General features: G+C 37.4%; 2 protein-coding genes across 8 annotated transcripts in view; both read left to right on the top strand.

The window, feature by feature from the left end:
* tey (teyrha-meyrha) overlaps positions 1-29,580 on the top strand; it is a 73,138-nt gene extending 43,558 nt beyond the window's left edge. The window contains exons 4-9 of one of the 5 annotated variants that reach the window (XM_067792303.1): positions 19,925-20,565; positions 20,743-20,904; positions 21,780-22,149; positions 26,383-26,638; positions 27,474-27,750; positions 28,373-29,580. In XM_067792303.1, the coding sequence (XP_067648404.1) occupies positions 19,925-20,565; positions 20,743-20,904; positions 21,780-22,149; positions 26,383-26,638; positions 27,474-27,750; positions 28,373-28,567 (1,901 nt within the window). In that variant the 3' untranslated portion in view covers positions 28,568-29,580. Of the gene's footprint in view, positions 1-19,924; positions 20,566-20,742; positions 20,905-21,758; positions 22,150-26,382; positions 26,639-27,473; positions 27,808-28,372 lie in introns of all 5 variants that reach the window. The other 4 variants (XM_067792301.1, XM_067792302.1, XM_067792300.1 and 1 more) reach the window with 4 other exon arrangements.
* Positions 29,581-32,056: 2,476 nt separating this feature from the next.
* On the top strand, positions 32,057-57,656 carry Oat (Ornithine aminotransferase precursor). Of its 3 annotated transcripts, none has more exons than XM_067791576.1 (6): positions 32,057-32,200; positions 32,310-32,641; positions 54,117-54,285; positions 54,353-54,493; positions 54,564-55,068; positions 57,410-57,654. In XM_067791576.1, exons 2-6 carry the CDS (start codon positions 32,334-32,336, stop codon positions 57,568-57,570), a joined length of 1,284 nt encoding a protein of 427 aa, XP_067647677.1. In that variant the 5' UTR covers positions 32,057-32,200; positions 32,310-32,333; the 3' UTR covers positions 57,571-57,654. The 3 variants fall into 3 exon arrangements, with proteins under 3 accessions (XP_067647677.1, XP_067647680.1, XP_067647678.1); XM_067791579.1 differs by having other exon boundaries at positions 32,080-32,206; positions 57,410-57,656; XM_067791577.1 differs by having other exon boundaries at positions 32,089-32,200; positions 32,281-32,641; positions 57,410-57,656.
* The last annotated feature ends 14,433 nt before the right edge of the window (positions 57,657-72,089 follow it).

Raw genomic sequence — 72,089 nt, 5'->3', positions numbered from 1 at the left:
GTCATAAAGGTGGACCAGGGGTGACTCTAGAATGCATTTGTACGATATGGGTATCAAATGAAAGGTGTTAATGAGTATTTTAAAAGGGAGTAATCCTTAGTTCCATAGGTGGACGCCGTTTCGAGATATCGCCATAAAGGTGGACCAGGGGTGACCCTAGAATTTGTTTGTACGATATGGATATCAAATTAAAGGTATTAATGAGGATTTTAAAAGGGAGTGGTGGTTGTTGTATAGGTGGTCGCCTTTTCGAAATATCGCCATAAAGGTGGACCAGGGGTGACTCTAGAATGCGTTTGTACGACATGGATATCAAATTAAAGGTATTAATGAGTATTTTAAAATGGAGTAATCCTTAGTTCCATAGGTGGACGCCGTTTCGAGATATCGCCATAAAGGTGGACCAGGGGTGACTCTAGAATTTGTTTGTACAATATGGGTATCAAAAGAAAGGTGTTAATGAGTATTTTAAAAGGGAGTAATCCTTAGTTCCATAGGTGGACGCCGTTTCGAGAAATCGCCATAAAGGTGGACCAGGGGTGACCCTAGAATTTGTTTGTACAATATGGGTATCAAAAGAAAGGTGTTAATGAGTATTTTAAAAGGGTGTGGGGCTTAGTTCTATAGGTGGACACCTTTTCGGAATATCGCCACAAAGGTGGACCAGGGGTGACTCTAGAATGTGTTTGTACGATATGGGTATCAAATTAAAGGTATTAATGAGGGTTTTAAAAGGGAGTGGTGGTTGTTGTATAGGTGGTCGCATTTTCGAGATATCGCCATAAAGGTGGACCAGGGGTGACCCTAGAATTTGTTTGTACAATATGGGCATCAAAAGAAAGGTGATAATGAGTATTTTAAAAGGGAGTATTCCTTAGTTCCATAGGTGGACGCCGTTTCGAGATATCGCCATAAAGGTGGAGCAGGGGTGACCCTAGAATTTGTTTGTACAATATGGGTATCAAAAGAAAGGTGTTAATGAGTATTTTAAAAGGGTGTAGGGCTTAGTTCTATAGGTGGACGCCTTTTCGAGATATCGCCATAAAGGTGGACCAGGGGTGACTCTAGAATGAGTTTGTACGATATGGGTATCAAATTAAAGGTATTAATGAGAGTTTTAAAAGGGAGTGGTGGTAGTTGTATATGTGAAGGCATTTTCCAGATATCGACCAAAATGTGGACTAGGGTGACCCAGAACATTATCGGTTGGATACCGCTAATTTATTTATATATGTAATACCTGGCAAGATTTTAAGGGTGTTTTATTTCGCCCTGCAGAACTTTTTCATTTTCTTCTACTTAATATGGTAGGTGTCACAACCATTTTATAAAGTTTTTTCTAAAGTTATATTTCGCGTCAATAAAACAATCCAATTACCTTACCATGTTTCATCCCTTTTTTCGTATTTGGTATAGAATTATGGCATTTTTTTCATTTTTCGCAATTTTCGATATCGAAAAAGTGGGCGTGGTCATAGTCGGATTTCGTTCGTTTTTCATACCAAGGTAAAGTGGATTCAGATAAGTACGTGAACTGAGTTTAGTAAAGATATATCGATTTTTGCTCAAGTTATCGTGTTAACGGCCATGCGGAAGGACAGACGGACGACTGTGTATAAAAACTGGGCGTGGCATCAACCGATTTCGCCCATTTTCACAGAAGACAGTTAACGCCATAAAATCTATGCCCGTACCAAATTTCAAAAGGATTGGTTAATTTTTGTTCGATTTATGGCATTAAAAGTATCCTAGACAAATTAAATGAAAAAGGGCGGAGCCACGCCCATTTTTAAATTTTCTTTAATTTTTGTATTTTGTTGCACCATATCATTACTGGAGTTGAATCTTGACATAATTTACTTATATACTGTAAAGATATTAAATTTTTTGTTAAAATTTTACTTTAAAAAAATTTTTTTTTAAAAGTGGGCGTGGTCCTTCTCCGATTTTGCTAATTTTTATTAAGCGTACATACAGTAATAAGAGTAACGTTCCTGCCAAATTTCATCATGATATCTTCAACGACTGCCAAATTACAGCTTGCAAAAATTTTAAATTACCTTCTTTAAAAAGTGGGCGGTGCCACCCCCATTGTCCAAAATTTTACTAATTTTATATTTTGCGTCATAAGTTCAACTCATCTACCAAGTTTTGTCGCTTTATCTGTCTTTTGTAATGAATTATCGCACTTTTTCGATTTTTCGAAATTTTCGATATCGAAAAAGTGGGCGTGGTTATAGTCCGATATCGTTCATTTTAAATAGCGATCTGAGATGAGTGCTCAGGAACCTACATACCAAATTTCATCAAGATACCTCAAAATTTACTCAAGTTATCGTGTTAACGGGCGGACGGACGGACGGACGGACGGACATGGCTCAATCAAATTTTTTTTCGATCCTGATTATTTTGATATATGGAAGTCTATATCTATCTCGATTCCTTTATATATGTACAACCAATTTGATTGAGCTAGGTCCGTTCGTTCGTCCGTTCGTCCGTCTGTCCGTTGACACGATAACTTGGGTAAATATTGAGATATCTTCACCAAATTTGGTATACGAGCTTATCTGAACCCGGAATAGCTTGGCGTTGAAAATGAGCGAAATCGGATGATAACCACGCCCACTTTTTATATATATAATATTTTGGAAAACACAAAAAACCTGATTATTTAGTAAATAATACACCTAGAATGTTGAAATTTGAGATGTGAACTGATATTGAGATTCTTGATAAAAGTTTGGAAACAATTTTTTAAATGGGCGTGGCATCGCCCACTTGTGATAAAATCAATTTTACAAATATTTTTAATCATAAATTAAAACTCGTTAAACCTATCGTAACAAACTTCGGCATAGAGGTTGCCTTTACTATAAGGGATGATTTGAAGAAAAATTAACAAAATCGGTTAAGGACCACTCCCACTTTTATGTGAAAGTTTTTTAAAAGGGTCGTGGACGAATAAAATAAGTTATATCTTTGCAAAAAAGAGCTTTATACCAATGGTATTTCATTTCCAAAGTTGATTTATAACAGTAAATGGGAAAAAATTCAAATTTTAAAAAATGGGCGTGGCACCGCCTCTTTTATGACTAAGAAATTAAGAAAAAAATTAATTAGAAAAAATAACGGATCGTAATAATATTGGGCACACAACTAGCAGGAAATATTTGTAGAAAAAATGCACGAGCTCGGTATAAGACCACGCCCACTTTTATATAAAGATTTTTAAAAGGGTCGTAGACGAAAATAATAAGCTATATCTTAGAGAAAAAGAGCTTTCTATCAATAGAATATTACTTTCTAAATTGAATTATAACATTAAATTCGAAAACACTAAAATTTTTGAAAATGGGTGTGGCACCGCCCCTTTTATGACTAAGCAATCTTCTATGTTTCGGGAGCCATAACTCGAAGAAAAACTAACATATCATTGTGTACACATATTTTCCTTATAGCAGAAAATATTTCTAGTAAAAATGGACGAGATCGGTTAAAGACCATGGCAACTTAGATATAAAACAAGTTTAAAAGGGTCGTAGACTAGAATAATAAGCTATAACTAAACAAAAAATAGTTTTGAATCAATGATATTTCACTTATCAAGTTTTATTGTAAGAGGAAATGGAGAGACTTTTTTCTTAAAACGGGCGGTGCCTCGTGTTATGTAGAAAAGTAATTTATCTGAAATGAAATGTACAATTGAAGCTCACGCTGAGTATATAATGTTCGGTTACATCCGACTTAGACACCTTTAGTTGTTTTAAACTAGCACGGAACTAGCAAAAAGTAACAATGAACCACCTACTAATGTAGTTCTAAAGTTGAAATTTGTATCTAGTTCGAAACTGCAGAAAAGGTGATGCAGCGGTGACAAATTCTATCGCCTTGTATATAGTCATGTTGAATACGCCAGAAAGCATGTAAAAGGGATAGAGGGCGAATAAGTAGTGGTTTCGAATGCACTAGAAGCGCACCATTTTTGAACTAGAAATATTCCCTGCAAACTCGCTGCACTATTCTAATCTTTAATTCAAATGAACTTTTAACGCCCCACCAACAATATTTGAAAATTTCCACATGTTACCAAATCGTGTTATTTAAATTGCCACCATATTGGGCTTTTCACTAGAAATTACCAAAGCACTACTCACTTGTAAAGTAAAAAGCACAGTACGTAAATGGATTATAAAAACCAGTTTGTTATTTGTGTAAAATTAAACTATTGACTTTGTTTCCAACCAACCAAGCAGCCACCATTCTGCCGCATCACCCGCACAATTAGCCAAATCTGCGTTATCCTTTGTAATGCGAATGAACGCGGTTCGTATATAAATGTCTGCCTATTTATTTAAATATAAATGATATGATTTTAATTAGCTTTGGCTTTTGTTTCGACAGTTATACATGTTTAGAAATGCTTTGACTTTTGCGTCGGCATTTGACAACATTTGGTACAAATTACCGTGAAATACAAAATACTAAATATATTGAAAATGCAATTGCACCCTTTTATGTTAAAAATAAATCTAAATATATACGTGAATATGTTTAACAAGCAATGAGTTATGATTATAAATAAGCTTATATGTACATAATATAATACTTTCTATAGCTGTAATAAGTGCATTAGGGTGCGCCTCATTTGTATTTTTCCTTAACAGAAAGCAATTTTCTTTAACAGTTGAGAGACATATTCCAACTTTTCCCTTGTTTTTTTAATTTTCATATTGTCTAAAAATTATATAAAACATACATAGTTCATTTGAAAATATGTGACACAACTCCACATTGCGATCATATTTTGTTATTAATAACAGACACGGCAGAGTTTGTCCTGCCTAAACTTTGGTTTACATGAATAATTTTAAAAGAATTCAAAAATGTCTTTATAGCTCACTTTTGTTCTCCCACTGCCTATCCCATTCCTTTAGCTCCCTCTCGCCTCGTCTCATTCTCTCAATCTCCTTGTTATACACCTGAGCGTACCTGTCACACCTTAGAACAAAATCTCTTTTGCCTACTTATGGTTCTAAACAAAAACCAAACCGATTTTCAAATGAAATTCAAATTTTGAATCGCGTTTGTGCCAGCTGGCCGACCTGCACCTAAAAAAATAAATTAAAAACAAAAAAACGACCTGCACCTGCTGCTGTTTAATTGTATTTCACTGCTTGTTATACTGTTTTCACACAGACGGCTTATTGAATAATAAAGGCAGTTTTCTACATTAAGACGCTTATTGAGCTCAATCTTCCCTACAAAATTCGAATCTATAATTATTTCACTAGTGACTAATCGAATGCCTAATGAAGTCAAAAGCACAATGCAACTCTGTTGAAAGCGTTCAGTTTCTTAGTTTTTGGTATGTTCAGCGCTTAAAAATGTCATTTGTCAAAGTAAATGTCATTGTCTAGTATATCGCATTGTCATTTTATTCGCTTGACATTTCATCCTTCATACTAATAGAGCAGTTACTTCTATGTGAAAGCAAAAAATTTACGATTTCCTTAGAAGGTGAAATGAGATCATTAAGTTTCTGTGTGAAAACAGCATTAAATTACGTTCAAAAATTTAGTTTTAATAAATGTATTTATTTTTTCACATTTTTGAATTTTCTTGTTTTGTTTTGATATATCATATTTCAGTACGAGACCTATATTGTGAGATTTATTTGTTGTCATTCCAGGAATTGTTATTGTTGCTCGAATTATTAATGTTGTTGTCGTTTGGCTCCGTTAGTCAAATCGCTTGAGCATCCTTAGATTTTGTTAAAAAGAAGCATTTTTTGAGTATATTTTATAAGCTGATTGAGAATTACGGAAGTATGTAGTAGCGAATGAATAGAAATGCGCATAGCGTTTCGACTGCGAAGCACTGTGAACACAACAACAACGGTTGGAACATCATCTATTTCAGCTGTCAAATTGAAAGAGTCCTATCTCAGATCCCTTTTACAGAAAAACCGCTATCTCAAAAGTGTTCCAAAAATGACATCTTTCTTAAAATTACGTTTCAAAAAACTTTCTCAAACGTCAGTTGAAGAAAGCACTATTTCAGAATGTTTTTCATAAACGCTCTATCTGGGCTCAAAATTAAATTCATGCAAAGTTGTGGAGGTTTCTAAAACAAATTTTGAGATAAGACGTTTATTGAAATTCTGAGATAAAAAATGTGTTAAAGCGAAGTAAATATTTATTTCATAAGGTTTTAATTCGTGGGGCAGTAAAGACTTCTCATCATCGACTGAGGTATTTAAAATATTGCTTAGGAAAAGACAAACCACCCTAACTAGCCTATATTTATAGCAATTTGCATATGTATGTGGGTATAGCTTACCGATTGGTCACGTTCACAGATGTTTGACAAACTTTTCTAATTACTCAAAAACATTTTGTGTAATGCAGTGTTGAAATTAATCTGTGGCATATGAACTTGTAGGGTTTTAATTGGTCAGTGGTGTTGCTGTAAAGTTTACAAAACTATTTAGCTTATCCAACGACCGCCGAGTTTTTGCTTTAAAATTTTATCAAAAAATGAAAAAAAAATGTCAGCTATCTTTCCAACCTGCCTAGATAATTTCAAGATTACCTAACGAACACAGTCCAAAGAGTGGTAGTCCTTACATATCTAAGATGGGCGAACTAGAATGGTAGCACGTCCAAACATTGGAACGGATCAAGCACATTATCAGCTATGTATCTTCAAGATAATCAATATAACACTCAATCAAAAAACAATATCTGTATGTCCCAGGGGATTCTGCAATGTTGAGTTCCGTGAGAATCAATATTGGCTTACTCGCAACGCTCGAACAGGTTTATTAGAAGAAATTTTCTGAGCTTATATTTTTTTTTCTCGAGAAGTATGCTTTGGTCTTTTAACGTGAGGTATTCTCAATTCTATGTTGTGAAGAATTGGTGGGGGACAAGAGACGAAATATTGGTCTACTAATTCTCGTTCGGCAATGTTAATTTTATTGAGTAAAGGGTCAAATGGAATAAACACTTTTAACAGTCCCCCCTTCGAACATAAAACTCAGTGCCAGAAAAACTGTCAAAATTTCGCTAAGGCAAAATTGGGAAGCAATGAAGGGCTTTAGGTAGGCCAACCATTTATAGCGTCAAACTCAGAAACTCTAGTTCAATATATACACTCATTGAGCTGACTAGATTGCCGACAATTTGTGGTAATGCTGACAGCAATAACGATACATGTTAACTCAGTTTATCTCTCCTGCATTGAATATTGCTGATAATGTTCCTTGTGGCTACCATATCTTCGGTAGAATCAGGTAATCAGCTCTAGAGATATATTTATAGCTCTTCGACAACCAGAAATCTACAAAATTCAATCTAAGTACTATATTCTGCAAAAAAAAAAAAACCTGAAGTAACAGGCTGAATATTGACGGTAAATCTTAATACATAAAAATCACGTGTCACTATGTTTGTTCCCTATGGACTCCTAAACTACTAAACCGATTTTGAATTTGTTTTGCACCCCGTATGTAGTTCGATCTAACTTGAAATATAGGATAGGTTATATCTCAGTTTATAGTCGTAATATTATTTTATTGCAATTTTTTTTATTTGTTTATACGTAATAATAAAATGTTACGTATACGCACCGGCACTCACATTTTCAGGTGTTGCGGATATACTTCCGTGTAATTAGTTGCTGTTTAATTTAAAAACGTGCTTATCAATAAAAAATATTATAGCGAATGATATCAAGTATAGCACATCACCAGGCCCGCCGAGAAGGTGGGGGTATTAGCCCCGGGCCCGGGGTTTCTGAGGGGGTCCGCGATTTAGAGGTACTATGAAATTTTTTTTTAAATCAGGAGTCCTTTAGTTGTTCCATGTGCAATTTTTAAGCTGAATTTCAAAATCAATGAAAATCTGCAATCTGTTTTAATATTATACAGAAATGTGAAAAATAAAAATCAATATAAGTATATAAAAAGAAAGGCTAAAATGTGTGTTAGTTGGTCGCCGGTGTTTGAAGAGATGCGACGGTTGATTTTTTCAAACTTTCACACAAGCTGCGTAAACCTCACGCGGTGGTTACTATATAGGTTGGGTTGCGATCGACGTACAGGGTCTCGAGATATAGCCGAAACGTGGACCCGAGTACCCCTAGAATGTGTTTATATAATATGGATATCAAATGAAAGCTGTTGATGAGTGCTTTAGTACAGAGTAATATATTATCCAGAGACGGACTGGGACTGGGATTAGGACTAGGACTGGGACTGAGACTCGGAGTGAGACTGGGACTGGGACTGGAATAAAATACATACATACCACCCTCTGGGACAGGCAATAAGGGATGCAGAAGAATGAGAAGAAATTGAGAGAAGAGAAAAGAGAGAAGGAGATTGAGAAAGAGATAGAATGAGACGAAGATGGAGATAGATGAAGCGAAAAAGACGGAGGGAGGAGTGAATAAAAGGATTAGGAAAAAGTTAAGAGTGAGGAGGGCAGATTCAGACGGAAAAAGCTTATTAAAAAGTATGCAGATAGGCCAAATTTAGGGCAAAACAACGTCTGTCGGGTCTTCTAGTAATAATATAAATATAGTTTAAAAAAAATAAATAAAAAAACATGCAAATATGGTGCTATTTTAATACCTACAATCCATTAGATATTTGATGTTGATAGCACCGTATCACCGAGGTTCGTGTCTCCGCTGTTAAGCACATCTTTTTGTAGCGAGTCTTCAATTAATGCCGCTTGATGGGTCTAACTCTCCATTGCGCGCCTAGCCTAGAGAGTTGCAAACAAGCATTCATAGAAGTGAAGCTAATATAAGCGTGTTAAAAAGGTCTCCTCTATAAAATAATTGATGCTCGTGCTACTTATCCGCCTGTAACCTATACTGTTCCAAAAATACTACTCTTGTCCACCTATTTAGTAAAGCCAACTATATCCCCTAGTATTTTTCAGTTGGGCATGCTTTTTAAAACATCTTGAAGACCCTTAAGACTCGGTTTCCTGTAACAACCGCCTCACTTACTTCAAGGTTAAGGCGCCACTGGCATGCAAGGGTATAAAATGAGTCATCAACGGCACAAGGATACTCTAGCAAGTGTCTGAATTTTGGAAATGCTTTAACTGACTAACCACATTACTCTGGGTTCATTGAATGCTTGCTTTAATAGAAACCGAAAAATTTACAATTAGGTACTTCACTTCCCAAATCATTTGCAGCTAAATTAGGCCATCAAATGTTTAAATGACAACATCAAAAAGTTTAGCATACATATGTATGTTTCCATATGACGACTATAGATATATGTACATACATACATATGTATAAAGTATGTCGTCCTTGCACGTGATTCATGTATTACCTAAAGCGCCAAACAAACACAAATAAATATATTTTCTGGCTATTATGAATCTGGAGTGTGACTCTTGACAATTATGAAATACGTTCTTGTTGTTGTGACAGCGCTTCATAACGCCACTTGCAGTTTACCCTTCGCTTCATACAAAAGCGATATAAAAGCTATTGAATGTAACCCTTTGAGCTGCTGCTCACTTTTTACCATCGTCATCAACTGCGTCTGCATGCAGCCTTCCAAATTAGCCTTTCGTTTATTTAACCGCTTCCAAGCACTTGACTTTCAAGCATATTTTTCGCAACAGTTAAGTGTGCGTTGAACAAATGTTTCTTATTGGGCAGCGTGCCGTCGGTGAAAATTAATTTTTCTTTGATATTTTTTTTTAAGTAGTTTACTTGATCATCATTCATAATTGTTAAAAAGAATTTGCAAGTGTTGTATGTCATACCGGAAAGGGAAAGGTTAAAGGAAACCAACAAAAGGAATTTTAATCACAGTTAATACCTACGAAAATCAAAACCACTCTTTCCAACTATGATATAGGAAGAAGAATATAAATGAGATTTAGATAAGTCGTTTTATTGAATACAATCACAGATATCCCAGCAAAATTAAAATCAGAGGAGTTGTAGGCCGAGCTTTTCCCAATCTACAAAGAGGCATTATCTAATATCAACGGAGTTAGCATCAACAGTTACAAGTTCAAAAGGCATCGAATGGCCTTGTCAGACGTCTGTCAAACTGTCAATCTCGGATCTGGTTACAGTAATATGCAGACTATAGGTCATGCTGTACAAAAACCATTCTTTAAAATATTTTTTCAAATCCAATTTTGTTACTCCAATATCTGCACGTTCTTTTATTTTTATTGGTCAATCCCCTGGTTAAAATTTCAATACCTATAACACAAAAGAAAAATTTACCTCGCATGCCAGGTTAACGAACGCTTGATCACAGCTACATATATACAGATCCTCAGTCTTCTAAACCCTACTAGCTTTCTTAAATGAGATATCTCAGCAGCTGGTGAAAAATAATAAATAAGTATTTATTATTGAACCTAGTATCAAATTTCATCCTAGAATCATATTTGTGACATTTCTAAATCCAGTGGCGTAGTGAGGTTTTCTTGTTCCATCAAAATCTGTATTAAAAAATTCAACCAAGTCCTTACAATTTCTTTCTAAGTCGTAATTATTCTTGTTTAACAAATCTCCAACGTCTAAGAGAAGTCCAAATCTAAAATTAAGGTCATTTAGTCGTATAAATCATGTATGTGTTTCTTGTTGGAGACGATCGAGAACACTTCATAACGCGAGAAATTTCACATTCTGCTGAAAAACCAACATCTCTAGCGATTCGCCGGGCATGTTGCGACGCCTTCTTACACGTTTTACTATATTAATATCCCATTTTTAACAAAGAGAATTCTCTTTTTCTATTGGTTCTTCACAGAGAGTATCTCGAATTTCGGATAGTTCAGTCGCTAGTGATTTAAGATCATGATACGCTTCTCTAAAATTCATACCCGGATCTTGTAATCTGAGCTGCACACGATCAATCCTCCTCAAGATTTCATACCAGAAATGAGCTAATATTATGAAACTAAAATTTAGTATATTTTGCAACAGAATTGTAGCTTGGCTTCTGGTGTTACTTGTGGTGTTAGTGTCCTCTGCTAATTGTTCTAAGTGTTCTACTACATTCACTAGCCCATCGACGATAACGCTAACCGCTTGTATGGATGTTTCAGATTCACGTTTGACAGTTTTTGTTAAAGCATTTTTTAATAATTCCCATCGTAACGTTAAACGTGAAAAAAAAGATATATGCTTTCAATTATTCCACAACCTGTCGCAAGTATTCCGGATATATGCAGGCATTTTTTTATTATAGAAATTTTTTTTCCAGAAATCAGTTATAATAATAAAAATACAAATTATCCAGGAAGTTCTGCTTTGTGGACCATTTGACGCCCCCTGTGAGTAGCGCCCGGGGCAAGATGCCCCCCTTCCCCCCTTCACTATGCCACTGCCTGAATCATACATGAATAAATACAAACAGAAAACCGACTAAAATTATTTTATTAATTTCAACACCCACAGCACAAAAAAAGAAAAAAATTCGAACTGTCACAAACAAAATTTTGTTCTCGACCAGAAAACCACAAAACAAATTGTCACTGTTTAAAACAACAAAAAGTCGAACTGTAACTGTTTCTAACAGTTAACTGAGTAGACAAAATTTACAAAAAAAAATAATAATAAAATACATTGTGCAAATTGGGCGCAGTAATAAGTAGTGATATAAATTTTGAAAACCGTTAAATAAACATAAATTCGTATTTACAATGCGGGTAGCACTTTTTTATAGAATCCGATTATGTTTCAGAAAACAACCATAGGGGTGTCTGTTGAGTTAACTGGTAACTGTGAACCTCTTTTGGGGTAGTAAAAAATAATGAAAACCAACTCCTTCAAATTTGAAGTGTCTCTAGGATCTCTGGACCTATAGCAGTTTCTTGGTCCCCATTATGAATAAGTTATTTGAAATCCAGTAATTAGAACTCATATATCATTATGAGAAGATTTATATTTTTCTACTATGCTATGACTGTGGTGGCAGACCTCTGGTTGATCACGGTTTGGGGGATTCCGGACATTCGCATGTGACCTTTGAAAACATTATGTGTACTTTAAGAACATTATGTGAAGTTTGTACGTGATTGAGCTCAGTATAATTTCGAGATCTTTGTTGGATAATTTAATGACTATTTCGTGATGACTTCGTATTTATTTGGGAATTATTCTCATGACTCTTTCAGTACTATTTTCGAAATAGTTTCAATCGTTCCAGGAGTATTTCGGTATTGTTACAGTGTTTTGGAATCTCTTTGGGATAATTTCAAGACATGTTTGATTAGATGTAGAGATAGAGAGAGAGAGAGAGAGATAGAGGTAGAATTGAAGTCTTATTTAATAGATCAGCTTATCGGCTATCAGCTTTAAGTATTCTAAGAGATTGGTTTCATTGTCTCAAAATGAACTTTTCGCGGCTACTAGCCTTTTACATTGAGCATGCAATTATTTTCGATATCTCTTTAATTGATGCTCTAATGCTGATCCCATACTTACTTACTTAGTTGGAGCTTAGTCGTTTAATCGATTTTGGCCTTCATATAGTAGGAAGGATACGATAAGTGTCTTGTAAAACATGACTGTCTTTGTAGAGATATGACTTTCCTTTTCAATTGCCTACTCAGACTTCAACAAGAATGATTATTCATCGACTCTTTCTTCACAAGAAGGGGTATCCCGCAAACTACTTTCTTATTATCGAACATAATGTCCTTTCCAGCATTTTTTGCGGAAGATTGAAACCCACCGTGCATCGGCTGACTGGACTTTATCAGTGCGACTTAAGACCTGGTGAATCTCTCACCGTCCAGGTTTTCACTATGTGCCAAATCTTAAAAAAAACCACGTAAAAATGGAAACACTTCAGCTCTTCGTCAATTTTAAAGTCGCTGCTAGCAGCACGAAAAGGAGCTGCCTATATGCCGCGGTGCCTGAATTTGGTTACCCCGTAAACCTTCTAAGGTTGTGCAACATTACATTGAGCAATACCCTCAGTTCAGTGGGAATTGGCAAGGACCTCTACGCGAAAAAATTTCAATGATTTTCAAATCATATAATCTCGTAGTCTTTTCGATAAAAACATCCAACGGTACAAGTAGTTGTCAATATCAGAGCCATTAATTATGCCAATTCGAATATGTAAGAAACGACTGCGTGGTAGAAATGATTATACAAATCCTGTAACAATTCAAACGGCCAATAATATAGCACCAGCATAATTTATGACCTCAATATACCATACATAGTAAACATATATGTACAATAGACTGGGTCGATTTATTATTAAAAATTGGCGGGACAGGACCTACTTTTTTTATGCCAGCAGCGTGCTCCGTCATCCACACCGAAGATCCTGGGTTCACGCCCAGGGAAAAGCAACATCAAATTCGATAGGATTTGGGCTCAGGAAAAAAAGTTCCACTACGCATACCCAAAAAAATTATTTTCGACCCTGCGAAATTTATGCCGCTATTACTGTATACAACTCATCTCTGGTTGGGTTGAAATTTCGCAATTTGGTATTACAGATTACAACTCAACCTGTCAAAAAAAATTTTGGCTAAGTTGTCTAGTCTAACAACATTTTGTGGCATTACCGTTTACAACTCTGTGTTGGTGTAGTTGTCAAAGACGTCAAAATCTTACAACTGATTACTAGCAGTTGTCTCATACACTTTTGCAGTTGTTTTGAAAAAATTTTACGTTTTAGAAGACGGTTCACCACATAATTTTTAACAAAAATTTTCAAAGTTGGTCAAAGTTGGTCGATTTAAGAATCCGAAAACAAAAATTAAAAATTTAATTTCATGTCATATCATTTCGGTTCGAATTTTCATGTGGTTGTATTTTGCCAGATTTTTTCTACACACTAATGCAGAAAGGCATTGGACCCACCCAGGGCTATATTTAGAAATCGCGGCCAAAGGCCGCCAACGCAGAAAGATGTTCCGTACAAAAAACTGTGGATCGGGCCTCATATTTCGGACTCTCGGGCCATTTTGTGGGTTTTTCTAAATAGTGTTCGACAGAAATAAAATTTTTAATTTCCGCTTTCGAATCCTAAAAACGGAGAGAGAAACGCGTCTTTTAATACCACCTTTGATAAGAGTTAGATGGTGCGGGGGTTCATAAAACGTTATCAAAAGAAAACAAAAAATTGAAAGCCGGTAGTTAAACATTTTTTAATCAAACAATAATCAACAATTTTGTACACATTTATAGAAAAAACAACGTTTAAACGAAGAATTACATTGAATAACTTTTTGACTTTATGGAGCGACATTCCGAAGTTGAACGTTAAAAAAATATTTTTTTTTAAAATTCTGTTATCGACAACGTTTTTAGCGGACATTTTTGGGTCGGACAGGGTATACATATGAAAATTTTTTTAGTAGGTCATGAAAAAAACCTTAAAAATCAAAGTCGAAAAAAAGTCAAATAAATGAAATTTCGCAGGCTCGAAAATTATTTTTTAGGTATGCGTAGCGAAACTTTTTGTCCTGAGCCCAAATTCTATTGCAAAATCGATGGCGCGATATCGGTTAACTTTCGTCCATACAAATCGACCCACCCTAATGTACATACATACATACTTCGTACATTTTAAAACTTATTCAGTGAATTTTATTTTCAAAAATACCTCCGCTTGCGCTCCACCAAATAAAGAAATTTGTCTAAAGTGAGAAGTTTTTCGGACGAAAGTCATCCTCTTATCACAGTCCCCTTCCTTTTCTTATTGCTTACTATACGTCATCTAGTTACCGCACCCACTTTAACTAGAACCATGCAAAAATACTGTCTCCCCTTCTTATGCTTACTTTTGGGTGAGAGTTTTATAGATTTTCAAAAATGTAATGAAAACAATTTTCAAATTCCAACGGCACACTTTTGTTGGCATTCCAATCGCTGTTTTTGTTGTTTTATGTTATGTGCTTTTATATGAGATTTACTTAGGGAGGAAGTTGTTTTAACAGCATGGGGAGCAAACATTTAAAGCCAAAATTTACCGCATATTTGCCTCTTCAATGGGCAGACGATTAATTTTTATTACTCGTCCGTTAAATGGGATGCAGCTTGTAATCGGTGTAAGGGTGTAAGAAGCTTTGCTTGTTTACTACTCTTAGCTTGATTTGTTTAGAATTTTAATAATATGATTGATAGATTAAAATATGAAAAAGATAATCACATAGGTATCGTGTTGTGTTATTTTTAAAGGCAATTATGCACGAACTTTGTCTATGTGAAATATGCCATTCCTTCAAAACGAGGGTTCTTGTACAAATTGTTTGAAATCAAACTTGGTAGTATTCAGTAAACAGACTAATGCTGTAAGCACAAGCTTGGTTTGAACTGTTTGCTAAGTGTGTCGTGGCTGGCAAAGCAATGGTCTCATATCCGTCTTAATAACAGAGATACACACTAGAAATTATGAGAGCTTTCTTTCATCCTTAGAAAAGGGGACCACATACTTAGTATTAATAACCAATTGTGACTCTCCTACAGTGGCGTAGTGATGTTTTCTTGCGCTCGGGGAAAAAAAATATTTTTTATAAAATTCACCCAAGTTCTTCCAATTTCTTTCTAAGTCCGTATTATTCTTGTTTAACAAACTTCCAACGTCTAAGGAAAATCCAAATTTAAAATGAAGGTTAATTAGTCGTGTAAATCTTGTTCGAGACGATCGAGAACGCTTTTCATAACGCTAGAAATTTCACATTCTGCGGAAAGACCAACGTATCTAGCCGATTCTCATTTTGCGGTGCCTTCTTACACGTTTTACTATAGCAATATCCCATTTTTCACAAAGAGACTTCTTGTATTTTTCAGATTCACGTTTGACAGTTTTGTTAAAGCATTTTTTAATAATTCCCATCGTAACGTTTTACGTGAGAAAAAAAGGACAATTTGTTTTCCAGAAATCAATATTTTCGAGAAATCAGTTATAATAAAAATACAAATTATCTAGTAACTTCGGCTTTGCGGACAATTTGGCGCCCCCTGTGAGTAGCTCCCGGGGCAATATGTCCTCCCCCTCCTCCTTATCCCCCTCACTACGTCAGTGCTCCCCTGCGTGTTCAGATTTTCCACCTTTATATGACGACGAAAGGCATACAAATAGTTTTCTTAACATAATGGCATGTATACCCAATTTTTTAGAGTCAGAGAGTGTTCTGAAAGTGCACTGAAAGAAATTGCGCTAGTAAAATCAACAAATCGGTTCTGTTGTTCTTGACTTAACGGAGATTCGGTGAAATTGATCGTATTATGGTTAATTCGACCAAGTTCTTTGTCAAGCGAACAAATTAGTTTAGTCATTTCAACAGAAGAGAAATTGTCGCTCTTAAGTTAACAAAATTTTGTAAAATTGACAGATTCCTTATCAATCTAACTGATTTTTCTGTTAACACAACTGATTTTACAGGTCATTTCAACTGTCAATACATGACCAAATTTCAAAGAGAATTTTACGCTCAATGCGCTCTCTACTTTGTACTTATGTATGTATGCTGTGTACTAATGTATGCACATATTTACGTATGTATATGGCGGCCGCCGTGGTGTGAAGGTAGCGTGCTCCGCCTACCACACCGAAAACCCTGGGTTCACACCCCGGGCAAAGCAATATAAAAATTTTAGAAATAAGATTTTTCAATTAGAAGAAAATTTTCCTAAGCGGGGTTGCCCTTCGGCACTGTTCGGCAAGAACTCCGAGTATATTTCTGCCATGAAAAGATCTCAGTGAATGCTCATCTGCCTTGCAAATGCCGCAACATAGGTAATTTCGTACAAAGCTGTCGCAACAACTTTTTTTGTTCATTTTACTACTAAAACGGTCAATTACGATTCAACGATTCGTGCGCAGTTGATTCAGCATGTTGTTGTGATGAATAAAAATTGACAGAAATTTCGGTTGAATTGACCCTATTTCGGTTGATTTTACCAGTATTTTTCTTTCAGTGTATATACACACTTCTTTGGGCGCAACGGAAGTAGAACACCTCTTTTGAATTTGGTTCCCGACAGATAGTACGATTTATGTTAAACCTAATCTGTGATAATTTGAGCGTAAAATCTGAATACTTGGCTGCAAAATCTCCTTGGAACACCCATGGTGACTACCTTCCAAGGAGCACTGTATATTACTGCTTTTAAATAGGCTTCCAGGTCCAATGGCGGATACAGGGGGGGGGGGGGGCGATCGCCCCATCCTGAATAAATATTGGGCGTACTTAATTTGCCAGAAATTGAAATGCATTTTTTAGATTTCCGTAAAATTGAGATTGAATGAAATATTTCTTATCTTCTTTTGTCTGCTTGTCTAGCGAAAAAAGGTAAATAATAAATAAGTGAGTTTTGCTTTTTCCGCTTATTGCCGCAGATATGCCATGGTTTGTGAATAAAATAGTTGAAACATGGTGACCTTGCAAAACATAAAAAAATTCTTCATATCACCAACCAACTTCATTTTTTTTTATAAAAGTTCCGGAACACACCTAATATGTCGTTTCATTTATGCAATATCAGAGCCACTGGTGACCTGATACGAAACTTTTGTTCTCTCTCAATTCGTTTCCAGGAATAGGGCTCGAAATCAGCTGTCTGTTCATTCAATTGTAAACAAAAATTCTTCATATCACCAACCAACTTCATTTTTTTTTATAAAAGTTCCGGTACACACCTAATATGTCGTTTCATTTATGCAATATCAGAGCCACTGATGACCTGATACGAAACTTTTGTTCTCTCTCAATTCGTTTCCAGGAATGGGGCTCGAAATCAGCTGTCTGTTCATTCAATTGTAAACAAAAATTCTTCATATCACCAACCAACTTCATTTTTTTTTATAAAAGTTCCGGTACACACCTAATATGTCGTTTCATTTATGCAATATCAGAGCCACTGATGACCTGATACGAAACTTTTATTCTCTCTCAATTCGTTTCCAGGAATGGGGCTCGAAATCAGCTGTCTGTTCATTCAATTGTAAACAAAAGTTCATTCGTTGTAAACAAAAGTTCATTCGTTTCCAAGAATGGGGTCTGAAGTCAAATTATTCATCTCTTTTTTTCCTTTTTTGATTGCTGCAATAGATATAGATTCAAAAAAACTCCACTTAGTTAAAGCCACAAGTGAAACTCTCTTATCAGAAAGAACTAGCTTCTACCTTTGAGCTGTATAAAATCATTTCTTGATTGTTTTTTGTTCGAATTCTTTCAATTAGTTGAGCTAATTTGAGTGCTTAAAGATAAATTCGATACGTTTATTTGTAATTATGTCAAAATGGTCTTCTGAAGTTAATCATTAATTTATATTACTGACTTCCATGGCAAAAATGGATTTTGAGCTTTCGGCCATGATCGCCCCCCTCATCTGGAGACATGTATCCGCCCCTGTCCAGGTCAGGTGTCAGTTGTCCGAAGGAAACCGATATAGCACAGGCGACTTTGTAAACATTCTATAACCAATCCATTCGAATGTCCTTAGTATCACATAAGACTCTGGTAAGGAAATGGTAGTTCCTGTTTACGCTCGCAAAATTTAAATTTAAAGCGAAAAAGTAGGGTGGAGGTTGCTTTAATAGAGCAACAACTATAAATGTTTATAACTAAACTGTCGATCATACAGGTTGTGTGCTTTAAAGGTGCATCACTCCCAAAGTACCAAAAGAAATTAAATGCGATTTTCCAAGTTGTTTGTTCGAGGTACTTTATCTTACAAAAACAATTTTTTAGAGCTTTAATGCGGAACAATCCGAAGCCTTGCATTACTGCGACAACATAGTTGCAAATATTTCTCACAAAGCCTTTTTTTAGCAAAACACTACGTAAGTAAGTAGTATTTATGTATGTATATTAGGGCGGGCCGATTTAAAAATCGCTCGTTGCTCTGTGAAAATCGTATTCTAGGGATCAAAATAAGAAACTTTGCCGAAGGAACTATACCTTTAAAACGAATTCTGATGTCCCCCCCCCCTTTGGGTCGAACTTTTGGGTAGGGGCAATTTCAATTCTACCTGCTGTGTCTTGTGGTGGCTTAAAAAAGCAACACAAATACGCAACAACGCACAACGCAATTTTAACGTCTGCAATTGTGTCACAGTGATACCTTCATTTTTTAAAACGGTTGAATAAAAAACCCACACAACTATGTTTACGACATGCAAATGCATCACAGTGATACCTTGGTTTTAAAAGCGGGTTGTAAAAACGCTAGTTTCTAATAATTTTTTTTAATTTCTTTTCTATTACTAAGTTAAATTAATTTTTTCATTTACATATGTTCTGACTAAATAAATTTGTAAAGAGAAAAATAAACTCCAAAAAGAAAAAACATAGGCATTTCAAAGTGGGATTTTTCAAAATTTGCCCCTACGACCCAAAGGGGGGGGGCATCAGAATTCGTTTTAGAGGTATGGTTCCTTCGGCAAAGTTTCTTATTTTGATCCCTACAATATGATTTTTACAGAGCAATGGGCGATTTTTTTGCCTCCCCACAAATCGACCCGGCCTAATGTATATGTACATCTATGAGAAAAAAGTTAAATTTAGTCATCAATTTTTTAAGTAATATAAGTATAAAAATGTTTTCATAACTTTGTACCTCAATAATTTTCCACTCAACTGAACTCATTCAAACGTGTCGAATGGCCAATTAAATCAATTTTACATACATTTAATTAAATGCCCACACATTAGTGTTGCTGTATTGTCGTTTGACATGCCTCGACATCCATCATGACATGCAAATGGCCAACGTGAAAGCTGAAAACATATAGCAGGCAAATTGCCCCTTCTTAACACATTTTTATGCCATCACAACAGACCACAACAAAAACCACGCACCAAAAATAAAATTTAAAAACAAAAATTATTTCAACTGTTTCATTTTTTTCGTCTTCTCCCCAAACATTTCGTCATCAACACGCACGCAGATATCCACAACAACAATGGTGGCGGTAGTAACAGCAGCAGCAGTAGTAGTGGTGGTCATGTCGGCATCAAATCATCATCCGCATCAGCAGCTGCTACAGCAACATCCATGGCGGCCACTGCCGCTGCTATAGCCGCCTCTGTGGCGTCAACCACATCCTCGCCTGCGTCCATAGCAAGTCATCTCGGTCATCACCATCATCATACACACCATCATCATCATCATCCGAATGGTGGTCTGTTGACAGCTGCGAGTTTGGGTGGTGGCTTGGGTGGACTCGGTATACCGGTAAGCTGTGCAAGCTTGCGTGGTATGGCAAGTGGTCTTAGTGGCTTGACCACAACAGGTGGTGGTGGCATAGGTGTGAGCATTGGTAGTGGCGGTAGCAGTTCGAGTGGCAGTAATAGCAGCGGATTGGGTAGCATACACAATTTGCCACCAGGTCATGTGCCAGATATTTGCCCCATCTGTGGTATTAAAATTTCGGCAGAGGAATGGAATTCACACTTTCTAGCCGAACTTGACCGGTTGTATAAGTTGAGTTCGGGTATGGAGCGCACGAATTTACAGGCATCTTATATGTTTGCGCCGCCTTGTCCGGCGCAAGAGAATGCCATACGAACCAGTCATAATCGCTGGGAGGTGAGTTAAATGTACAATGAATGATTTAGTACTAAATTTGTAAGGGGCGGCTGATAAGTTTGTAACTTTAAATGCCTAACTTAAGTAGATACGTTGTGAACTTATCGGCGCTTACTCGTTCTTGAACACTTCAAATAATAAAATCTAAATTGTTTCTGTTGTTACTACTTTTCCTAGACTTTCCAAAGGATACGCAATAATAGACAAAATCGTTTACGAATAAAAGGACGAAAGCGAAAATATGGTAATGATCTGTACTTCATGGAGAATCTGTTCTGCAATTCCTGCCCGATATGCAAACGAAAATACGCGATCGAAGCTGGGAAGCTGCCACCTGAGGTGAGTTTAGTCAAAGTGTTTTTTTTTGAAGATATAGCCATTCCTACCCTCAACCTCAAAAGCCAAGAACCACAAAACCAGGGAACAGTTAATGAAATACTCGGATGGAGCTCAGGAAGTACCTCTCGCAGAAACCGAACAATACAAGAAGCGCCTCATTAGTCAAGCTAGATTTAGTGGCTTCTGCTAATCAATGGAAGAACCTCACATAGCACGTTTGAGTCATCATGACTTCATAAATTTAATGGCGACGACAGCTCATATTACTTCGAGCATCGCTTCGTTGAATGGGTATAATTCCAGATAAGACCAACCATACCAAATATTTAATTTCTTTCCCAATGGCATCGCTTGATGGGAGCTGATGGCGTCAATGTAAAGCTAGCACATATTTAATAGGACCCACATATTTTATAACATAAGTCCTTTTCCTTTTTGGGTTACATAACAGTTCAACCTAACCTTACCTAAATCTTCTACAAATCTCGGACTCATAAATTCATATTGTCACCGCTAATTGTCCTGCTGTGGCTCCGTGATTGCGATTATTTGTAAGCCTGATTATGAGTTGCCATGTAGACTGCTCTTCATGTACTGTTCAGTACCAGCTACGGATAAAAACCGCAGCAACTGAAAAGATTCAGTCACAAATAAAGATATCTAAATAGAATTTTATCAGAACCCAAATCTCAGCTCTGAGTTCACTCTTACATCAACTGCCTTGTGTTCTGCGATATCTAGATTTTGTATAATCCCAAGAGCTGGCTTTTTTTAACTAAGAAGCTTTATCAACAAGTCTTCCGAGCTACACCGTTACAAAAATAATAACCACATAATACATTAATTTGTAACAGTTTTTGGCAAAATCATTCCAGGAGGACACGAAAGTGCAAGATGAAATCGAAACGGTCGACGTTGAAAGCTGTAATGATGATGTGCCCGATTCTGGTTCCGAGCTAGCGACGCATTCACAACTTGTTGGCAACAATATGAGTCACGGTGGACATCATAATACATCGATGAGTAGTAATATGCATAATAGTAATAATCAACCAGGAAAATTAGATGGTATCTTATATCGAACCGCATGTGTTATGAATAAAGAAACAACAACAAATTGTGAAGATGATTTAAACGCAACAAGCACCAGTGGAGGAGGCGGTGGAGGTGGCATGTCACAGAATTGGAATCAAACGCAACACAATGCAGCTGCAACAATTCAGACGCAGCAAGGACATATCAGTGGTAAGAATACAACTTTCTTATAATTTTAGGCAGATGGCTGGTATATATCGACTGCTGAGTGGAATAGCACCCTACCTCAGCTGCAGTTTCGAAAACGCCCTATCTCGTAATATTTTTCTAGGAGCCATATTCCAAGATTTGTTTTAAAAACGCCCTATTTCAAAATTCAGTGGTGAAATGTCCTATCACAGATTTTTTTCCATAAACGCCCTACCACAGCAAAATATATTGAGGTATGGAATGATATAGGGTATTTTTGAAACAATTTCTCCGCTCGTACAGTTTTGGGTTCATGCGGGGACTACTTCCGAGACCATTTTGAGATAATTTTAGAACTTTTGGTGATCACTTCGGGGCTATTTTTATATTCAGCTGAGCAGAGCTTACAGATTATATTAATTTTGTTCGCATAACGGTACCCTGTAACGGCATAAACTAATCGAGATAGATATATAATCAAAATGATCTGGGCGAAAAAAGAAATTCATTTAGCCATGTCTGTCCGTCCGTCTGTCCGTAAACACGATAACTTGAGTAAGTTTTGAGCTATCTTAATGAAATTTGGTATGTAAATTCCTGGGCACTCATCTCAGATCGAAATGAACGAAATCGGACTATAACCACGCCCACTTTTTCGATATCGAAAATTTCGAAACACCGAAAAAAGTGCGATAACTCATTACCAAAGACGGTTAAAGCGATGAAACTTGGTAGGTGAGTTGATCTTATGACGCAGAATAGAAAATTAGTAAAATTTTGGACAATGGGCGTGGCACCGCTTACTTTTAAAAGAAGGTAATTTAAAAGTTTTGCAAGCTGTAATTTGGCAGTCGTTGACGATATTATTATGAAATTTGGCAGGAACGTTACTCCTATTACTATATGTGTTCTAAATAAAAATTTCCAAAATCGGATGACGAACATGCCCACTTTTAAAAAAAAAAAATTTAAGTCAAATTTTAACAAAAAATTTAATATCTTTACAGTATATAAGTAAATTATGTCAACATTCAACTCCAGTAATGATATGGTGCAACAAAATACAAAAATTAAAGAAAATTTAAAAAAAAATTTTTCATTTAATTTGTCTAGAATACTTTTAATGCCATAAGTCGAACAAAAATTTTGCAATCATTGTGAAATTTGGCAAGGGCATAGCTTCCATGACGATAACTGTTTTCTGTGAAAATGGGCGAAATCGGTTGAAGCCACGCCCAGGTTTTATACACAGTCGACCGTCTGTCCTTCCGCTTGGCCGTTAACACGATAACTTGAGCAAAAATCGACTCAGTTCACGTACTTATCTGAACTCACTTTATCTTGGTATTAAAAATGGGCGAAATCCGACAATGACCACGCCGACTTTTTCGATATCCAAAATTTCGAAAAATTGCCATAATTCTATACCAAACACGAAAAAAGGGATGGAACATGGTGATTGGATTGGTTTTTTGACGCAAAACTTTAGAAAAATTTTGTAAAATGGGTGTGACACTTACCATATTAAGTAGAAGAAAATGAAAAAGTTCTGCAGGGCGAAATCAAAAGCCCTTGGAATCATGGCAGGAATACTGTTCGTGGTATTACATATATAAATAAATTAGCAGTACCCGACAAATGATGTTCTGGGTCACCCTGTTTTGGTCGATATCTCCGAAACGCCTTCACATATACAACTCCCTTTTAAAATACGCTGTAATACCTTTCATTCGCTACACATGTCATACAAACACATTCCAGGGTTATCCTAGGTTCATTTTCCTACATGGTGATTTTCTCTTATTTGACAAAGAATGAAGGAAAATCGTTCCAAAATACGTCACCCTTGGTCTACAATTTGGTCGATATTTCCCAAACGTATGTGATATGAAATTAAAAACTACTTATAAACCATCTACGAAACCAACGCAGCTAAGCTCTCAGCTGAGTATGGAATGTTCGGTTATACCCGAACTTAGCCTTCCTTACTTGTTTAATAATTATTTTGGTATGATATCGATACTATTTGGAATACTTATGGGATAATTAGAGAACATTTCGAGATTATATTCGGCATCTACTATGTATTTCGGGACTGTCTTGGAATTTTTTTTTGATTGCTTTAGGTAGGAAATGGCATTTTGAGGTCATTTTAGAAATGGGGGATTGTTTCCGGATTATTTGCACACCCATTTCGGCTATTACGACAGACATACCTGCCGCGGGTATCTTCTAAGCCCCCTAATCCACTGCCAGTGGGCTTTATTGTGGCTTCCAGCGCCTACTAGCCAAGTGAGGTTTTAAGTGATTTAACGCTCCTCTATAGATTTTAGTTTTTATATTTGCTCCGATATACGGAAGAAATCTCAAGTGTTTAAAGTTAACGGAAGGTATAAAGCGGGGTAAGATCTCTTGGTATTTTGAAGTAGTCATAGTTTTTTGATATTTTTCCATTGTTGAACTCTAAGTATGTACTTTTGTTTCCTACCTGAATATTAATGTAGTATGCTGTGCTTGCGGCCACCGTGGTGTGATGGTAGCGTGCTCCGCCTACCACACCATATGCCCTGGGTTCACACCCCAGGCAAAGCAACATCAAAATTTTAGAAATAAGGTTTTTCAATTAGAAGAAAATTTTTCTAAGCGGGGTCGCAACTAGGCAGTGTTTGGCAAGAGCTCCGGGTGTATTTCTACCATGAAAAGCTCTCAGTGAAAACTCATCTGCCTTGCAGATGCCTTTCGGAAGAGTAGCTCGGCCTTAGATCTCTTCGGAGGTTATCGCGTATTACATTTTTTTCTTTATGCTGTGCTTATTTAAAAAAAATGGTAGGGGTCAATGTTAAATTATTTCAATTAATTGCGTTTGAAGATTAAAAAAAAAGTTCCAAGTAGGAAAAAGTTAATGCAGTGGATTATAAGCACCTAGAAGAAAAGTTTTTAAGCTCTTCTTTACTTTGTGTGACACTACAGAAGATTTCGAGAAGAAAGGTGGTGAGTGAAAAGGCAATCGCTTACAATGAGTGTGTGCTGGAACACAACCTCTTCTATAAGCTACTCCTTTCGAGGCGTTCTGAGATAATTTTTTTTTTTTTTAACAATGACTACATCCGTGTTAGCTATTACGTTTACTTGAATTATCATTTGAATATTCATAATACTTATCACATAAATATGCCAGAATTTGGTGGGGTTATCAATTTTTTATTTCTTAGAAATTATAATCAAGTTGTCATCAGCTTAAGAATTCAATAATATTAATGAAGTCAAAAGCATTTTTTATATTTCATTCTAAATATGTACGCACTATGTCTAAATCAAAACGGTCTACATATTTAAAATTACTAATAACTTTCCTTGAAAAAAGTACATGGTCAAGTATAAAGTCCGATCAGTTACTGGATGATGTGCGAACAAACAGACAAGCGGATGGAAACCAAATTCGAAACAAGTTTGATTTGAGTTTTGTTGCGTTCATATCTACATACTTATGTAGGTATGTGCGAGGTGTTCTCCGAAACTATTAAACTGATTGTGATATTTTGTAAAAGCGCCGTTTTTTTGATCAACTTAGGCTACTGGATATTTTTCATCTGAATTAACGTCTAAAGAGTAGATTACCGATTTCTTGGTTATAGATGTCGTCCGGTGAATAAGTATACACTTTTTGAAATGTCGACCCATCTTTCTTGAAAATATGAGCTCCACGCGGTGAAGAATAAGCAGGTGAAGATGAGATGGGAAAGGGAAAAGCAAAAGAAAAAGGCAGAGAGATCAGCTTTAAACGGAAGGAAAAGAAAAGTAACAGGGTTAGAGAAAGGAATAGTGGAAGGAAGTAAGGGGGTGGACGGAGAGCAAGAAAAAAAGGAAGGGGAAAATGTGAAAGAGGATTCAAAGGATATAATAAAAATAATATAATATATAATATAATATATATATAATATAATTAAAATGAATGATGATTAGGAGGACGAGAAAAGGAGAAGGTGAATCGGAGGTGGAAAGAACCCCAATTCATGGACTTTCCGAAAATTAGCCGTCAGAAAATTAACAAAACTCGTTTTTCCGCGTAAAAACTTCTTCGTCATGAGCAAAAAGGTCCGGGTGAATGTTTTTGACTCAGGCAAATTTTGCTAGTGACTACAGAGTTTTTTCCGCAATTGAGTCATATTGCACGTTTATTTGAATTAAAAGAAATTTTTATTAATTTTCTAAGTTTTGTTTTTTATTTTCCTTTCCCATTCCGCTAATTTGCAGTGAAAAATGTCAGCGAACTGTCATCGACAACCCATCACTTTTACAACGCGGACTCGTGTGGCGCCGCTGATGAGCGCTCCAGCAGTGGCGTAGGAACAGCAGGCAATTGTAATGGCAAGGATGTTACGATGGAAACGTGTAATGCCAATGACAGCGACGAGGATGTCATTGTGGACGATGATGATTCTATTAAAATGACGACGAATCTGTGTAGCGGTAAAAAACGAAAATATGAAGAGACGGTAGTTAGCAGCAGGTAAGCGAATGTGGGAAAATACAGGCAATAAAAATTAAAGCACATTTGCTTATATACATTGCTGCAGCTTACATTAGACCGTAAAAAAAATATTTTATAAATGCCTTGAAAAAGTTTGTGTCACTTTAAGGCCATACAACAGATAGGATACACCAAAAATTCTGTCTAGGAGAAGGAAATTTGTATCTTCTTCTATTTTGAATAAGTAAAAGTCTAGAACAGGGATCGGCTGCTAATACCAAAAAAAAAATGTTTACCTGTTCTAAAGGTAATGATCCCGGGTCCCTCTGAAACTGGGTCCATAGTATTTTTGCACAGAACACCTGACTGCGTTGGCGGTCTTCGGCCGCGCTTATAATAAATTACCTTGGCCAGTCCACCACTGGGGTGGGAACAAAATTTAATGCGTGCAAAATGCCTTTTTACACAAAGTGTTTTCCTGTGTAAAACAACAACCACATAAAAATTGCCAACATTAACTGGAAACACCTTTCGAACAGAGATACATTTTTTCTTTTCCGCATTCATATTATTGTTGTCGAGATAAATGTGCGTATTTTGACACCCCTCCCGATATTTGTGGACGCGTGTTAGCAATCGACCCCTGTTCTAGACTTGAACCTTTGAATATTTTTAATGTGACAAAAAAAATTTAAAAATGCTATCGCGGTTCTACAAAACAGCTTTTAACTGCCTTTTCAAAAACATCACATTTTCGATATTGCATGTTATTATTATTATTTTTTTTTTGATACGGTCTAATGCATGAAAGCATACTTACCTGAAAGCATACTTTCATATTTGTTTACTCACATCCACTTCTCGCTTCTTAAAGGACTTCCAATAATCCTTCGCCAATGCTAGAGCAGGAGCGACCTCGTTCAGAGCCGCAAGTGACCAGCACTGAGCCGAATATGGAGATTGCTAATAACAACAACAATAATAATAATAACAACAATTCGAAGTACAACTCTTTTGAGGAGTTGCGTGCTAAGCAACAACAACAACAAGCGGAACCTGATAATGGCCAAAGCATGTGTGGTAACGTAAACAGTGGCGTAACTCCAAATGCAAATCTAATGGTGCCGGGACATACGCAATTGGACACAAAGGTGGGATTTAGTTCGGAAAATAAACCGGACGATGAAAACAAATGTTTCATTTGTAAGGTACGAGTAATTTGAGTTTCTGTTTTTCGACTTAAAAAAAATGTATAGGAAAATAAAATTTTAAAAAATATTCAAAACAAGCTTTTTATTTAAGTTTTTTTATATTTTTTTTGATTAGAAAAAAGGGTTAAAAATATTCATTTATTTTTGACTAAAAAAAATAAAAAATAAATACAATATTTAAAAAAATTTTATTTTAATTATTTTCATATACTTATATAATATTTGTTTTAACCAAAAAAAAAAATTATTAGAAAAATAAATTTTTAAAATTTTTAAAAAGAAAATAGTTTTAACCATCTTTATATATTTTTTTGTGATAAAAATTGTTAATAACTTATAATAATCAAAATAAAATAAAATATGTTAATTTTAGCACTAAGTTAAACTAATTTTAAAAAATGCACAAACTAATAAAATTTCCACTATCCTTATACCCCGCACAACTTAACCTATAATTTCACCTTAAATATTATTATTATTTTTTTTTTCAATTTTATTTAGATTCATTTTTCATTCAAAATTTCAAACGGATCCAATTTTTTTCCTTGTTTTTCTCTTTAAGACAGGTATAAAGGACTTTGCAACGGAATCCTTTTTTCGCGGACGAAATTTGTATTTTCATCAGAGTTGTGCAAATGTGATGAGTAGCTATCGGTTAAGCAAAGAATTGCAACAACAACAAAATCTGATACAACAGCAGCAACAACAACAAGAAACCCAAAAATCTCCATCGCCGGAACAATTGGTGAATCTTTAAGAATTTATTGAATTAATTGTATAGTGGCCGAAAAAATAACGGTAAAATTACAAAATATAGTATTATGAAAAATTTAATATCGAAACACACACATGCAAACACAGGCGGTTAATTAGGGGTGTCCTGTGATTTGTTGTGATAAAACATCGTTTACTTATACATATATTTTCTTTTTGTCAACTACTAGGCCCGCATCCTAATCCTTTTCTTCACGTATTTGAAATTTTTTCGTTATTCGTTGGGAAGATTTAGTTGGTATGGGCGATGCCACGACGTCTAGATCAAATATCGACTTTGAGCGTCCAACCATCTGGGTAGTGTTTTAAGTGAATATTTTTAATTTGGTTTTGATCGGTCAATTTGTAAAATACACAATTCGATTTTTTATTAAGGTTTTAAGAAAAATTCAACCAGGAAATACAGAATCTGGATTAATCAATTTCCCTGTTTTAATAAAATTTCGTTTCTGGGTTTATACTGCCTTTTTTGTATTGTGGGAGATAACGCAGATGAAAACCTTCGCTAAGATTGGGTATGAAAATTTTGAGACAGAGGGAAGATCAGATAGTGAGGCGTTTTTTACACATCCGGATTATTCGAAAACTTGGAAAAAAATTCAGATAGCACGTTCTTCTACCGATTTTGACATAGGGTGTTTTTCAAACAAGTTCAGAGAAGAGCATTTTCGCAGCAGAGATAGGGTGATATTTCACTCATTCGTCGGTATATGAAGATAGCGCGTTTTCAAAACACGTTCTAATATAGAAATTTTATTGCATATAACGTAGAAAGTAATTTTTTGGTTTGTAACTAAACTAATTAATTACTATGAACTAATAAGGTAACTTTACTCGTCAGTTTTACTGCTCATAGACATGAAATTAACTTTTTTCTTACATTTTAAATATTTAGATCATTCCACACTTAGTATTCAGTAATAACTTATTTTCAAAAAAAGTAAGGACATCCCTAACGTCATATAACATACCCAGAAACACATATAAATTATCGTGTTTGCGATAAAACTTAAGTGAGATAGTTTAGAAAAATTAATATGTAACAACTTGTTTAAATATTTATAATAATTTAAGAATTTTATCGTTTTTTTTTTTTAATTTTACAACAACAAAAACTTTCGTAATTGTTTTATTTTAAAACACGTTGTCTTTATGAAAATAATCAAAGTAAGTTTTATGTTAATTGGTAATAATTAGCTGAAGTTTTAATTAAGTAAATATTTATAATATTTATTACCAATAAATATTCTAATTTTCTATATTAAATATTGTTTATTTAGAAAATATATAAATATGAAATCTTTTTTTGTTTTTTAAACTAATTCTAATATTTGAATATTGTGTGCTATACTTGTTAAAAATCACAAGAAAATATTTAGTTTTTAAGCAAAAAATCAAATGTATCTAATGAAAATATGTAATTAATTAAAATATATTAAATATTAAAAAAAAATAGTACTAATAATTAAAAAAAAAATTAACATATTAAAGAGTAACTTATAAATCCCTAACTATGATTTGTGTTTTAATTTACTTGTAGATATATACATTTAAAAAAATATATATTATGGTAATAGTTCGATGACAAGAAGGAGAAGTCTGATGAGATTTTGCTATAGTGGCCCATGAAGTATCTACTTTATTAACAGTTATACCACTGCAAAGTCAAATATTAAAAAAAATCCGCTGAGACTTTGTTAAATAAGCGTTATAATCCAATAGAATAACTGTTTTGACAAAACGGAAGAAACTTACTATCTGTACGAACAGCACAGAACTCAATCAAGTGGAGCGACAATGAGAACATAGCCTAACGAAAGTCAATCGGAATTGTCTTGGGTTTATTTTATTAGATTCTACTTACGTCAAAATAAAAATGAAGGTCTTTTATTTAGCCATTCATTATAATTATGAGCTTTGAACGCATGCAAATACGAAGAATTAGTTTCCTCTCTATATTTGGACCACCCTAATATCTTATGTTAGCTAATGACGTGTTGCTGGGGTGGAAAGCTTTATATATTTATAACAAATGCTTAATTGATGGCAATATTTAGCATCAACAACAAGCGAGAGAAGAAAATTTGTATATTGATTGTGACATAATTCAGCGCTGCTTATATGGTGTTAACTGAATCGGTTTTTGAATCGATCCTTAAACGAATCGATCATAAACGAGTAATTCGGCCCCTACCAAAAAACGCCTGTCAATCCCATACTGGCGATAACCAACGTCAATTCTGTACATTAAAAGAGGTCCTCTTTTATGCAGCGGATTATTTGAGCTTTTATTCGCTGCACAATCTTCATATCAAGAAATAAATGGTACGCCTCATGGCAAGGACGATGAATATTCTGAATATTTTAAGAGTAATCTGCTTTCGGCAGTGTACACGCTCCGAGAATGATGAGACCAAGTACAATCACTGCGAGGCCTAGTTTTTCGTCTCTCCATCCAGCACGAAGTGGATTGAACTTACTGAATTTATGTATGTATGGTGTTACCTGACAGCTTATTAAAAAAAAAAATACAAAAAACATAGAAACCCTCCTTGTGTGAACATTTTTTTGCTTTCAAATGGCTCTCAAAGACCTAGCTCGCGGTGTAGCTGTGCAAATTGTTCTGAAGCAGCATTGATAAGGTGCTATCAGTTCGTTGATGTTTGACATCAGTCCTTCGAAGAATACGCCATACGGTAGAACTCTCTTGAATTGAGTTTGGAACCTACTCTCTAACTCCATTTTTGAACACCCCGAAAGGTGGTTCGCCATTTTCGGCCGGTTTCTAATATTTCAACCGGCCCTTTGTATTCCAACTTTATAATTGACGACGAGTGAAAAGCATCTTCCAGGATTTAGGGCAATGGGGTTACAGTCATCCACGCTATTTAGCAAATGAGAAAAAGTGGTCTCTATGACTTAAGTAAAATCTATTTCCCGCAGCTGTATTTTCGTTAATTACGTGGAATCATTAATTTACATCAGTTTTAGATGGCCTATGGTAACGCAGTCTACGTTGTTTGCTATGAAATCACAACAGGCGCATATGTTGTCCAATAGATCATCTTTCGATCAGCAGCTACTTCCTCTAAGCCTTAGCGAACGTAGTTGATTCTAGTTGTACCCTGCTACGTCGAACCCCCGAACCGAATCGCATATAATTTTGTAAAACAGTTTGATGCCCTTTAAGAATTTATTTCGTTTTTGAGTGAAATTTTACTCTTCCAGTGATGATAGCCCACGCAGACACTCAATAAAATCGCCAGTTCATTGAAGAATTGTTTTTATTCTGGTGAGGGGTTCGGAGTACAAAAAGAGTGCCTGAGCGATATGAGTGTTTTGCTTTTCATTTCAAAAGCTTATCAAAAAATGCCATACGATGCGACAGAAACTATGAAAATGAGAGCAATTAAGAGATAAATAAGATTGTATTCAAACGAGACATTAAATGAAATTTTTAGGCGCTGAACAAATGAACTATAAATTATTTAAATTAGTTTGATTGGAGAACTGCTAGAGCGAAGTGTTTTTAACGGATACTCAGATCGCTGAAATCTCATAAATTAACAAAAAAAAAAATATATATATAAATATATATTAGACTTAAATCAATAAAGTGAATGTTTGCTTCATTTAATTAAATTAGTTATTTTGTTTCCAAGAATTTTTTTTTATTTTAATTTTGTGAACTTATAGTTTTCCACATATTTATTCTTATTTTGTAGAACGCATTTTCCTTTACATTCAATATGTTCTCAAAGCTATCCATCAACTTGGCAGTGCGCTATATGAGCAGCCAACAACAAAAATTACAACAAACCGCTCACAAAGTGACATCGCAACAAGTTTTTGACCGTGAAAATAAATACGGCGCTCACAATTATCACCCCCTACCGGTTGCTTTGACACGAGGCCAGGGTGTTTTTGTTTGGGATGTGGAGGGTAAACGTTACTTCGATTTTCTAAGTGCATACTCAGCTGTCAATCAGGGCCATTGTCATCCAAAAATCGTGAATACTTTAACAGAGCAAGCGAAAAAGTTAACACTAACATCCAGGTGAGTTGTTGAGAATGTTTATTGGTGTGACATTAATGTGACAGTCTTATACGAGTGTTTGACATTTCTAAAGTATAATTTCTTTCTGCATTCCTAACACGTACATTGTTGCATGGTCAACTTTTTTTCTATTTTATTTTTTAGCTATACTATAGCTAAGGTTAGGCTGAATTTAGAGTTTAGAGTGTTACCAGAGAAGTGTGTTTAACCAGATAATGGGTGATTCCTAATAGCTGCGATTTTAGCCTGACCAGGGGCCCTATTCAGTAACTGTGAGTTTTAAAATGTACACTTTTTATACTCAGTTGAGCAGAGCTCACAGAGTATATTAAGTTTGATTGGATAACGGTTGGTTGTACATATATAAAGGAATTGAGATAGATATAGACTTCCATATTTCAAAATAATCAGGATCGAAAAAAAATTTGATTGAGCCATGTCCGTCCGTCCGTCCGTCCGTTAACACGATAACTTGAGTAAATTTTGAGGTATCTTGATGAAATTTGGTATGTAGGTTCCTGAGCACTCATCTCAGATCGCTATTTAAAATGAACGATATCGGACTATAACCACGCCCACTTTTTCGATATCGAAAATTTCGAAAAACCGAAAAATTGCGATAATTCATTACAAAAGACAGATAAAGCGACGAAACTTGGTAGATGAGTTGAACTTATGACGCAGAATAGAAAAATTTTGGACAATGGGCGTGGCACCGCCCACTTTTAAAAGAAGGTAATTTAAAGCTTTTGCAAGCTGTAATTTGGCAGTCGTTGAAGATGTCATGATGAAATTTGGCAGGAACGTTACTCCTATTACTATATGTACGCTTAATAAAAATTAGCAAAATCGGAGAAGGACCACGCCCACTTTTAAAAAAAATTTTTTTTTTAAGTAAAATTTTAACAAAAAATGTAATATCTTTACAGTATATAAGTAAATTATGTCAACATTCAACTCCAGTAATGGTATAGTGCAACAAAATACAAAAATAAAAGAAAATTTCAAAATGGGCGTAGCTCCGCCCTTTTTCATTTAATTTGTCTAGGATACTTTTAACGCCATAAGTCGAACAAAAATTAACCAATCCTTTTGAAATTTGGTAGGGGCATAGATTTTATGACGATAACTCTTTTCTGTGAAAATGGGCGAAATCGGTTGATGCCACGACCAGTTTTTATACACAGTCGTCCGTCTGTCCTTCCGCATGGCCGTTAACACGATAACTTGAGCAAAAATCGACATATCTTTAATGAACTTAGTTCACGTGCTTACTTGAACTCACTTTATCTTGGTATGAAAAATGAACGAAATCCGACTATGACCACGCCCACTTTTTCGATATCGAAAATTACGAAAAATGAAAAAAATGCCATAATTATATACCAAATACGAAAAAAGGGATGAAACATGGTATCTGTATTGGTCTATTGACGCAAAATATAACTTTAGAAAAAAACTTGGTAAAATGGGTGTGACACCTATCATATTAAGTAGAAGAAAATTAATAAGTTTTGCAGGGCGAAATCAAAAGCCCTTGGAATCTTGGAAGGAATATTGTTCGTGGTATTACATATATACATAAATTAGCGGTACCCGACAGATGATGTTCTGGATCACCCTGGTCCACATTTAGGTCGATATCTCGAAAACGCTTTCACATATACAACTAAGGGCCACTCCCTTTTAAAACCCTCATTAATACCTTTAATTTGATACCCATATCGTACAAACACATTCTAGAGTCACCCCTGGTCCACGTTTATGGCGATATCTCGAAAAGGCGTCCACATATAGAACTAAGGCCCACTCCTTTTTAAAATACTCATTAACACCTTTCATTTGATACCATATCGTACAAAAAAATTCTAGAGTCACCCCTGGCCCACCTTTATGGCGATATCTCGAAAAGGCATCCACCTATAGAACTAAGGATTACTCCCTTTTAAAATACTCATTAACCCCTTTCTTTTGATACCCATATTGTACAAACAAATTCTAGTCACCCCTGGTCCACCTTTATGGCGATATTTCGAAAATGCGACCACCTATACAACAACCACCACTCCCTTTTAAAACCCTCATTAAAGCCTTTAATTTGATACCCATATCGTACAAACACATTCTAGAGTCACCCCTGGTCCACCTTTATGGCGATATTTCGAAACGGCGTCCACCTATAGAACTAAGGCCCACTCCATTTTAAAATATTCATTAACACCTTTCGTTTGATGCCCATATTGTACAAACAAATTCTAGAGTCACCCCTGGTCCACCTTTATGGCGATATTTCGAAAATGCGACCACCTATACAACAACCACCACTCCCTTTTAAAACCCTCATTAAAGCCTTTAATTTGATACCCATATCGTACAAACAAATTCTAGAGTCACCCCTGGTCCACCTTTATGGTGATATTTCGAAAATGCGACCACCTATACAACAACCACCACTCCCTTTTAAAACCCTCATTAATGCCTTTAATTTGATACCCATATCGTACAAACACATTCTAGAGTCACCCCTGGTCCACCTTTATGGCGATATTTCGAAAATGCGACCACCTATACAACAACCACCACTCCCTTTTAAAACCCTCATTAATGCCTTTAATTTGATACCCATATCGTACAAACACATTCTAGAGTCACCCCTGGTCCACCTTTATGGCGATATTTCGGAACGGCGTCCACCTATAGAACTAAGGCCCACTCCCTTTTAAAATACTCATTAACACCTTTCGTTTGATGCCCATATTGTACAAACAAATTCTAGAGTCACCCCTGGTCCACCTTTATGGCGATATTTCGAAAATGCGACCACCTATACAACAACCACCACTCCCTTTTAAAACCCTCATTAATGCCTTTAATTTGATACCCATATCGTACAAACACATTCTAGAGTCACCCCTGGTCCACCTTTATGGCGATATTTCGAAAATGCGACCACCTATACAACAACCACCACTCCCTTTTAAAACCCTCATTAATGCCTTTAATTTGATACCCATATCGTACAAACAAATTCTAGAGTCACCCCTGGTCCACCTTTATGGCGATATTTCGAAAATGCGACCACCTATACAACAACCACCACTCCCTTTTAAAACCCTCATTAATGCCTTTAATTTGATACCCATATCGTACAAACAAATTCTAGAGTCACCCCTGGTCCACCTTTATGGCGATATTTCGAAAATGCGACCACCTATACAACAACCACCACTCCCTTTTAAAACCCTCATTAATGCCTTTAATTTGATACCCATATCGTACAAACACATTCTAGAGTCACCCCTGGTCCACCTTTATGGCGATATTTCGAAACGGCGTCCACCTATAGAACTAAGCCCCACTCCCTTTTAAAATACTCAATAACACCTTTCGTTTGATGCCCATATTGTACAAACAAATTCTAGAGTCACCCCTGGTCCACCTTTATGGCGATATTTCGAAAATGCGACCACCTATACAACAACCACCACTCCCTTTTAAAACCCTCATTAATGCCTTTAATTTGATACCCATATCGTACAAACACATTCTAGAGTCACCCCTGGTCCACCTTTATGGCGATATTTCGAAAATGCGACCACCTATACAACAACCACCACTCCCTTTTAAAACCCTCATTAATGCCTTTAATTGTATACCCATATCGTACAAACAAATTCTAGAGTCACCCCTGGTCCACCTTTATGGCGATATTTCGAAAATGCGACCACCTATACAACAACCACCACTCCCTTTTAAAACCCTCATTAATGCCTTTAATTTGATACCCATATCGTACAAACACATTCTAGAGTCACCCCTGGTCCACCTTTATGGCGATATTTCGAAACGGTGTCCACCTATAGAACTAAGGCCCACTCCCTTTTAAAATACTCATTAACACCTTTCGTTTGATGCCCATATTGTACAAACAAATTCTAGAGTCACCCCTGGTCCACCTTTACGGCGATATTTCGAAAATGCGACCACCTATACAACAACCACCACTCCCTTTTAAAACCCTCATTAATGCCTTTAATTTGATACCCATATCGTACAAACACATTCTAGAGTCACCCCTGGTCCACCTTTATGGCGATATTTCGGAACGGCGTCCACCTATAGAACTAAGGCCCACTCCCTTTTAAAATACTCATTAACACCTTTCGTTTGATGCCCATATTGTACAAACAAATTCTAGAGTCACCCCTGGTCCACCTTTATGGCGATATTTCGAAAATGCGACCACCTATACAACAACCACCACTCCCTTTTAAAACCCTCATTAATGCCTTTAATTTGATACCCATATCGTACAAACACATTCTAGAGTCACCCCTGGTCCACCTTTATGGCGATATTTCGAAAATGCGACCACCTATACAACAACCACCACTCCCTTTTAAAACCCTCATTAATGCCTTTAATTTGATACCCATATCGTACAAACAAATTCTAGAGTCACCCCTGGTCCACCTTTATGGCGATATTTCGAAAATGCGACCACCTATACAACAACCACCACTCCCTTTTAAAACCCTCATTAATGCCTTTAATTTGATACCCATATCGTACAAACAAATTCTAGAGTCACCCCTGGTCCACCTTTATGGCGATATTTCGAAAATGCGACCACCTATACAACAACCACCACTCCCTTTTAAAACCCTCATTAATGCCTTTAATTTGATACCCATATCGTACAAACACATTCTAGAGTCACCCCTGGTCCACCTTTATGGCGATATTTCGAAACGGCGTCCACCTATAGAACTAAGCCCCACTCCCTTTTAAAATACTCAATAACACCTTTCGTTTGATGCCCATATTGTACAAACAAATTCTAGAGTCACCCCTGGTCCACCTTTATGGCGATATTTCGAAAATGCGACCACCTATACAACAACCACCACTCCCTTTTAAAACCCTCATTAATGCCTTTAATTTGATACCCATATCGTACAAACACATTCTAGAGTCACCCCTGGTCCACCTTTATGGCGATATTTCGAAAATGCGACCACCTATACAACAACCACCACTCCCTTTTAAAACCCTCATTAATGCCTTTAATTGTATACCCATATCGTACAAACAAATTCTAGAGTCACCCCTGGTCCACCTTTATGGCGATATTTCGAAAATGCGACCACCTATACAACAACCACCACTCCCTTTTAAAACCCTCATTAATGCCTTTAATTTGATACCCATATCGTACAAACACATTCTAGAGTCACCCCTGGTCCACCTTTATGGCGATATTTCGAAACGGTGTCCACCTATAGAACTAAGGCCCACTCCCTTTTAAAATACTCATTAACACCTTTCGTTTGATGCCCATATTGTACAAACAAATTCTAGAGTCACCCCTGGTCCACCTTTACGGCGATATTTCGAAAATGCGACCACCTATACAACAACCACCACTCCCTTTTAAAACCCTCATTAATGCCTTTAATTTGATACCCATATCGTACAAACACATTCTAGAGTCACCCCTGGTCCACCTTTATGGCGATATCTCGAAAAGGCATCCACCTAAAGAACTAAGGATTACTCCCTTTTAAAATACTTATTAACACCTTTCTTTTGATACCCATATTGAACAAATAAATTCTAGGGTCACCCTGGTCCACCTTTATGGCGATATCTCGAAACGGCGTCCACCTATGGAACTAAGGATTACTCCCTTTTAAAATAGTCATTAACACCTTCCATTTGATATTCATATCGTACAAACGCATTCTAGAGTCACCCCTGGTCCACCTTTATGGCGATATCTCGAAAAGGCGACCACGTATACAACAACCACCACTCCCTTTTAAAACCCTCATTAATGCCTTTAATTTGATACCCATATCGTACAAACACATTCTAGAGTCACCCCTGGTCCACCTTTATGGCGATATTTCGAAACGGTGTCCACCTATAGAACTAAGGCCCACTCCCTTTTAAAATACTCATTAACACCTTTCGTTTGATGCCCATATTGTACAAACAAATTCTAGAGTCACCCCTGGTCCACCTTTACGGCGATATTTCGAAAATGCGACCACCTATACAACAACCACCACTCCCTTTTAAAACCCTCATTAATGCCTTTAATTTGATACCCATATCGTACAAACACATTCTAGAGTCACCCCTGGTCCACCTTTATGGCGATATCTCGAAAAGGCATCCACCTAAAGAACTAAGGATTACTCCCTTTTAAAATACTTATTAACACCTTTCTTTTGATACCCATATTGAACAAATAAATTCTAGGGTCACCCTGGTCCACCTTTATGGCGATATCTCGAAACGGCGTCCACCTATGGAACTAAGGATTACTCCCTTTTAAAATAGTCATTAACACCTTCCATTTGATATTCATATCGTACAAACGCATTCTAGAGTCACCCCTGGTCCACCTTTATGGCGATATCTCGAAAAGGCGACCACCTATACAACAACCACCACTCCCTTTTAAAACCCTCATTAATGCCTATAATTTGATACCCATATCGTACAAACACATTCTAGAGTCACCCCTGGTCCACCTTTATGGCGATATTTCGAAACGGTGTCCACCTATAGAAATAAGGCCCACTCCCTTTTAAAATACTCATTAACACCTTTCGTTTGATGCCCATATTGTACAAACAAATTCTAGAGTCACCCCTGGTCCACCTTTATGGCGATATTTCGAAAATGCGACCACCTATACAACAACCACCACTCCCTTTTAAAACCCTCATTAATGCCTTTAATTTGATACCCATATCGTACAAACACATTCTAGAGTCACCCCTGGTCCACCTTTATGGCGATATTTCGAAAATGCGACCACCTATACAACAACCACCACTCCCTTTTAAAACCCTCATTAATGCCTATAATTTGATACCCATATCGTACAAACACATTCTAGAGTCACCCCTGGTCCACCTTTATGGCGATATTTCGAAACGGTGTCCACCTATAGAAATAAGGCCCACTCCCTTTTAAAATACTCATTAACACCTTTCGTTTGATGCCCATATTGTACAAACAAATTCTAGAGTCACCCCTGGTCCACCTTTATGGCGATATTTCGAAAATGCGACCACCTATACAACAACCACCACTCCCTTTTAAAACCCTCATTAATGCCTTTAATTTGATACCCATATCGTACAAACACATTCTAGAGTCACCCCTGGTCCACCTTTATGGCGATATTACGAAACGGTGTCCACCTATAGAAATAAGGCCCACTCCCTTTTAAAATACTCATTAACACCTTTCGTTTGATGCCCATATTGTACAAACAAATTCTAGAGTCACCCCTGGTCCACCTTTATGGCGATATTTCGAAAATGCGACCACCTATACAACAACCACCACTCCCTTTTAAAACCCTCATTAATGCCTTTAATTTGATACCCATATCGTACAAACACATTCTAGAGTCACCCCTGGTCCACCTTTATGGCGATATCTCGAAAAGGCATCCACCTAAAGAACTAAGGATTACTCCCTTTTAAAATACTTATTAACACCTTTCTTTTGATACCCATATTGAACAAATAAATTATAGGGTCACCCTGGTCCACCTTTATGGCGATATCTCGAAACGGCGTCCACCTATGGAACTAAGGATTACTCCCTTTTAAAATAGTCATTAACACCTTCCATTTGATATTCATATCGTACAAACGCATTCTAGAGTCACCCCTGGTCCACCTTTATGGCGATATCTCGAAAAGGCGACCACGTATACAACAACCACCACTCCCTTTTAAAACCCTCATTAATGCCTTTAATTTGATACCCATATCGTACAAACACATTCTAGAGTCACCCCTGGTCCACCTTTATGGCGATATTTCGAAACGGTGTCCACCTATAGAACTAAGGCCCACTCCCTTTTAAAATACTCATTAACACCTTTCGTTTGATGCCCATATTGTACAAACAAATTCTAGAGTCACCCTGGTCCACCTTTACGGCGATATTTCGAAAATGCGACCACCTATACAACAACCACCACTCCCTTTTAAAACCCTCATTAATGCCTTTAATTTGATACCCATATCGTACAAACACATTCTAGAGTCACCCCTGGTCCACCTTTATGGCGATATCTCGAAAAGGCATCCACCTAAAGAACTAAGGATTACTCCCTTTTAAAATACTTATTAACACCTTTCTTTTGATACCCATATTGAACAAATAAATTCTAGGGTCACCCTGGTCCACCTTTATGGCGATATCTCGAAACGGCGTCCACCTATGGAACTAAGGATTACTCCCTTTTAAAATAGTCATTAACACCTTCCATTTGATATTCATATCGTACAAACGCATTCTAGAGTCACCCCTGGTCCACCTTTATGGCGATATCTCGAAAAGGCGACCACGTATACAACAACCACCACTCCCTTTTAAAACCCTCATTAATGCCTTTAATTTGATACCCATATCGTACAAACACATTCTAGAGTCACCCCTGGTCCACCTTTATGGCGATATTTCGAAAATGCGACCACCTATACAACAACCACCACTCCCTTTTAAAACCCTCATTAATGCCTATAATTTGATACCCATATCGTACAAACACATTCTAGAGTCACCCCTGGTCCACCTTTATGGCGATATTTCGAAACGGCGTCCACCTATAGAACTAAGGCCCACTCCCTTTTAAAATACTCATTAACACCTTTCGTTTGATGCCCATATTGTACAAACAAATTCTAGAGTCACCCCTGGTCCACCTTTATGGCGATATTTCGAAAATGCGACCACCTATACAACAACCACCACTCCCTTTTAAAACCCTCATTAATGCCTTTAATTTGATACCCATATCGTACAAACACATTCTAGAGTCACCCCTGGTCCACCTTTATGGCGATATTTCGAAAATGCGACCACCTATACAACAACCACCACTCCCTTTTAAAACCCTCATTAATGCCTTTAATTTGATACCCATATCGTACAAACAAATTCTAGAGTCACCCCTGGTCCACCTTTATGGCGATATTTCGAAAATGCGACCACCTATACAACAACCACCACTCCCTTTTAAAACCCTCATTAATGCCTTTAATTTGATACCCATATCGTACAAACAAATTCTAGAGTCACCCCTGGTCCACCTTTATGGCGATATTTCGAAAATGCGGCCACCTATACAACAACCACCACTCCCTTTTAAAACCCTCATTAATGCCTTTAATTTGATACCCATATCGTACAAACACATTCTAGAGTCACCCCTGGTCCACCTTTATGGCGATATTTCGAAACGGCGTCCACCTATAGAACTAAGGCCCACTCCCTTTTAAAATACTCATTAACACCTTTCGTTTGATGCCCATATTGTACAAACAAATTCTAGAGTCACCCCTGGTCCACCTTTATGGCGATATTTCGAAAATGCGACCACCTATACAACAACCACCACTCCCTTTTAAAACCCTCATTAATGCCTTTAATTTGATACCCATATCGTACAAACACATTCTAGAGTCACCCCTGGTCCACCTTTATGGCGATATTTCGAAAATGCGACCACCTATACAACAACCACCACTCCCTTTTAAAACCCTCATTAATGCCTTTAATTTGATACCCATATCGTACAAACAAATTCTAGAGTCACCCCTGGTCCACCTTTATGGCGATATTTCGAAAATGCGACCACCTATACAACAACCACCACTCCCTTTTAAAACCCTCATTAATGCCTTTAATTTGATACCCATATCGTACAAACACATTCTAGAGTCACCCCTGGTCCACCGTTATGGCGATATTTCGAAACGGTGTCCACCTATAGAACTAAGGCCCACTCCCTTTTAAAATACTCATTAACACCTTTCGTTTGATGCCCATATTGTACAAACAAATTCTAGAGTCACCCCTGGTCCACCTTTATGGCGATATTTCGAAAATGCGACCACCTATACAACAACCACCACTCCCTTTTAAAACCCTCATTAATACCTTTAATTTGATACCCATATCGTACAAACACATTCTAGAGTCAACCCTGGTCCACCTTTATGGCGATATTTCGAAACGGCATCTACCTATAGAACTAAGGCCCACTCCCTTTTAAAATGCTCATTAACACCATTCGTTTGATGCCCATATTGAACAAATAAATTCTAGGGTCACCCTGGTCCACCTTTATGGCGATATCTCGAAACGGCGTCCACCTATGGAACTAAGGATTACTCCCTTTTAAAATACTCATTAACACCTTTAATTTGATACCCATATCGTACAAACGCATTCTAGAATCAACCCTGATCCACCTTTATGGCTATATCCCTAAATGACGTCCACCTATAGAACTAAGGCCCACTCCCTTTTAAAATACTCATTAACACCATTCGTTTGATGCCCATATTGAACAAATAAATTCTAGGGTCACCCTGGTCCACCTTTATGGCGATATTTCGAAAATGCGACCACCTATACAACAACCACCACTCCCTTTTAAAACCCTCATTAATGCCTTTAATTTGATACCCATATCGTACAAACAAATTCTAGAGTCACCCCTGGTCCACCTTTATGGCGATATTTCGAAAATGCGGCCACCTATACAACAACCACCACTCCCTTTTAAAACCCTCATTAATGCCTTTAATTTGATACCCATATCGTACAAACACATTCTAGAGTCACCCCTGGTCCACCGTTATGGCGATATTTCGAAACGGTGTCCACCTATAGAACTAAGGCCCACTCCCTTTTAAAATACTCATTAACACCTTTCGTTTGATGCCCATATTGTACAAACAAATTCTAGAGTCACCCCTGGTCCACCTTTATGGCGATATTTCGAAAATGCGACCACCTATACAACAACCACCACTCCCTTTTAAAACCCTCATTAATACCTTTAATTTGATACCCATATCGTACAAACACATTCTAGAGTCAACCCTGGTCCACCTTTATGGCGATATTTCGAAACGGCATCTACCTATAGAACTAAGGCCCACTCCCTTTTAAAATGCTCATTAACACCATTCGTTTGATGCCCATATTGAACAAATAAATTCTAGGGTCACCCTGGTCCACCTTTATGGCGATATCTCGAAACGGCGTCCACCTATGGAACTAAGGATTACTCCCTTTTAAAATACTCATTAACACCTTTAATTTGATACCCATATCGTACAAACGCATTCTAGAATCAACCCTGATCCACCTTTATGGCTATATCCCTAAATGACGTCCACCTATAGAACTAAGGCCCACTCCCTTTTAAAATACTCATTAACACCATTCGTTTGATGCCCATATTGAACAAATAAATTCTAGGGTCACCCTGGTCCACCTTTATGGCGATATTTCGAAAATGCGACCACCTATACAACAACCACCACTCCCTTTTAAAACCCTCATTAATGCCTTTAATTTGATACCCATATCGTACAAACAAATTCTAGAGTCACCCCTGGTCCACCTTTATGGCGATATTTCGAAACGGCGTCCACCTATAGAACTAAGGCCCACTCCCTTTTAAAATACTCATTAACACCTTTCGTTTGATGCCCATATTGTACAAACAAATTCTAGAGTCACCCCTGGTCCACCTTTATGGCGATATTTCGAAAATGCGACCACCTATACAACAACCACCACTCCCTTTTAAAACCCTCATTAATGCCTTTAATTTGATACCCATATCGTACAAACACATTCTAGAGTCACCCCTGGTCCACCTTTATGGCGATATTTCGAAAATGCGACCACCTATACAACAACCACCACTCCCTTTTAAAATACTCATTAACACCTTTCGTTTGATGCCCATATTGTACAAACAAATTCTAGAGTCACCCCTGGTCCACCTTTATGGCGATATTTCGAAAATGCGACCACCTATACAACAACCACCACTCCCTTTTAAAACCCTCATTAATGCCTTTAATTTGATACCCATATCGTACAAACACATTCTAGAGTCACCCCTGGTCCACCTTTATGGCGATATTTCGAAACGGCGTCCACCTATAGAACTAAGGCCCACTCGCTTTTAAAATACTCATTAACACCTTTCGTTTGATGCCCATATTGTACAAACAAATTCTAGAGTCACCCCTGGTCCACCTTTATGGCGATATTTCGAAAATGCGGCCACCTATACAACAACCACCACTCCCTTTTAAAACCCTCATTAATGCCTTTAATTTGATACCCATATCGTACAAACACATTCTAGAGTCACCCCTGGTCCACCTTTATGGCGATATTTCGAAACGGCGTCCACCTATAGAACTAAGGCCCACTCCCTTTTAAAATACTCATTAACACCTTTCGTTTGATGCCCATATTGTACAAACAAATTCTAGAGTCACCCCTGGTCCACCTTTATGGCGATATTTCGAAAATGCGACCACCTATACAACAACCACCACTCCCTTTTAAAACCCTCATTAATGCCTTTAATTTGATACCCATATCGTACAAACACATTCTAGAGTCACCCCTGGTCCACCTTTATGGCGATATTTCGAAAATGCGACCACCTATACAACAACCACCACTCCCTTTTAAAACCCTCATTAATGCCTTTAATTTGATACCCATATCGTACAAACAAATTCCAGAGTCACCCCTGGTCCACCTTTATGGCGATATTTCGAAAATGCGACCACCTATACAACAACCACCACTCCCTTTTAAAACCCTCATTAATGCCTTTAATTTGATACCCATATCGTACAAACACATTCTAGAGTCACCCCTGGTCCACCTTTATGGCGATATTTCGAAACGGTGTCCACCTATAGAACTAAGGCCCACTCCCTTTTAAAATACTCATTAACACCTTTCGTTTGATGCCCATATTGTACAAACAAATTCTAGAGTCACCCCTGGTCCACCTTTATGGCGATATTTCGAAAATGCGACCACCTATACAACAACCACCACTCCCTTTTAAAACCCTCATTAATACCTTTAATTTGATACCCATATCGTACAAACACATTCTAGAGTCAACCCTGGTCCACCTTTATGGCGATATTTCGAAACGGCATCTACCTATAGAACTAAGGCCCACTCCCTTTTAAAATACTCATTAACACCTTTCGTTTGATGCCCATATTGTACAAACAAATTCTAGAGTCACCCCTGGTCCACCTTTATGGCGATATTTCGAAAATGCGACCACCTATACAACAACCACCACTCCCTTTTAAAACCCTCATTAACACCTTTAATTTGATACCCATATCGTACATCCGCATTCTAGAATCAACCCTGATCCACCTTTATGGCTATATCCCTAAATGACGTCCACCTATAGAACTAAGGCCCACTCCCTTTTAAAATACTCATTAACACCATTCGTTTGATGTCCATATTGAACAAATAAATTCTAGGGTCACCCTGGTCCACCTTTATGGCGATATTTCGAAAATGCGACCACCTATACAACAACCACCACTCCCTTTTAAAACCCTCATTAATGCCTTTAATTTGATACCCATATCGTACAAACAAATTCTAGAGTCACCCCTGGTCCACCTTTATGGCGATATTTCGAAAATGCGGCCACCTATACAACAACCACCACTCCCTTTTAAAACCCTCATTAATGCCTTTAATTTGATACCCATATCGTACAAACACATTCTAGAGTCACCCCTGGTCCACCTTTATGGCGATATTTCGAAAATGCGACCACCTATACAACAACCACCACTCCCTTTTAAAACCCTCATTAATGCCTTTAATTTGATACCCATATCGTACAAACACATTCTAGAGTCACCCCTGGTCCACCTTTATGGCGATATTTCGAAAATGCGACCACCTATACAACAACCACCACTCCCTTTTAAAACCCTCATTAATGCCTTTAATTTGATACCCATTTCGTACAAACACATTCTAGAGTCACCCCTGGTCCACCTTTATGGCGATATTTCGAAACGGCGTCCACCTATAGAACTAAGGCCCACTCCCTTTTAAAATACTCATTAACACCTTTCGTTTGATGCCCATATTGTACAAACAAATTCTAGAGTCACCCCTGGTCCACCTTTATGGCGATATTTCGAAAATGCGACCACCTATACAACAACCACCACTCCCTTTTAAAACCCTCATTAATGCCTTTAATTTGATACCCATATCGTACAAACACATTCTAGAGTCACCCCTGGTCCACCTTTATGGCGATATTTCGAAAATGCGACCACCTATACAACAACCACCACTCCCTTTTAAAACCCTCATTAATACCTTTAATTTGATACCCATATCGTACAAACACATTCTAGAGTCAACCCTGGTCCACCTTTATGGCGATATTTCGAAACGGCATCTACCTATAGAACTAAGGCCCACTCCCTTTTAAAATACTCATTAACACCATTCGTTTGATGCCCATATTGAACAAATAAATTCTAGGGTCACCCTGGTCCACCTTTGTGGCGATATCTCGAAACGGCGTCCACCTATGGAACTAAGGATTACTCCCTTTTAAAATACTCATTAACACCTTTAATTTGATACCCATATCGTACAAACGCATTCTAGAATCAACCCTGATCCACCTTTATGGCTATATCCCTAAATGACGTCCACCTATAGAACTATGGCCCACTCCCTCATAAAATACTCTTTAATGCCTTTCATTTGATACACATGTCATACAAACACATTCCAGGGTTACCCTAGGTTCTTTTTACAACATGGTGATTTTCCCTTACTTTGTCACCATAGCTCTCAACTGAGTATGTAATGTTCGGTTACACCCGAACTTAACCTTCCTTACTTGTTCTCCATATAATTTGTATGAAAGAAAAATGTACATTTCAAAATTCATAGTTACTGAGTAGGGCCTCAGCGCGGAACAAGAGCCTAAAGCCACAGTTACCCACCCACGTGTGTAACGTACGTATATATACGTATGCCGCACGTACACACATTTGAGCGAAATTTATGCCCGTAGTGGTAACGAAAAAAATTTTGCCATTGACCTGTTTGAATGCATGCTTTTGGAAACATCAACTTTTTCTATTTTAATTTTTGATGTTGTAAAAAGCTGGAATTAATTTTAAAAATAAATAGATTACATATTTATAATCTGCACTTTTACATAATTATTTCGAATTATTTTCACAATTTTCCAAACTTTAATTAGGTGTTTTTGCATAAAACTGCAAACGGTCAAAAACACAGGCCGACAAGAAATTTGACCATAAACCAGACCATACTTTCCTAAAGGTTTTCGATGCGCTGAATTCAAATCTGGACGCAGAATTGCTCTATCACGTCAGGATTTTGAGATACCCTAACCTAAATGTGCAAAAAACACCGTTTTTGCCTATTTTTGAGGTTATATATAACGACAGATTTTTTTTTTTAAAAAAGCATACATAGCATCTTAAAGGAGAAGTCTTTCTCTTACGAATGGCGTTGAGTTTGCTCAAATATCTTTTTTTTTCGCTAAGATAGAGCAATTATCGTAAGACTTATCGTAAGAGGTATGTGTTCTACTGCATTATACCTACGTTAATTCAGTGGTTTTTCAGCTATAGGAAAATTAGCAAATTTATAAACTCTAAATTGCTCTATCTTTGAATTCAGCACATCGAAAACTTTTAGGAAAGTATGGTCTGGTTTATTAAGGTCAAAAAAATAGGTCTCATTTTGTCGGCCTGTGAAATTAACGCACAAAAGTTTACTAGGCAACTCTGTCTAGTGAGAGAGCGATCAGCTGACACGTTCTTACGGAAAAAATCCGGTCTACCAACGTACGTGCGTTGAACGTCGGTGAGTTTTCGTTTTCATTGCACATTCATAAGATAGGTCGTGTCAGCTGACTCGTTTTTTGTACGAACGTTCGTGGGTAACTGCAGCTTAAGAAGGATGACTACCGGCTCATAACGGGCGTAGTAAAAAGGTAACCATATTATCAATAGCATCGGATTACTCGAGCAGCTGTTTGCTCTTATAGTCGCTTGTACCCTTGTGATTTAGATTTATTGCTAGAAGTTTCTTCCTAAAGAAATCGCATGAAGGGGGTTGCATTGTCTGAGACTTCTTTTGGTTTAGAATGGGCCAGAGAGGTCCTACCCAAGTATTATATCACAACCCAACCGATACAAATGTTTCCATCTCTTCTTGCTTTCGGCTCTTCCATTACCTTCCCCCTAGGTTTCTGGCTACCTGCCCTGCTACCATCCGTTTTCCCCTCTCTTCTCTTCTCCCTTATCATTCATTTTGCCACAATCATTTCCTTTTCGATCGCTCTTCTAATAATTATTACTTTTCAAAATCCTTTATCCTGCTTCTTCTTACTCTCCGTCTACTCTTTTCCCTTTCGTTTTCCACAACCCCTCTCTTTCCACCTCCCATTCACCTCCTCCTATTTTTGTTCTCTTAGTCTTCATTAACTTTTATTACACCCTTTCTTTACAATGCTCCTTCACCTTTTCTCCTTTCTTTTCTTCTTGCTCTCTGTCCTCCCCCCTACATCTTTCCGCTATTTCTTCCCCAAGTCCTATTTCTTTTCTTTTCCATCCGTTTAAAGCTGCCCATTTTTTCCCTCTGGTTATTTCAAATATGTAGACCGTTTTGATTTAGGCGTAGTGCGTATTTAGTATGAAATAGAAAAAATACTTTTGACTTTTATTATTACAATTTAATTCTTAAGCTAATGACAACTTGATTATAATCTCTAAGAAATAAAAAATTGATAACCCCACCAAAATCTGGCATATTTATGTGATAAGTATTATGAATATTCAAATGGTCATTCATGTAAACCGAAAAGCTAACACGGATCTAAACATTGTACAAAGATAAGAATTCATCTCAAAACGCCTCGAAAGGAGTAGCTTATAGCAGAGTTTCTGTTCCAGCACACACTCATTGTAAGCGATTGCCTTTGCACACACCACCTTCCTTCTCGAAATCTTTTGTAGAGTCACACAGTCAAGAAGAGCTTAAAAACTTATCTTCTAGGTACTAGGTATAATCAACTACATTAACTTTTTCCTACTTGGGACTTTTTATACCTTTCATGAACATGAAATGGTATATTAACTTTGGTCCGATGTTTGTAACGCTGGCAATTTCTCCATTAATTTCCTATATAAAAACGTTAAACTTGTTAATATTTATTCTAATATATCATAGAAGATTTCATGAAAAAATCATTTCGATCGGAGATATATATAATATATATCGCATAACACCGATCGTTTTTGCCATTTTTATTTTCTATATATCTTAAAAATCGTTTAGGTATGTACATCTGTTCACTATATATTTCTTATCTTATACATCCGATTATTTGGAGATTACGAACGGGATAAGATTATTGTTCAGCCCCATTCATGAAAGGTATGAAGTTTTCGGCACAGTCGAAGACAGTATCGTCCTTACTTGTTTTTTTTTTATCTTGAAACGCAATCATTTGAAAAACTATAGCATTAACCTTTAAAATTTTTTTTAATAAGCACAGCATACTACATTAATATTTAGGTCGGAAATAAAAGTACATACTTAGATTTCAACAAAGGAAAAATATCAGAAAAACTGTGATCACTTCAAAATACTGAGAGATCTTACTCCGCTTTATACCTTCCGCTAAGTTTAAACACTTGAGATGCTTTCCGTATATCGGATCAAATATAAAAACTAAAATCTATATAGGAGCGTTAAATCACTTAAAACCTCATCTAGATAATAGACGCTGGGAGCCACTATAAAGCCCACTTGCAGTGGGTTGGGGGGGCTTAGAATATATCCGCAGCAGATATGTCCGTCGTAAGAGGCGACTAAAATACTAAATTGTTTCAAGGGGTTACCAGAGCAATTTATATTTTCTCCAACCCAATTGTCAACCTGACCTACCCGTGGCGAATCCTGTTTCTTTAAAATCCGAGGCTCTACCGACCCCAAGTTTCTCATAGATCTAGGTGTAGGGAGGACGAGATCGTTCCCGAGATGGTTGGGCTAGTATATTAATGGTGCTTGTTACCGGAAAGTACAGGATCTGAGTCCGGAAAGGGACCATCAGTATCGCCACGTTCAAATCCACTCTATTTAGTCACTGTTTGGATAAAATTCCGGTAAAGCGAAAGAGGCCGTATAAACTTCCGTGGTATTCGAAAGAATTAAAAAAACTGAAGAACATAAAAAATAAATATTTGCGTAACTTCAAACGGTCAAAGAATCATATATTCTTTACTAAGTACAAGCACTATTTAAAGATATTTAATCATTTGGATAAGTTTCTGTACAATAACTATATTTATAATATTGAGTCGAATATTAAATCGAATCCTAAAACTTTTTGGAACTATATAAAGTCAAAAAAAGGCGGCTCCATTGTACCCTCTGGAGTTTTCCTTGATGATCAACCTGCGCGATCTCTAAGTGAGGCAGCGAACTTATTTGCTGAGTTTTTTAAGTCAAATTTTTCTCAGGATGATAATAATAAAGCGGTTGATTTTTCATTGGATGCCGTTAGTAGCCTGAACTTCGGTACGCTTACTCTCTCCTGTGAGGATGTTAGTAAGGCTATTATTATACTTAAATCCTCATCCCAAACTGACGTTGATGGGTTTTCTTCTGTCTTGTTAAAAAACTGTCCAGCCTTGGTCTATCCGTTGACTCTGATTTTCAATAAATCATTATCATGTGGGACGTTCATCGATGATTGGAAGCTCACCTCGATTACGCCCGTTTTCAAATGTGGAAATAAGAACGATGTGCGTAACTATAGACCAATATCCAAGCTGTCCACAATCTCTAAAATTTTTGAGCATGCTGTGAATGCCAAGTTGAGTTTTGCTGTTAAATCCCTTATATCACCCAACCAGCACGGGTTTGTTGCTGATAGGTCCACGGTTTCAAATCTTGCTGTTTTTAGCGAATACTGTGTAGATTCTTTCTCTGCTGGACTACAGGTTGATTGCATTTACACTGACTTTTCCAAAGCTTTTGATAGAGTTCCTCACACAGTTCTGATAAAAAAATTAAGCTGTATCGGTTTTCATTCAACGTTTCTTTTGTGGATTCGTTCTTATTTAAGTAATAGACACTGCGTTGTTACCATTGATGGGAAAATGTCTAGTCCGTTCGTTGCGACTTCTGGCATTCCCCAGGGAAGTATACTAGGCCCACTTTTATTTATATTATTTATTAATGACATCAGCAGTTGTTTTTCGTTTGCAAAGTGTTTACTTTATGTAGATGACTTAAAAATATGCTCAGCTATTAAATCGCAAGAAGATGCCATAAAGCTGCAGGATGATATAAATAAGCTTCACCAATTTTTTTTTTTTATTATTCACCAATGGTGCCTGAACTCCTGTCTCTCTTTAAATACGCAAAAATGCTTCCAAATAGTTTATTCAAAATCAACTAACAATTTCTCTACAAAATACAGTATATCTAACTGTGAACTTCAATGTGTTGACGAGATTAAAGACCTGGGTGTCGTTTTTGACAAAAGGTTTTCCTTCATTAATCACATTAACTACGTAACGTCGAAAGCATATTCTATGCTCGGATTTGTACGGCGCAATGCTTCAAAATTCTCAGACCCCTATACTTTTAAGCTGCTCTACACGTCATACGTTAGATCTCACATTGAATATGCTGTCTTCATTTGGAGACCAAGCAACCAAACGGCCATTTGTAGAATTGAGAGAATTCAAAAAATTTTCCTTAAATATGCCCTTCGCCCGTTAAACTTTTCGGAGCCGATTCCTTCCTACTCTGCACGTCTTTTACTTTTAAGCCTCAAGTCTTTGGAAAATCGTAGATCTATACTGTGCTTGTCATTCATGTATAATGTTATTAATGGCTACATTGATTGCCCTTATTTGCTGGAAAGGATTCGATTTAATGTTCCCCAAAGATCTCTCAGAAATTCCTTTCCATTTTATTACGATTATTTCAGAACGAATTACGCTGGTAATGCTCCCATTACGCGTGCTATTCGGGAGCTTAACTCAATAAGTAATTCCGTTGCTCTTGATTTTTCTATACAAAGAGCTGAATTTATGAATATTTTGAAGTCTGCTTTCTAAGTAAACCGATTACTTTTAGGCATAAGTATTTTTTAAATTTTCCTTGTATCATAGTCTGTAAGGATTAAAATTCATAGACTTAAACAAATAAATAAATAAAAAAAAAAAACACTCCTCAAAACCATCTGGGAGTGTCCTTATCGGTACAACAACAACATAAATCCACTACGGTGAGGAGATGCTGGGACATCGTCTCCTTACTTTAGCTCTCCGTACATTAATCATAGGACTATTTAACGTAGAATTCGAAACTTCTCAGTTGCTTGAAATGCATGCATAAGGCCTTTGTGAAGTCAGACGGCGTAATGAAGTTTAATGACTCAAGGACCAATTATAATAACATTGGCCGTTTCGTAACAAATCCCGCCAGCTATCACTGTTTCACGATAGTGGGCGCCAATTGAGAGCCCTAAGGGAGGTAAAGTCTTCTTCCACCTGTCTCTCCCAACTCAGTGGAGGTTTCCCTCTCCCTCGGCTTTCAAACTACGGTGTCGACTGAAATACTTTTTTTGCCAGACTATCTTCATCCTTTCAGATGAACTACCAGCCAAGCCTTTGGTCATTACTTCGCTGCACTATCTTCATATGCTCTATCGTCATTTATGCTTAAAGCTTACAGTTCATCATTGTACCGCATTTGATACTCACCACCGGAATCACGGACAGGACCATACATTTTTCGGAGAATTTTTCTCTCTAACACTCTGAGAGCCATCTCATCTTCTTCGCCGATTCTTTATTGCACGACAGCAAGTACATCTTCCCGTCCTTATTTACCGCAACTATAGCCACCTATTTGTTTAGTAGTCGATAAGAGCTATAAGATGCGATTGACTTAAATCAAGGAGCGATCACCGGCCGCACAAACGTACATCCTACATATCCAAAAACTTTTTCCTCGGCAGCACTCACCAACGCCTTGTAGTTGTTGCTTTACGCAAAACACTTCCCGAAGGCCTATGGAATCTGTCCGTTGCCGGATTGAGTCCGGAACTAGCATCTTCTGGTACTATATTGACTGGCTCGGAAACGACTTTGCCCCATGGATTATCGGCTCTGTCTGTTTCAATAATTTCTTCCGATAGGCATGTCTACCTCGTGAAAGCCTGTGCCAAAAGAAGTTTAATTTGTTTTCTGTAAAATCATGAATAATTTCAATGCCGATGCCGATATTTCATATTGTTAGCGCATTTCCACGTCCTATAATAATAGCGACTGGATGCATCACATTAAGTAAGTAACACGGCACTGCTTTCGATGCTCCAACTCAAATAGCAAACGCTCTAACTACTCTTAAGAAAAAATATTTTCAATTCACAGACCTCAAAGCCTTAAAGTTTTATGGTCTCAAACTTCTTAAGACATAAAACTTCATTTTTATATTCGGACCTTGCTAGCCTACTTAAAATAATCATTTTCAGAGCTTTCTTCTCGGATGTACTTGGTGAATATGGAGAGTTCATCACACGGCTTTTCAAATACGACAAAGTATTGCCAATGAATACTGGGGTGGAAGGTGGCGAAACAGCATGTAAAATCGCGCGTACGTGGGCATATATGAAAAAGAAGGTGCCAGACAATCAAGCTAAGGTAAAGAAATTCCTATAGCCAATAAAATAGCTCACCAAAAATAACAGTACAATCGCACACTTTTCAGATTCTATTCGCTGAGAATAATTTCTGGGGACGCACTTTAGCGGCCATATCCGCTTCAACCGATCGAACAAGTTACGGAAACTTTGGTCCTTTTATGCCTGGTTTTGAAATTATCAAATACAATAATACAGAAGCACTTGAGGTATGTGTGATTAACTTGTATAGGCATCCTTCCATCAGTTATTAATATGTACATATGTAATATGTTTCAGAAAGCTTTAAAAGATCCAAATGTCTGCGCATTTATGGTTGAACCCATACAAGGTGAGGCGGGTGTTGTCGTGCCAGATGCTGGTTATTTGAAAAAAGTGCGTGAACTATGCACAAAATACAATGTACTTTGGATAGCAGATGAAGTGCAAACTGGTTTGGCGCGTACTGGACGCATGTTGGCTGTGGATCATGAGGATGTTAAGCCGGATATACTCATTTTGGGTAAAGCTTTATCTGGTGGTGTCTATCCCGTATCCGCTGTGCTAGCTGATGACACAGTTATGGAATGCATCCTTCCTGGTCGGCATGGTTCAACTTATGGTGGTAATCCTTTGGGTTGCAAAGTGGCTATTACTGCATTGCAAATATTGTTGGATGAAGGTTTGGCGCAGAATGCTGAAAAAATGGGAAATTTGCTACGCAGTGAATTGAACACTCTTCCTAAAGATGTTGTGAGTGTTGTACGCGGAAAAGGACTTTTGAATGCAATTGTCATAAATAAAAGTAAGTACCTTGTCTTAGCTTTTTGTGTACCCAACTTTGTTCTTATTTAACTCTGAAGCTCTTATTGAGTGGTACATGATTTCCGGTGCTCGTCAAAATATCCGATAAAAACGGAAAAGCGACTACGATTGATATTCAATTTTAATTTCGGAATCTACGGGTAACGCTGACTATCACTTTAAATGACAGAAATTGTTGGATTATCTGTTAAATAAACTTCCGGTTAACCTTAATAGGTGATGGAGGTAGCGGTCCTACAAGGTTATGATCAGTTAGATGTTAGAAGTATTACTACGCATTAGGTTGGATTAGGTAAAGAGGACGTGCCTTATTTTCACTAGGAGACGTTTTTCTCCAATGTCCGCTAATGGGAGCTTATTTTGTTTCATATGTACCATCGTGCATATTTATTTAGTTCGAGTAGAATGTGCGTCCCTGTCGTACTTAAACTTGGCTATAAGGATTTTGAGATCACACAACCATCCCAGTTGGTATACAGTTAGTTCATTCCTCAATTTTTTTGAGAAAGTAGACAGCGGTAGCTGCACGGACTAGTCCGACCTTTTTATACATTTTTCGGAGTCCTTCCTGTCCACCTCGTCAGTATACCCATGCCCTTCAATATTACAGTACTCATGAACCCAGCAAGGGGTAGCAACATAGACACACTAGCTAGACTCTATACGTCCGCTTAGTATCCGATTTGATCAAGTTAGGCTCTAATGCCTTCAAAGCATTTCTCTTTGAAACTAACCTGAAGTAATATAGCTGCTCTCTTTATGGCGCAGACCTCCGCCTGAAACACCATCAAAAATAAGGAAGTCCATGCGACTAAGGTTTCGAGTACAACCCATTCTTAGTTCCCTTGTTCTTGAAGTCGCCTGTCTACACTGTATAAACCTTAAACCTGTGAGAAACCACCCCGTTTTTCTTTCGAAGGATACCTTTTGTTCTGCTCACGACTGCCGAAGTATAGTTCGTATCGGACGTTAGCTGAGTTTGGCACTGTTTAATCGATTTTTTGCCATGTCATCTGTAGTTATAGGGTGCTCCTAGCTGGCTCATTTCCACAAATTGGGATCACTGATTCTTAGAGCACCTTTTGCGGTCAAATCCTTTATGAAAAAATGTAAAGCACCAAGTGAATGAGATGTTTAGCACTCATTGAGATGCCTACCGTTGCCGATATTCCCTGACACGAGCATCTACATCATTTAAGCCTTTAACTGATGGTTTTTTTGTTTTGTCTAGCGCCCTCTTTTGCTTCTTTATTGGGCTCGTAACCGTCTAGCCCCTTCCATCAGATTAACATAACTTTGCAAGCTTAATTTGACTTCAAAAGCGCAATTTATCGTGGTGTCGCTCAGTTTCGGCAAATTTATAATACGAATTTTTGTTTTTCTAGCTAAAGGGGCTTTAGTTCCTGAATATGACAATGTGCGCTTTAATCACTAGTCATTGATCAGCGTAAGCGAAGGTTTCCAAGATTTTGTCTGACTACCAATATCAATACGAGAAACAACAGCACGTTCCTCGGAGTCCGCGCCTTAATTTCAGTTGACTGCTGAGCGTTAAATCCACTTAACAACTACAAATCCTAGGGTTCAATTTTGTACAAGTACACTGAAGATGGTAATGTTAATGAAAGCAACCTATATGACGAGTAAGCCTATGTAAGGGAGAGAAATGAAATACTAACCAAACAGCTCCTGTTGAATACCCAGAAACCTGGGCATCCCAACAGAGATCTGATTGGTGAACCAACGCCGCCCAGGGGCTTAAGGAGTCATCTCCGTAAGCATTATGAGGAAATTCGACACCTGAGAACATAGCCGTATGAAGCCAAAAAATACAAGCAGGTCCTCAGTGAACTCCACAAACAGGCGTCGGACATCTATGCCAGGAGTTGCCCGGTGAATCATGTACTCAAAAAACAATACCCAAAACTTGCAGAAAAGGAATGCACACTCCCTAGGGAAACACGAGTCACTCTAGCTCAACTTCGTTCTGGATACTGTAACAGGTTAAATTCTTACCTATACAGAATAAACCCGACATACAAAACATATGTCCTGCTTGTAACGTGTCCCTACATGACACCAATCATATCTTCAACTGTATTGTGGAACCAACGCCTCTAACACAACGAGCAAGCCTACCAAAGGGTACTCCTAACAGTTCACAAATCTCAATAGCCCTACCCACCACGATAAGGGTGCTTTTCATTGATTTTACTTTTCGATTAGTTCGTTTTTGCGGTTGTTTTTTATTCTGAACGATTAATTCTTGTAAAATTTATAGGTACATTTTATTTCTTACTTCATTCTTCTTTGTTTAACAGAATTTGATGCCTGGGATATCTGTCTAAAATTGCGCGATAACGGCTTGCTGGCCAAGCCCACACATGGTGATATTATACGTTTCGCACCACCGCTCATAATCACGGAAGAGCAAACGCGGGAATGCGCCGGAATTATCAAGAAAACAATATTGAACGCATAATGTGTGAAGAGCAACTCTATTAATCTATTTAAATACATTTTTGAAATTTTAAATAATTATTTTATATATACAAAAAATGTATTTTTATTATTCATATCTGCGTGTCTGTGAGGTATTTTGTTAAATACTGTCTGTAATTAGAGAGAATATTATTACGAATATTTGCAACACTAAGGGGTACTGCCATCTCTAAGCCGATGCTAAGCAAGGACTGTACGCACATCAATAATTCAATCATTATGTCTACACATATGTACGTACACGCAGCGGAGATGAGATGCCCAAACACATGCAGACATCTTATTGAGATGCTCCTAAATGTAGGCAATTATAATTGTGGAAGTGTCGCTCACACATACAAGCGCATGGGGTGTGAGAGAAGCTATGCAAATTATACATCTGTAGTCGTAGCTGAGAAACCAACTAGTAAGTTCTGGAATGGAAAAGCCTAGAAGTATGCAACCAGGAAATCAAAGAGTATAAAAATGCGAGAACAGTAGAGGCGAGAATTCAGTTTCATTTGAGCTATCAATCAGTTTGGTTATAAAGCCAGCTATTGTGAAGTACTTTAATAAAGGCCATTTTTCCATTATTCAATATTGGAGTTATTTTCAACAGTTTAGTGATTCGAACTTAGCAGAAGGGCAAATAAGAGGATTTGCAGTAAAATCGTTACAATATACTAAGCGAATATTTAAAATTTCCCATGATGACAGAAAACAAAAAATTGTTCAACCTTTTTCACGCTCAACTAAATAAAACTGTAAGTGTAAAGAAAAAAAAATGATGGGCTCTTTTAATCTTTTGATGTTAACAAACCATCAGCGAATGTCTACAAATATTTCGCCCCCCCCCCCCCCCCCCCCCCTCAACAGAAAGCGGCTAAAGTGTGTCACATTTGATGGAAGTGATATATATAAAAAGTGTACAACAACCCGCTTTCCCAAATACAACGTAAGTGTCAGTGTGCTACAAAAACAAAAATAAAAACTCTTCAAATACCAACAGAATGACAGTTAAAAGTCAAACGGAAGTTAAGTATTGCCCAAGAATGGTGAGCTGCAACAATCTCAGCCGACGGTTAAAACCATAAAGATAAACACTAAATACACCGATGATACGCTGACTTCTAAAAGAAGAAAAAATTGTAAAAAGAAAAAGTGTGAAAAAATCAAAAATCTAATAACGCAAATACTCGAAGGCGTTATTATGAATACCCCAATTTCAATGGGATATCACACTGTGTAGAAAATAATTAGCGATTTTAATGTTTTAATTAAAAAATAGAAAAAGCGAAGAGAAGTATAAAGGATACAATAAGATTTTCACAAACAAAAAATGCTCGTCATTTTACGGTTTTAAACGACATTTCTTGCACTACAATCGCTAAGAATGAAATCTTGTTAAGACAATTTTAAGAAATTGAGTGGCCGCAGTAAACGGAATTCAATGACTTTATGAATGACAAAGATAAAGGAAAATATTAAATAAACAATAAAATATTCTTGAACCGTGAAATTTTACAATACAGTGGAAATTACTAAAAGCTGAAGCAATATTGTTTTGTATGTGCGTCCTAAAGCTCGCTAAAAAATTAAAAGCACTCTAGAAAGTGGCCCTTATCCTCTTTTTATACTCAGTTGAGCAGAGCTCACAGATTATATTAACTTTGATTGGATAACGGTTGGTTGTACAGGTATAAAGGAATCGAGATAGATATAAACTTCCACATATCAAAATCATCAGTATTGAAAAAAAATTTGATTGGGCCATGTCCGTTAACACGATAACTTGAATAAATTTTGAGGTATCCTGATGAAATTTAGTATGTAGGTTCCTGGGCACTCAGCTCAGATCGCTATTTAAAAAGAACGATATCGGACTATAACCACGCTCACTTTTTCGATATCGAAAATTTCGAAAAACCGAAAAAGTGCGATAATTCATTATGTATATTGTGTTCCATTCATTATGTATACTGTGTTCCAGATATGAGCCAAATCGGACCACAAATACGATTTTTGAATTTGAATATCTCGATCCATGCGCCACCTACCGGCAATTTTTTTGCATAGGTCGATTTCTATTCTTGTATGTATTATGTGTTCCAAATATGAGCCAAATCGGACCACAAATCAAAAAAGATCAAAAAAGTTGTACTGATTTTTTGCTATTTTCAAAATTTAAATCGAATTTTCTTAAAAACGGTTCGGTAGAAAAAACATAAATTTTGGATTCTGACTTAATTTGGTCCATAAAATAAGAATCCACGAGAAAATCGCTGGTGCTTTGACCCTGCAATTAAACTTGCTTCAGGCACCCCGTGACATTCTAGAGTCCACCTTTATGGCGATATCTCGTAAAGGCGTCCACCTATAGAACTAAGCCCACGCCCTTTTAAAATACTCATTAACACCTTTCATTTGATACCCATATCGTACAAACAAATTCTAGAGTCAGCCCTGGTCCACCTTTATGGCGATATCCCTAAATGGCATCCACCTATAGAACTATGGCCCACTCCCTCTTGAAATACTATTTAATACCTTCCATTTGATACGCATGTCATACAAACACATTCCAGGGTTACCCTAGGTTCATTTTCCTACATGGTGATTTTCCCTTATTTTGTCTCCATAGCTCTCAGCTGAGTATGTAATGTTCGGTTACACGGAACTTAGCCTTCCTTACTTGTTTTTATCAAAAATATGATGATTATCAGGCATATCGTCCTCACACGACCGAACGTACTTCATATCTAGAATATTTCATTGATACCAAGAGACTGTGCACCAGAAAAGTGATGTAGATCAGGAATCACTGCAGTGTACATGGGAACTGCTGTGCCAACGACATAACGATTAGACCGAGGTGAACGATCTGAGTAACTTTGCTTCTTCTCTTGCAACATGCAAGCAATAACTTGGAACTGACCTCTTGTGGTGAGAGCTGCAACAGGTTCCTTGTTAATATTATTCGTCCCTCCCAGGGTTCATTGATTGGGGTAATAACAGGACACTATCTGAGGGAAATACTTCTAACGCAACCGCGGGGATATTTGATAAGGCAAAGTATTACATACGTTCATTGCAGATTTAGCTATGGATTGGTCAATCAAAACTGTGACCTCTGGCGAGTCATTGTTATAGTAATTGACATCAATCACTTTTAACAGAATGAAAGACGGATAGACCTGTAAAGCAGAACGACCCTGATCGTTACACAAAACGCTTACACATAAGCTTCAAAGAGGGTAGAGGGTATAGGTAAATGTATTTCAGAAAGACATATGTGATCCGGCCTATGAAAAGGTGGCTTATGACTCAAAAAAGAAATTGCAAGAAACAGCTGTTAACAGCTGTTTTTTTAGTCATAGGCCGGATCACATATGTCTTTGAGAAATGGACAAAAGTATATGAGAACATGGTAAATTTGTTTGAGAAATGGACAAGTGTATTTAAGAAAATCATTTTTTAAATGTTTTTGATTTTTTTCTAAAATATATGCGCCAATTTCTCAAGTGTTAAATACAAAAGTATCTGGTGAAGCTTCTAAACAATAAAATGGGATATGAAAATCGGTTGTACAGAAGATATATGCCAGTGCTGGTGTCCGGTCGGTTCCGATAAATGTCTCATTGGACATCAAAATGTACCCGTTGACCGAATTTCGTGAAGATGTATCAAAAATTGAGGGAATGGTTATACTGATCATTACAGCACACTTATTGGTGGGTCTCTCCCTTTTCCTTTAAGAACTTACAATTAACGAGATTGAGACCCAACTTAATATACCATTTCGTTTGCATTGGCTACCAATTTCCGGCTCAGATTTTGATCAGGAATGATTGTTATTCAGTCTGAACTAAAGATGTTTCTAAACTATCTAAACTATATCTACAACTGATTGTTCAGATAAACAAGCCATTTTTAAATAAATTTTCCTGAGGAGTTTTTTCTCATTCTCACATAAACCACCCCTGAATATAAATTTTCACGACAGCTTCAGTAGGCTGCATCAGTGGCCTTCGGCACAGCTGGAGACCGTGCCAAGCCTACTTATTATTAATCTATTCGCATTCCATTCGCCAATAGTTATATTCATAATTTTCATCAATGTTGCCACTTTCACGCCCAGCAAACCCATTTCCGTCAATACTTTAGTTAGGCCAAAAAAATCACTTTGATTCCATAAGAAATATTTAATCATATGATATGGCCCAATTGCCTGACGCAGAAACAACACCCACAAACTTAACGAAATTTCATCAAGCTGCAAAAGCGCAAGCAGTTTAGCAATGAAACTAACGTCTGCTAGCTTCCTGTATTGCACTTCCTTTTTTAATTTTAACGCTTTATTTAATTATCTTCAAGATGATGATAAGATGATGAGATGACGATGTCGGGTCGACTAGACTACTTCAAACTGTAACGGTTTTAATATAATCAAAGTAAAAAAAAAATTGCAGCGTTTATTTGGGTGAAATTTACCACCAAAAATACGAGCCAACAACAACAATGAAATACATATAAAAAAACAAAAACAAGCAATTGTTGGTCGTCAGCGATGTTACTTTCCTTTGGTTTTTTTCTGTCATTTCATTGCCTTTTTTATAAATTTTAATAAAGACATCTTGTCGGACAACAAAAGTTCAAACAAGTGGCGATAAAACCATAAGATTATGGCACCCTTGGTATGCTGCACTTTAGTACAACGACCTCATCCTCACTCACTCTTCGCATCCAGTACAAGTAAGACACAATTGTAAGTAGCTTTTGTGGAGTTGTAGCGGGTAATGTCCATTTGATGACCGTTTGTAAGAAAAGGTGTTGATGGCAACGGGTGGGGTTGTGCCCGATGGCGTATGTTGATAAGCCAAAAATTGCTCAAAGAAATAAATTTAAGTAAAAGATATGCTATGCAAGACTTCTTCTTTCTATTTTTTTATTACTTTTTTGTTATTGTATTGCACTAATGTTTTTCACTACAAAACTCTGCCCATCTCTACTTGAAGTGGCTGCTAAGCAATAACAAAGAACATTTAACACTTCCCTTTGCTATAAAACTGCGGAAAGTGTTAAAAGTTGCATTTGTTGCACATTTGCTTTTTTCTCATTATTTCTATCATTTTTGTTTTTGGTTTTTATAACCTTAAAGATAAGATTTCAAAATAAATGACTTTAGAACTTAATTATTTATTTAGGTTCAAAGCATAAACTTAATTAAAAGTTATCACGGTTGGAAGGAGACGGATATGCGAAGGTGCAGTTGAGCTGATGGTCACCTAATCGGCCACTGAGCCGTACGGGGTTATGCTGAAAGGATTACCATTTTTACAGCCAAGCCTACAAAGTCATCGCGGTATATTAGGTTTGGTTACCGATAACGTTATGGATAAGGTAGACATCGATCTTGATATTTCGTTCGTCCTAGAAAATGAGCATAAAGTTAGTTGATGATTCCATTTACCATGAACACATAGCTTTACCGAGCGCTTGTAGCCATTAACGTGCCAGATATACCTCGTCATTTCGCAAAGTTCGTATCACTTCAGCGCTTGTTCGAGGCTCAACGTACAGAATCAGAGAGCAAATACGCCCCAAAGTCACTACTGACACACACGTTTAGTACGCAAGTGCCTGCAAGAGCCAAGAGATCAATGTTAAAATTGACAGAGATTTTCTTATGTTTAGATCATAGCGCTTTGATATTAATCTGACAGTCTAAGTTAATATGTAATTCCATTGCAGTTAAAGCGGCGGCGAGCATCTCATCTACCGCATCCTTAATAGGGGCAACATTAGCCTGGAAGACGCTGCAGTAATCGAGGTGCCTAAATTTCTGACTGGCACCGAGCCTGGTAGATTGCATCTCAACCCCTAATACTCCCATCCTGATTGGAGCTCATCCGTGAACCGGGTCACCAGACTTTTGAGCAAATATGAGTGGTCAGGGTCGTGCGCAAGGGGGGTTTTGGGGGTTCAAACCCGCCCCCCACATTGGGCTTACAACGACTGAATTTTTTCCATAAAAAGTGATAGATGGAAGAGTGCATTTGTTGATTGATAGCCGTTTCTATTAATTTTTATCGCAAAACTAGTCTTGGCAATAACGGATGCTTACTATGACCTTGAGCCCCATAACCATAAAGTCAAGTTTATAAAAGTATTAAAGTAAACTGATGTTATGGCCACTTGAAGTGGTCATAATGCTAATTGATATTATAATCTATAATCGTTTGAAGTGGTCGTAAGACCAATTTAACTTTTAATCGTTGGCCTTATGTTAACCCATCGTTAATAACATCTGGTAAAATCACTATTTGAAGTAGTGCAGGGCTTCTTCATATGGAGCGTATGAGCACTACACATACATATACAATTCTTTCAAGCGTGTTGTGCACAAAATTTGAGTCCAGCCTCAACAGAAACCTTAATATTTATACTGCCTAAATCTTGCCACCTTTGTGTTATACTGCCATCATCAAAACCACGGCAACTAAAAAAAAACCTCAGTAAAAAAATTGTTTACCTTCGCCTATTCACGTGCAGGGGTTGCTTATCATTCTCTCCCATTTGTCGTACTCATCCTCCAGCTGGGGTGTACTTGTAAATAACAGATTTGTGTAAATAAAATCAATTGAAATCAATACGGTGTGATATTTGTAGAAGACACGAATTTGCCGGAAGCAAATTTGTTTAAATGGTGTTGAAAGTAATTTGCCAATTTAAGGTGATAAAGTCAAGTGGATGAATTTCGAAAACAAAATAAACAATAAACAGGTAGAACAATGAGAATGAGGTGGAAGTTCGTAGTACACTGGTCGATCTGAATAATTAATGAATGATTTGTTTAAAATATTCAATAAAGTTTGGAGTAACCGTAGATTGGTTCTTTGGCTAAATGAGATGCTTTAAACACGGCTACTCGTCAGATTCTCGAATATCGAAATAAGCGTAAAGCTCACGAGCTTCTCGACATTCAGTTAAGCCGCTGCATTAACAGTATTACATTTATGTAGAACGCACGATGTTCTCTCAAGCACGGGTGATAGTTTCGAGACTTATAAAATCGAGAACACGGCTTCCTTCAAAATTCTCGAAATACTCGCACTAATGTTTTCTTATCGAAACTCTGGCTTGTTTTCGAAAATAAGTCTTAAGCTCTATATCGTCGCCCACTAACCAGAAGCATGAATGTGCAATTTTTCGACTTTGTGTTATAGCCCTCGTTATATTACCCTTTAGATTCTCTAGGTTCTACTTAAATCTAGAGCTTCCTACGCACATGGAAACCCCAATAATTTGCAGTGCCATTTTCACGTTAATATGGCTAAACAATTTTTGAAAAAAAAAGTATACGTGCCTGAATGTTGGGCACCAACTCGTAACTCACCACTACTTTTCGAGGTTCACACACAATTGTATGACGATTTTTTTATTTATAATTATTTTACTCAGGGAGCTATAAAACTACCCATGCGATATACCTATATGCTAGTTGAGATACACAAAAGCTGAGCTGTATAAGGTATTCTTCCTAAAAAATTATACCGATGAAGAATTTTTAATAGCTGAATATCCGAAAAAAAGATAGTTGCTTAATTGAAGACAAACTGATTTATTCGAAGTCGTTGCCTTTTCTCGAATCAAAACTAAAATACTTGAAAAAATTTTGTGAAAAACTGGTTATATCAAAAGAATATCATTCTTTTTATAACAAGTAAGGAAGGCTAAGTTCGGGTGTAACCGAACATAACATACTCAGTTGAGAGCTATGGAGACAAAATAAGGAAAATCAATCTGGGGTAACCCTGGAATGTGGTTGTATAACATGTGTATCAAATGAAAGGTATTAAAGAGTATTTTAAGAGAGAGTAGGCCATAGTTCTATGGATGAACGCCATTTAGGGATATCGCCATAAAGGTAGACCAGGGCTGACTCTAGAATTTGTTTGTACGATATGGGTATCAAATGAAAGGTGTTACTGAGCATTTTAAGAGGGAGTGGGCCTTAGGTCTATCGGTGGACGCCTTTTCGAGATGTCCCCATTAAGGTGGACCAGGGGTGATTCTATAATGTGTTTGTACGATATGGGTATCAAATGAAAGCTGTTAATGAGTATTTTGAAAAGGAGTGATCCTTAGTTCCATAGGTGGACGCCGTTTCGAGATATCGCCATAAAGGTGGACCAGGGGTGTCTGTAGAATGTGTTTGTACGATATGGGAATCAAATGAAAGGTGTTACTGAGCATTTTAAGAGGGAGTGGGCATTAGGTCTATAGGTGGGCGCCTTTTCGAGATATCGCCATTAGGGTGGGCCAGGGGTGACTCTAGAATGTTTGTACGGTATGGGTATCAAACGAAAGGTGTTACTGAGCATTTTAAGAGGGAGTGGGCATGAGGTCTATAGGTGGACGCCTTTTCGAGATATCGTCATTAGGGTGGGCCAGGGGTGACTCTAGAATGTGTTTGTACGATATGTGCATCAAACGAAAAGTGTTACTGAGCATTTTAAGAGGGAGTGGGCATTAGGTCTATAGGTGGACGCCCTTTCGAGATATCGCCATTAGGGTGGGCCAGGGGTGACTCTAGAATGTTTGTACGATATGGGTATCAAACGAAAGGTGTTACTGAGCATTTTAAGAGGGAGTGGGCATTAGGTCTATAGGTGGACGCCTTTTCGAGATATCGCCATTAGGGTGGGCCAGGGGTGACTCTAGAATGTGTTTGTACGATATGGGTATCAAATGAAAGGTGGTAAGGAGTATTTTAAAAGGGAGTAATCCTTAGTTCTATAGGTGGACGCCTTTTCGAGATATCGCCATAAAGGTGGACCAAGGGTGACTCTAGAATGTTTGTACGATATGGGTATCAAACGAAAGGTGTTACTGAGCATTTTAAGAGGGAGTGGGCATTAGGTCTATAGGTGGACGCCTTTTCGAGATATCGCCATTAGGGTGGGCCAGGGTGACTCTAGCATTTGTTTGTACGATATGGGTATCAAATGAAAGGTGGTAATGAGTATTTTAAAAGGGAGTAATCCTTAGTTCTATAGGTGGACGCCTTTTCGAGATATCGCCATTAGGGTGGGCCAGGTGTGACTCTAGAATGTTTGTACGATATGGGTATCAAACGAAAGGTGTTACTGAGCATTTTAAGAGGGAGTGGGCATTAGGTCTATAGGTGGACGCCTTTTCGAGATATCGCCATTAGGGTGGGACAGGGGTGACTCTAGAATGTTTGTACGGTATGGGTATCAAACGAAAGGTGTTACTGAGCATTGTAAGAGGGAGTGGGCATTAGGTCTATAGGTGGACGCCTTTTCGAGATATCGCCATTAGGGTGGGCCAGGGTGACTCTAGAATGTGTTTGTACGATATGGGTATCAAATGAAAGGTGGTAATGAGTATTTTAAAAGGGAGTAATCCTTAGTTCTATAGGTGGACGCCTTTTCGAGATATCGCCATTAGGGTGGGCCAGGTGTGACTCTAGAATGTTTGTACGATATGGGTATCAAACGAAAGGTGTTACTGAGCATTTTAAGAGGGAGTGGGCATTAGGTCTATAGGTGGACGCCTTTTCGAGATATCGCCATTAGGGTGGGACAGGGGTGACTCTAGAATGTTTGTACGATATGGGTATCAAACGAAAGGTGTTACTGAGCATTTTAAGAGGGAGTGGACATTAGGTCTATAGGTGGACGCCTTTTCGAGATATCGCCATTAGGGTGGGCCAGGGGTGACTCTAGAATGTTTGTACGATATGGGTATCAAACGAAAGGTGTTACTGAGCATTTTAAGAGGGAGTGGACATTAGGTCTATAGGTGGACGCCTTTTCGAGATATCGCCATTAGGGTGGGCCAGGGTGACTCTAGAATGTGTTTGTACGATATGGGTATCAAATGAAAGGTGGTAATGAGTATTTTAAAAGGGAGTAATCCTTAGTTCTATAGGTGGACGCCTTTTCGAAATATCGCCATTAGGGTGGGCCAGGTGTGACTCTAGAATGTTTGTACGATATGGGTATCAAACGAAAGCTGTTACTGAGCATTTTAAGAGGGAGTGGGCATTAGGTCTATAGGTGGACGCCTTTTCGAGATATCGCCATTAGGGTGGGCCAGGGGTGACTCTAGAATGTTTGTACGATATGGGTATCAAACGAAAGGTGTTACTGAGCATTTTAAGAGGGAGTGGACACTAGGTCTATAGGTGGACGCCTTTTCGAGGTATCGCCATTAGGGTGGGCCAGGGGTGACTCTAGAATGTTTGTACGATATGGGTATCAAACGAAAGGTGTTACTGAGCATTTTAAGAGGGAGGGGGCATTAGGTCTATAGGTGGACGCCTTTTCGAGATATCGCCATTAGGATGGGACAGGGGTGACTCTGGTATGTTTTTGTACGATATGGATATCAAATTAAAGGTATTAATGAGGGTTTTAAAAGCGAGTGGCCCTTAGATGTATATGTGAAGGCGTTCTCGCGATATCGACCAAAATGTGGACCAGGTGATCCAGAAAATCATCTGTCGGGTACTGCTAATTTATTTATATATGCAATACCACTAACAGTATTCCTGCCAAGATTCCAAGGGCTGTTGATTTCGCCTTGTAGAACTTTTTCATTTTCTTCTACTTAATATGGTAGGTGTCACACCCATTTTACAAAGGTTTTTCCAAAGTTATATTTTGCGTCAATAAACCAATCCAGTTACCATGTTTCATCCCTTTTTTCGTGTTTGGTATAGAATTATGGTATTTTTTTCATTTTTCGTAATTTTCGATATCGATAAAGTGGGCGTGGTTATGGTCAGATTTCGCCCATTTTTTATACCAAGAAAAAGTGAGTTCAGGTAAGTACGTGGGCTAAGTTTAGTAAAGATATATCGGATTTTGCTCAAGTTATTGTGTTAATGGCCGAGCGGAAGGACAGACGATGGACTGTGTATAAAAACTGGGCGTGGCTTCCACCGATTTCGCCCATTTTCACAGAGAACAGTTACCGTCATAGAATCTATGCTCCTACCAAATTTGAGAAGGATTGGTAAATTTTTGTTCGACTTATGGCAATAAAAGTATTCTAGACAAACTAAATGAAAATGGGCGGAGCCACGCCCATTTTGAAATTTTCTTTTATTTTTGTATTTTGTTGCATCATATCATTACTAGAGTTGAATTTTGACTTAATTTACTTATATACAGTAAAGATATTAAATTTTTTGTTAAAATTTGAATTTAAAAAATTTTTTTTTAAAAAGTGGTCGTGTTCTTCATCCAATTTTGCTAATTTTTACTTAGCACATATAGAGTAATAGTAGTAACGTTCCTGCCAAATTTCATCATGATATCTTCAACGACTGCCAAATTACAGCTTGCAAAACTTTTAAATTACCTTCTTGTAAAAGTGGGCGGTGCCACGCCCATTGTCCAAAATCTTACTAATTTTCTATTCTGCGTCATAAGTTCAACCCATCTACCAAGTTTCGTCGCTTTATCTGTCTTTTGTAATGAGTTATCGCACTTTTTCGGTTTTTCGAAATTTTCGATATCGAAAAAGTGGGCGTGGTTATAGTCCGATATCGTTCATTTTAAATAGCGATCTGAGATGAGTGCTCAGGAACCTACATACCAAATTTCATCAAGATACCTCAAAATTTACTCAAGTTATCGTGTTAACGGACGGACGGACGGACGGACGGACGGACATGGCTCAATCAAATTTTTTTTCGATCCTGATTATTTTGATATATGGAAGTCTATATCTATCTCGATTCCTTTATATATGTACAACCAACCGTTATCCAATCAAACTTAATATACTCTGTGAGCTCTGCTCAACTGAGTATAAAAATATTGAGGGCAACGCTTTACCCAAACCCAATATTTCAGAAGATTCTGATTCCAATGAGAATAAGAACTACTTCTAAGTTTGCAATAATATCTTAAATAAAAACACATTAGTGTTACTTTGGATAAGTCAAAGCCGCGGATGTTTTCCCATGTACTGTGATGCTCCGAATCACAATCCGCTAACAGAATTGGCCTAGCAGGTACAGGCCCGCAGAGAGCCGAGCCGGGCCCCTGGGACAGTTCGCGTTTACGGGCCCCCCTAAAAAATAAACTCAATCCAGTAAAAAAAAAATAACATAACATACATAAATTTTTCAATTCACATTGTCAGTTTTATTTCATATAAAATAAGATTTACTGGAGCACTTACATAAATGAAATGTTAGATTTCATTGTTTGATTTGCTGAGATGCTCGGAAATAATACCTCCATCTTCAAGTCATGAAATTTGTTCAGAAGTTGAAATGGTGGCAGCGAATCACATCCCAAATTTGCTAAGTGGATGGCTTTGAGATGAATAATTTCATCTATTATATCCGTAGAAATATCGATACCATAAATCGTGCAGAATACCGCTGCCTTTTCTTTGAGCTCTTCTTCCGTCAGATCCTGATACTTCCACAAAAAACTAAATTTAAACGCAATGTCATTTACTTCGAAACGTCTTGTTATGTTACCAATCAAGCAGTCCAAAAGAACGTAAAAAACTTGCTGTTTGAATTCAGTTTCGGAATCAGACTCAGGTGATTCGCCAGGCAATTCATCGAACTGGCGCTTTATTATCTTCCTTCTTTTCTCTGCGGGTATTCTCCTATACTCCCTGCCAGAACCTTACATTCTTGAAGTATGACAGACCATTGATGCCTGAACTTCTTCAACTCATCAATCAGGCTACGTATATTTTCTGTTTCCACGTACAGTGTGGCATTTCTAGCTTGCCGTACCAGATTTCGATGGTTGATTAGCGTCAACACTTTGAGCCAAATGCAGGCTAAGAGGATACACTCAAATTTCCCCATATATGCTTCAATACCTTTCAAATCCGTTGCTGTTTCTGAACTCAGATTCAAAAGCTTGATTTCATCAATAGCTTTCAATATTTGGGGAATGTGAGTTGCTATAGGTTTCACACTATCCACACGAGCAGACCATCGTGCTTGTGTCATGCTGTGCAAGGAGCAATTAGTTTTTTCCTTGAGAATTTCTCATCTCTGAGGGCTTGCGCTAAAGATATTTTACAATTTCTGCATAATACCGAAAAATGTGATGACTTCTGCACAACATTCAGCAGCTTGCACTACACATAAATTTAAACTATGACAAGCACAAGGTGCAAATATTGCCAGGAAGTTATCTCTCTGGATATGACTCTGCGCTCCTTTGTAATGACCGCTCATATTACTGCCATTATCATACCCTTGTCCACGGCAGTCATCCAGGGGAATATTGTGCTTTTTTAGAGAGCTGCGAATCAGCTCAGCGATAGCTTCTCCTGTTTTTGCGTTACAACCGACAAACTCTGAGAAGCGTTCTTGGATTTTCCATTTTCCGGTGTCCCTGTCTAATAAAACATAACGTAATATAACAAGTAAGGAAGGCTAAGTTCGGGTGTAACCGAACATAACATACTCAGTTGAGAGCTATGGAGACAAAATAAGGAAAATCAATCTGGGGTAACCCTGGAATGTGGTTGTATAACATGTGTATCAAATGAAAGGTATTAAAGAGTATTTTAAGAGAGAATAGGCCATAGTTCTATGGATGAACGCCATTTAGGGATATCGCCATAAAGGTAGACCAGGGCTGACTCTAGAATTTGTTTGTACGATATGGGTATCAAATGAAAGGTGTTACTGAGCATTTTAAGAGGGAGTGGGCCTTAGGTCTATCGGTGGACGCCTTTTCGAGATGTCCCCATTAAGGTGGACCAGGGGTGATTCTATAATGTGTTTGTACGATATGGGTATCAAATGAAAGCTGTTAATGAGTATTTTGAAAAGGAGTGATCCTTAGTTCCATAGGTGGACGCCGTTTCGAGATATCGCCATAAAGGTGGACCAGGGGTGTCTCTAGAATGTGTTTGTACGATATGGGAATCAAATGAAAGGTGTTACTGAGCATTTTAAGAGGGAGTGGGCATTAGGTCTATAGGTGGACGCCTTTTCGAGATATCGCCATTAGGGTGGGCCAGGGGTGACTCTAGAATGTTTGTACGATATGTGCATCAAACGAAGGGTGTTACTGAGCATTTTAAGAGGAAGTGGGCATTAGGTCTATAGGTGGACGCCCTTTCGAGATATCGCCATTAGGGTGGGGCAGGGGTGACTCTAGAATGTTTGTACGATATGGGTATCAAACGAAAGGTGTTACTGAGCATTTTAAGAGGGAGTGGGCATTAGGTCTATAGGTCGACGTCTTTTCGAGATATCGCCATTAGGGTGGGCCAGGGGTGACTCTAGAATGTGTTTGTACGATATGGGTATCAAATGAAAGGTGGTAAGGAGTATTTTAAAAGGGAGTAATCCTTAGTTCTATAGGTGGACGCCTTTTCGAGATATCGCCATAAAGGTGGACCAAGGGTGACTCTAGAATGTTTGTACGATATGGGTATCAAACGAAAGGTGTTACTGAGCATTTTAAGAGGGAGTGGGCATGAGGTCTATAGGTG

Source organism: Eurosta solidaginis, chromosome 5 (assembly GCF_040869045.1).
Source record: "Eurosta solidaginis isolate ZX-2024a chromosome 5, ASM4086904v1, whole genome shotgun sequence".
Lineage (NCBI taxonomy): Eukaryota > Metazoa > Arthropoda > Insecta > Diptera > Tephritidae > Eurosta > Eurosta solidaginis.
Note: the sequence above shows the minus strand (reverse complement) of the source record. Positions and strands in the feature narration are given on the sequence as shown.

Excerpts from the sequence above, each read along its gene's own strand:
- Oat (XM_067791579.1), top strand. The coding sequence starts at position 32,334 with ATGTTCTCAAAGCTATCCATCAACTTGGCAGTGCGCTATATGAGCAGC. Across the intron at positions 32,642-54,116 it reads AAGTTAACACTAACATCCAG|AGCTTTCTTCTCGGATGTAC; the intron begins GTGAGTTGTTGA and ends AATCATTTTCAG. Across the intron at positions 54,286-54,352 it reads TGCCAGACAATCAAGCTAAG|ATTCTATTCGCTGAGAATAA; the intron begins GTAAAGAAATTC and ends CACACTTTTCAG.